Source organism: Vanacampus margaritifer, chromosome 2, assembly GCF_051991255.1.
Source record: "Vanacampus margaritifer isolate UIUO_Vmar chromosome 2, RoL_Vmar_1.0, whole genome shotgun sequence".
NCBI classification, from domain to species: domain Eukaryota; kingdom Metazoa; phylum Chordata; class Actinopteri; order Syngnathiformes; family Syngnathidae; genus Vanacampus; species Vanacampus margaritifer.
Genome location: NC_135433.1, coordinates 33,099,268 through 33,171,356, shown reverse-complemented (window position 1 = coordinate 33,171,356; position 72,089 = coordinate 33,099,268). Strand labels below are relative to the sequence as shown.

Here is a 72,089-nt window from a genome sequence, read left to right as displayed (position 1 = left end):
TGTTTTTGATTGCAGGATTTTACCATCAAATAACAGTTAAATGCTGTAAAATCCAAGGACATTATAGTTTATACAGGCATTCAATGGAATATTACAGGGGAAGTTAATTACAATAAATTGCTGTAAAATAATACTGTTAATAGTGAAGTGCTGTTTTTTTTTTTTTTTTTTTACAATGTATGCATTCTAATCCTGGGTTTAACCTGCTTCTTTTTCACCTATGTTGTCATCTGGGATAGGCTCCTGCTTATACCGCAGCCTTAAAGCAACATAAAGGAACTTTCAGTTTACGTTGATTATGGCGGCACCATATGAACAAAAACGGTATTGTTACATCTGAAGGAAGACCACATTTCCTATGAGGACAAGCCCATTGTGTCGTGAAATCTGGGCCAATGTTGATCCTTGACTGTCATCTGGAGTAGCTTTTGACGTATGCCATAAAGCAGTCAGCACATTTGTATCTTTTTATGTGGCAGTGTTCCTAGCATCCTCCTCAAAGTTGCTTAGTGCCAGTAAAAATGATACAGACCACCTCAGGCCATGGCGAAGGTACCATTCAACTAGTTTAAAGTTGATATTTCATCAGAAGAGTTATGAAAATATTTTATTAACTCCTTCACTGCCAATGACGGCTATAAACGTCAAAAATGTATTTGAACTATTTCTATTAGTTTAACATTTCCCCCCCACTTTTGTCAATTAGTGTATGAAAACCTAGAATTGTTTTATTGTACATTTAGAACAGATATAACATTTGTGATTAATCGTGAGTTAACTACTGAAGTCATGCGATCAATAACGATTGCAAATTTTAATCGCCTGATGCCCCTAATTTTTTAAATAATTTTATCTTTTGTTTTTTAAAATCGCGTCAGGCGATTACATTTTTTTAATATTAATTAATCGCTTGACTTCAATAGCTAACTCACGATTAATCACAAATGTTATATCTGTTCTAAATGAACAATTAAAAAAATATAGGTCTCCATACTCTTGCTATCAAAAGTGGAAAAAATGTTAAACTAATATAAATAGTTCAAATGAATTTTTGACGTTTATAGCCGTCAATGGCAGTGAATGAGTTAAGGTTGAAAAGCACCTTAATGCTACTTTAAGGCTAAGAGCTATAGAAAATGGATGGATGGATTGATGGATGGAGTTGAAGTTGAGGCATTTTCCCATGCTTTTGTCATACCTTGGTGATAGAGTTCATGGCCACCAGCCATGTGATGAAGCTCTGATCCCTGGTGATGTGGGTTAGCATGGGCGTGTTGCTGTTGCTGATGGGAACGGCCCAGGTCACGCTCGGGTAGAAGTTGTCATTCATGCTGACCGTCAGGCGAGACGGTTTGGAGGTGGGACCGGTGAGGGTGACCGTCTCAGTGGTGTTGCCATACCACGGGTAGCTGACTCCATCGGAGTCGCTGATAGCCTTCACCCGACCCTCACGCAGCTCTGGTAGTTCCCAGCTGGACCTTATGGCAGGAAAAGGAGAAAAGGACACAAATTGGATGCTCTGCATAACAAAACCTCTGTGCAATACAGTAATCACAGGTAATGAGTAACTAATTGCTGTCAAACTGTTGTGAAGTGAGTTGAGTCACCTGCCACCATACAACAATCGTAGAAAGCCTATCTCAGGCCAAAGCAAAGAAATAAAAAATCAATCCTACTCGCCGGCTTTTATTTAAAAAAAAACTTTTAATTCGGTTCATTTGTATCACAAGACAGCACTTACTTACATGCCAATATCACCATACGTGTTGTAGAACTCCATCTGGGTGCAAGCTTGAATCCAGCCCACCACCCAAGTTTCATTCCGGGGCACCGGTGGCATCACAACTCCCGCTGAGGCCCTGAAGTACGGCGTCTTGTAGCGAAGCACGATGGGCGAGTTCTCCTCAATGATGGTGGGACACTGGTCAATTGAGGCCGAGACTTCATACACCACGATATTCTCCCGTCTGATGCGGGGCTTGCACGCAATGCTTTGAATACATCCCATAGTGCAGGTGACCAGCAGAGTGAGCAATAAACAAGGGAGCATACGACACCTGACCAGCATGCACATCAGTCCCATTCCAGGTTCCACCCTTGTCTGTAGTAGAACCAGTCACCATTCATCAAATGTAAAAGCAGCCTGCGTGGGAAAATATCTGGGGTGATGTGGAGGTGAGAGTGCAGTAGGGACTGGGGAGGAAGTATCACAGATCTCTGCAGCCTCCTCCCCCTGGTGTGCCTCCTGACTGCCGCACTGCCCTTGGCGCTCGTCCCCACAAACTGCAATCCGGCCTCCCCGAGGCTGCTTCTGATGATGCTGCTGATTCAGATTCACCGCCGTGCGTCCGGAGACTCCTTTCTTCGGAGGCTCCTCGATCCTGCTGCTGCTGCTCGGCTGCCGGCTTCGCGCTGCTGTCATGTCAAGGGGCGGCCGGGCTGACAGGTGCGTCAAAAGGAAACAGGGTGGGGGGATTGGATTCCTTTTGTTTGCCTACATTCACGTGGTGCCCTGGAAAGATAAAACCTCCGCTCTGCATCACTAAATGAGAAGAAAGCTCCGTCAAATGAAGGCCGGCGAAGCGTCTTGAGAAGGAGAGGCTGCCGCTATTTTAAAGCCCGTCTGTCTGTGCTGTGCTCCCATTCTTACAAACGCATGAATGGTGCATCATGGACGGAGGCGAGATAAACGTGGAAAAAACATCCGTCGTCTCTCGATGCTGATACGGGAGAGCATCCTTTTTCTTCTCGGTGCGCTCGGGTTTTGGAGGTGCTGATGCTGGAAAGCCAGGGGAGTGGCGTCACCCGACCTCTTCCTTGGGGGGGGGAAAAAAACACGCGTGCCACGTCACAAGAATCCGAAGCTCTCATTGGACGTCGAGCCCCAATCCGGAAGTGGTGTCCTTCGGCTTCTTTCACTGGTACTGACACACATTCAACGGCTAGCCGAGCTGCTGTTCGTCCTCCCTTCCCGAGACGTGCTGTTTGACATTATAGGGGCCAGCGTGGCCGGTTTATGATCAGCCGTTTGGTGAATAACGTCGCGCAGAGGGTGCCGAGCCTGTTGTCCCGGGTGTGTGCGATGAAGACGCCGCAGGTCGTGTTCGTGCTGGGCGGGCCTGGTGCCGGCAAAGGCACCCAATGCGCCAAAATCATCGAGGTAAGGTACAAGAGATGTCGAGAGTGATTTAAATACCTTTTATGTGACGTCTTACCATAGACCGTGAACAATCACGAATAAGAAATGGGTATTATCGCCGCTTCACTGACTTCCAGCCGTCCTCTAAAAATGAACCTGTGCTATCTAGCTGGCTAGTTGGCTAATTAGAGATGACAAAAGTACACACGCCCTGTATTTGAGTAGTGTTTGTGCGATACTTTGCTTTACACACAGAATATGAGAATAGCCAAGTATTTCTGAATAACTGAGCCTTAATGCTCTAAAACTCGCTAAAATCCCATCTGTTGAATCAGTACCCATATATGGTCAAAATGAACCAAGCTGTAGAAGCCACATTTGTAACCATATCAGTAAGTTCTGTTAGCAGGTGTTGTGTAAAAGGGTCAGTGTGTCTGTGTGGGTTTTACTTGTCCATGTAACCTTTAAATCAGCCCCCACACAAAGACAACAAGCCATCCATTCAATCATTTTCAATCACAGGGCACCGTTTTCTCACAAATTTATACGCAGACATGCCATATTGCCATTCACTGAGTTGGTTGAACTTTCTTCCTATGAAGATGATATCTATTGCTAGTCTGCCTAGTTTTCTAACTTGTACAATTGCATACCCAGTTGCTCATCTGTGACTGTATTTGTGAAGTCCCACAATGAATCACATGAGCTCTCACGACAAAAAAAACTAACATTTCCAGTTTGGAAGCAAGATCCAGCCAACCACCACCAAATCAAAACAATACATTTTATACACTTACAGCATATATTGTCAGTGACAGTGTATACAGCATGTGTTTTTTTCTGGCAGTGTATTGGTTTGTGTGTGAGAGTCAATGGCCTGGGCACATTCGGACAAGCATCGACAGCCATTCACTCACATTCGCACCTAAGAAGAATGTACAATCTTCAGTGCTCTACCATGCATGTTTTTTTGAGTTGGAGGAAGTTGGTGAAATCCCACGCAAGCACAGGGAGAACGTGCAAGCTCCTCACAGGAAGGTGATTGTGCTCAGCGGTCAGCACTCATCCACCGCGTTACCTGATACACAGTTAGGGATTTCAATTTATGAATCCTCCTTTGAAACACATACTGTCTGTTAAGTCAAGCACACACACCCCGTTTCAGTCGTCACGTTTGTCATTACTACTCTTGTGTGGTTGCATGTCCATGTTGCGTATGTGTGTATTGCTGGGTGTTGGCTGTTGGTTTTTATATATGGTTTTCAGACCTGAATGACAGCTGTACACAGAGGCTTTATTCATTCAGTCCAAAGAGCACTTTCCCGGATGTAACTTCCAAGTTCAGGGTGTGCAAAGGATTAAGCTGCTTCCAAAAATAATTATGTCAACTCCTCTCCTCCACAAAAGTTGTATTTAAATCCGGAAAATATAAGGCAGCCTGGAGGAATAGTGGTTAGCACAACTGCCTCTCAGGCGAGTGTTGTAGGATTCCAATATTAGGTTGTAGTGCTTATTGTGAATTGTTGTTGGTCTCCGTGCACTGCGATTGACGATATGCATATTGAAAGCTCTGTGTTGCTTTGTACCTCAGAACTACAACTACACCCATCTGTCAGCTGGAGACCTGCTGAGGGCAGAACGGGCCAGAGAGGGATCAGAATGTGGCGTTCTCATCGCCAACTTCATCAAGGAAGGCAAAATTGTCCCTGTGGAGATCACCATCAACTTACTGAAAATGGTGAGAAACCGATAGAAGCCGATTGATAACACCACAAGTTAAGCAAGTTCCGTAAGATCAGTTTGCAAATCAATAATCTATGAATTGAAATCAACTCGCATTTGAAATACTGTATGTCTTATCTGAAATTATGAACGTTTTCTTCAACTTTCCTGGTTACAGTAGAATCCTTTTTTGATCAGTGGTTTGACAAAGCATCATACGCTTGGCTCAGTATATTGTGAATCTTTTTATGTTTTTGGTCTTCAATTTTAAGTGAGCACAATGACTGAACACACATTTATTGCCCCTAGATGGCACTAATGTCCACTGTGCAGTTGATTGACAAAGAAGTCTACACACCACTGTGCAAATGCAGAGTTTTTGTGAAATAAAAATTGAGATGAAGGCGAATCCTTAAAAAATAAAAATTCCATTAATGTGACCTTTAACATGTACAACTCAATTTGTTTTTATGATTATCTCTAATCCTTGCAAGAGGAAGCAAAAATAAATTGAGAGAATGTAATTGCTCAAGTGTTCACACTCTTTATGGGAATATGGCTTGTTGTGGAAGCTCTCTATTAATATAACTTTGCAGCTTGTACCAGTATTCCTGACATGTTTATAAATGACGGTGCAACTTTAATTGAAGGTGTTACTGTGGCTCTAGCATTTTTGGCTCTCAATGTTAAGTGCCGTTGGAACAACAACCATAACAAAAACTATACACTATGTTTAGTTGTACTATGAAACTATCTGTAATAAATACTTAAAAACATTCTCAGGCAAGAAGATAATGAACTCAGGTTTGCATCGCGTCAATTATTTTGGGTGAAATGCGCCCTAACTTTCAGACTGTTGCCATGACACTGCATTAGCCATAGTGTTTCAGTTTACAACGTGGATGATCTGCATGTGCATCACAGACGGGCAGTCAGTCAGCAGGAGCAGAGGGAAGCGAGGCCGTTTTGTGTGGAAAGACAAAGCGTCAAAAACTTAATTAACAACGACGTTAACTATAAAATTACATTACATTACAAGTCTTGGCAGTCCTATTTTGAACGCAGCCACATCTTTAGTTATAAGAGGGTGTGCGCACTTGTGCAGCAACACTACCTTAGTTTTTTTCCCTTCCCTGTTGTTTTCCTAAAGTCTAAACAATAATATTCAATGTTAATATTTGACATTTTGAGTTGAATGTTTTTATTTATTGGAAAAGGTGTTTTATAAAATTAATGATGACAAAGTTTTATTATCTTTTCTTTTTTTTAATAATAAAAAAGACAAAGTGCAATTTAAGGCACATTCCCTTCCTTTAAACACGGAGAGTGAATTACAAAGTAGCCTAGGCCTAGGATATTGAAAAAGTAAAGAAAGCAAGCCAGGTAGGTGTTACTCATTACTGTTGCCAGCCCTTTTTTTGCACTTCAGGACCACCGTACCAGCCAGGCACTAATGCTAACACTAGCTGCTAGCCACTAATGTCAGAGACTTGCGGTGTATCATACAATGATGACGTAATTAACTAGCGGTTTCTTAGCATCCCAAATTAGCGATTAAATATACGTTCGGGATAGCTTTGTGAAAATGTTGGTAGAAAAGATGTAATTTAAATAAAAACTTTAATATGCAAGCCAACATATCGAAAAAGGAAGTCAAGGTGGCGGTGACGTTGCCGCGCAGGTCAACATTGAAGTAAAAGCCCACGAGGCAACTGCATTGGCATCAATGTATTGTTTGGTAAAGCTTTATTTTTTAAGTTAGCCTTGGTGTAGGCGGCGTGTTACGTTGAGTATGTTTCCAGCTCCATTGACATGTCTGAATGACGGGGTAAATCCATTTTGTGCTTTGCGCTGGTGTGCCGTCATAAAATATCGATACTGCCATTAGTGTATCAATATATTTATTGCAACAGAGAGCACAACAATATATTGCAATTTTTTTTCCCACCCCAGAGTCTCAACAATTTTTTTGATTGTTTGACTTCAACTGATCTAATCTAAATCTGATGTTTCTCAGATGGCATGCGTTTCACTACAGTGCGTTTCTTTTGTTGGAAGGCACGGCCATTTTTGCGTGATGGAAATGAAGACATCTGAAATGTTTTCTTTGGTTAACCAGAATGCACCTGTGCAACCGCTTACATAAGCTTAACCTTATTTCAAATGATTATGTGGTCAACTAAACTTTATGCAGGTTAACTGATCATCAAGTCCAATAACCAAGAATCATTTTATTAATAGTACGTGCTTGTAGCACACACACGCACACGCACACGCACACGCACACGCACACGCACACGCACACGCACGCACTGCGATGTGAGGAGAAGTCTTCTCCCATATTTACCCAGTTTTACTGTTGTGCATGGATCCTTTAATTCCACAAGGGGGCAGCAATGTTATGGGTTGTGACAACACAATGATTCTAGGTATCTAGGAGAGACTTTTTTTCCATTTTGAGACGAGAAAAAATCTCTGCCTGCCATCCATTGAATTTCCTTAATTTGTCATAGTTTTTATGTCACTGTGACAGGCAAGATGACTTTTCCACAGACCAAAGAACAAAACACCATTTTGTGTTGTATTTTTCCATGTCCCATTTAAGCAAATGTTTTTTTCATTTTCCTAAAGGCAATGGAAGAGACCATGAGAAAAGATGCACAAAAGTTCCGCTTCCTCATAGATGGCTTCCCTCGCAATGAGGACAACCTTCAGGGTTGGAACAAAGTCATGGATGGAAGAGCAGATGTCAAGTTTGTGCTTTTCTTTGACTGCAGCAATGCGGTATGTCATGGAAATTCTGCAGGGAAGTAGATTAACCCTTTGAGTTCCGTGACACTGATGACCTTTCGTCTCTTGTCTGATCTGTGCGCAGGTTTGCATCAACAGATGTTTAGAACGAGGAAAGAGCAGTGGGCGTACTGATGACAACAGAGAAAGCTTGGAGAAACGGTGCGCTCTTGTGATTAAATTCTCATAAAAAATTGGGCAGGTAAAATCGGGTGAAATTCCAGGGTGAACTTAAAAATAGGGATACACCAATACCACTTTTTTTTTGTAAGAAAGAGTATAAGTATAAGTACTTAGATTTGACTACTTGCTGGTAAAGAGTACCGACCCTTGATAATGCTTTTACGTTTTGCAATTGTGATGAAAATGTGTTTTATTTGTATCAAATATTGTCCAAAACACACACACACACACACACACACACACACACAAAATAAAAATAAAATAAATATGGCATATATTTCAGTTAAATACAACTACTGGTAATTTAAGTAACAACTGAATTAACACAAAAAAATCAATCCCATATTACCAAACATAATAAAAAAAGAAAGAAGCATTACAAGAGTGTTTGTGTGTTATCTAAAAAGCATCCCAATACTAATTAATTAGAATTAGTTAATTACCCAAGTAATGTGTTTTACAATACGGCACAGAACAACATAAAAGTATTTTCATTTGTGTCCTTATGTACGCACACAGCTGACATGGCTCCTACCTAAAAAGTATATGTCCGGCTGCTGATGTGTATCAGCTCATACAGTATCAGTATGCCCTGTAAAGTTTTGGCACCGATATGCAAAACTGGTATCAGTGCATCCCCACCTGAAACGCTCTGTAACCTTTCCAGGGGAAAATGGACCTTTGCAAGTTGGGCGAACAATAGTGAAGCATTGAACAGTTGCATGAACGTGTGTAATCAGAAGTTTAAAAAAGGTCCAATTAAGTTCACATTTAATGGTTGTATTGTACTTTCATTCCAAAATATAACCCAATATCCCTAATTCAAGGAGTAGTTATTTTACGTTAGAAGAATCTCACGGCTCTCTAATTAAAGTACATCGCTGATATAGATTGATGATTTAAAATAGATTATTTGTAGTAAAAGTAGGTTGATTAGTCGTGCACCTGCTGCTCTCCCATGCCACACTTGTTGGGAATTACTGCTTCATATAAAAAAAATTGAGTAAATTATTGTTTTTTGTTGTCAAATTTTATGTAACTCTTGCCTGAACATGGCCGATATCAATGAAGATAACCCGTTTTTCTTGTTCTTTGACACCTGCAGTACTTGGCATCCTTTGTGCCGACTGACTCCAATAATGGTTTTCCCCCACATAGAATCCAAACGTACCTGCAGTCAACGCGGCCGATCATTCAGCTGTATGAGAAGCAAGGCAAAGTGCGCTGTGTGGATGCCGCTCGATCCGTGGATGAGGTGAGTCAACACGTCAATAGCCCAACACAAGTTAAAGGAGAGACAAGAACGTCTCAGCTCCAAAATCACAGTAAGGAAAGAGGTAACATACATGTCATGACACACTGTTAAATCGAGTCCAAATCCCCAAGCGGAACTGGCACAGTGGTGCATGTGGTTAACAGGTCGTCCTCACAGCTCGGAGTTGCTTGCATGAGTTTTCTCCAGGTACTTCCAAAACCTTCTGAAAACTGTGAGGCAGACATGCTCATTATTATTCCACCATACCGCCACTGGCAGAAATGTCGAGTTCAAATATTTTACGACACTGCTTTCAAACAAACAAAAAACAACTTCAAGGAGTAAAGGAGTGTATCTTGACTTATGAGTGCCCAACATGTGAGTATATAATTTTCAAACTCCAAATCAAATCAAACTTGTATAAAAAGCAGTCCATTTACCATTCATTTATATAGCACCTTTGACATAAAAATCTAACTCTTAAGTGCTGTGTAATGTAGACATCCATAGTACAATATAAAAAAGAAAACACCCCCATGCGCACGCCCACACTCACTCACTCACTCACACATGCACACACACACGCACACACACGCACACACACACACACACACACACACACACAACCTGAGAATTATGTAAATGGACATGGTGGGGCACAGAGAAACCACGCGAGGAAAAAAAAAAGAAACCCAGAAACCCTTGGCCCAGATTGACTGTGGTAGGCCCTTAGCAGGGTGTTGAGAAGGCCGGCCACCCCTCCCATGGTAAAGCTTTCACCCATGAGGAAACACTAGAGCTAAAAGACAAAAGAATAAAAAGAGCTAAAAACTAAAAGGTGACAAAATAAATTATTTCCGCTATTTGCAGCAGGGCTCGGTCCCTACTCCCTATCCCCTTCCGATAGTGGGAGTTCAATGTTGTTAGAATAGGTGCTCAATGAAAAACGTCAGCTTTTCGGAAAAAAAAAAATATGTTGGAATTAAAAGTGATCTTTCTTTCCATTTTTTTTTAAACACTTGCAGTTCTTATCTATTTTTTTTTCGTCATTGCAACATGGTAATTTTCCTTACTGTGAACCTCATAAAGACGATTTTTGACTGTGAAGACTGTGGTTTCTCTGTAGAAAAGCAGCAATGCAGTCGGTTGTCAACCCCTCATGAATGTTGGCAGCTTTTCCGGTGAGAATAATACTTGTCCAGAGTTTTACACACAAAGGCAGTTTTCACATTGGTTTGCTCAAGGCAAAAAAGGCAAACTTGAGTGATAACTGTAGCCTTCATTTTAAACAAGTCGAGGTTTGTTTTGCGTTGACGTCCAACGGTTGTGTTTGCACACTTGTTGTGTGGAATCATGGACTCATTTATGTTTGAAATGAACAACAAGAAGTTCAACTTGAACAATTTCCAAAAGCGACATTTAGGGAAAGTATCTTCATGTACTTTTGCTAAACATAGCAAGCATAGCAATACTAAGGTTTGATTTTATGCCCCCTAAGTAATCAGGTGTTATGTTATGTCATCCAATGTAGTGATATTCTGATTTACGAGGGTCCAACTTTCTTTCAATTTGGATCTGTCTCTTTTTCTTTTTAAAGATTATTGCTTTTGTTGTGAGCCAAAGTTTGTCACGAGTGTTTTGTGCATCACAATTATTATTTATTTTTTTCTGGAGTGCATCACAATTAATTCACAGCGGCTCCTTCTGGTGTGCATGACTTTGCCACCGGGGGCATTATAGTACAGTCATGCAATCAGACCTGAAGAAAAGTTTCACATCTGTGACTACAGACTGTCGAAGTTGCAGTAATAATAGTAATTTTTCGCACAGGATAACAAATATATGCCTGTGAGTTTTGTTATATTGTCTTTCTACATGTGTTGCTGCAATGTTTGTGTTTGGATATATGTTGCTTAGTGCATTATAATGCTATTTGTAATTTTGCATTGTGCGAAAGTGTAACGAAAACGCAACAAACCTCTCGAGAGAACATTTCATGAGCTTTTACGATGATTACAAGATCCCGCAAGACAGGATGTTACGAGAATTACGCCTCAGAAACCAAACACCAAATGGAAACGCCTACGAGTAGAAATTGTAGTAAATTTGATTTTATTAAGCGAAAATGGAATCCCAGTTAATGAACACTCCTCACCTGTTTGCTTCTTTCAGGTCTTTGCTGCTGTGAAACTCATCTTCGACAAAGAGGGTTAACTTCTCCCCTGCTGTCAGCGGCACTTATTTTTTTTACCCTTTTTAGGTTTTATTTTTATCGCCTGCCAATTTATCATGATAGCCGTAATATTTATATGCACATTCATATATGACTTTATACTTTTGGTTACCATGCGTTTTCCTTCATCTGGTCAAATCTGCACTGTATTTTTTCTTTTGTTGTGTTCAATGTTTAGGGTAGGAATCGATAATGAGAACCTCACAGGAAGTGACGTTGGCACATCTGCATTGTCTTCCGTCATAGTTTGGAGCGCTGTCTATAGGAACAAAATACACTGTTACCAATGAGGAGACAAGCTTTGCTTTAGAAATGAATCACTGATGTCTTTACATGATCTTGTAGTTGTTGGCAGCAGCTGCCGTGCTTTTCAGACCAAATACTCAAAAATATTGACGAGCGAAGATGAAGACAGCTGGAATATTCACAATACCATTACAATGCTTAATTATCCCACCTTAGATATCATTACTATGCTACCAAGACCACGGCCGGCCGGGCCTGACCAAGTAAGGCTTTTCATGCTGAGTACTGTACGTTCTGTGAGCTGTGACTCCAGGGAGTGTTTGCAACCATCAGAACCACTCAATGCGCTTCTTCATACCCACATCCCTCGGAGAGCATTCATTTTGTCTGTATATGCAGAAGATAAAACAATTACAAAAAAGTTTGTTCTCGTTTTCATTTAGAATTACGTGAGAATGAGCTAGTTGTATTTAATTGCAGCTATATCTAAAGCAATAGTACACAAGTAGACTAAGTCCATTAATTAGTCTAGCTTACCCCCCCCCCCCCCAATCATAATTTTGCCCAAATTTTTTGTCAATGTGTATATAATTTGTATGTTTGTCACTATTTCTACATCACTTCTAATGGGCTGCAATAATACAAATATTGCTGCTAACTGTTAAATATCAATAGTTTTCCGTCTAAAAAGGGAAGTTTGAAATTGAAAAGAACAAAAGACTTTTTTTGGGTACATTTGTTAAAACGATCATTATGACTTGATATTGCACATGATTAAACATAACCGTCACACCCGAGGAAAAAGAACCAATCAGACTGAAAGCGTGACTTATGGTGCGGTTAGAGAGTAGATGTGAACACAAGAGTGCTGTTGCAGTATGCATATTTATTTCTATTTCATAAATATAAATATATATTATGTATTCTGCTCTTACAAAGATGTGATTAAATATAGGCAATATTCCTGAGCATTTTTTAGCTTGTCTGCATTTTAAGAGCGGCATACAGTGAACAACTAACAAAAAGCACGACTGTACATAGCATTTACATTAAAGACAGACACAGTAGCCAATAAAACGTTATGTTATTAAGGCACTGTAATACACATTGTACGGTCAAAGGTGTACTGTTTGTTCATTAAACAATGCAGCACCAAAATTGGGACAATATGGCAAGGTAAATTTGAATACAAATATTTCATTTGTAAGTATGCATGCAGGGTATCTGCTTTACAGAACTTTTCAACATGTTGGTAACCGAAAAGAAAATACCTGAAAAGAAGGCTTTCTGAATAACAGCAATATGTGTGCAAAATACCAATGATGGTTTATGAAAAGAATAAAGATTATACTGTACATGTGAAGCAAAAATACAAATGGATGCCAATCTGTACACAAACATACGTACCAAAAGTGACAATAACAAACATGTCACTGTCCCTCAGTGAAGCTCACTGTGGACATGACATATCCACACTCTGCCAGCAGATGGCAATCTTATATACAACATAAGTGATGACGTTGGTGGGCAAACTCGTACCAATACTGGAGCAAACTGTAACAGTAATTTTGTGTTGGAAAGGGAAATGCTGACGAGAAAAAGGATGTGTTTAAATTCACAGCCCAAATGTACATTCAGTTGTTTGAGGTGGTGAAGAATAAATTCTGACATAGTTAAAATAGTCAAACATTGACAAAATATGGTTCTTTGGATTACAAAAATCATGATTTTTTTCCCCTCTTTTTAAAACAATGCATTGGCCGATGGAGAAAAAAAGGTTGGAGATGTGGTGCAATCAGCAGGCCAGGCTGCCGGATGTGGGGCGGTACTGCGCCTTGGTGTTAGTGATGGCACCGTGCTTCTGTCGGAGGTGAAGCCTCAGCTGACTCTTGTGTCTGAAGTGGAGGTCACACTTTTCACACTGAGAAACAAAGGACACAATTTCAACTCAAGTTCTTGCGGAGGGTTGCAAAATTCCGCACATTTTTCAAGTTGGAAACCTTACAGAATTGAAAGTTGGCTCAAAATGGACTAAAGCAGGCAGAAGTACAGTTGAATATGAAGAGCCCGTTGCCTGATCGGCTTTCGCAAAAACGCTATCAAATATTTAAAGCGTGATACTTTTAAAGAAAGACATTTACTGTAGATTTATTAGGTCTGTAACGATACGTCTTTTTTTATTTTATTAGTATCTATAATTTTTCATCCCAATTATCAATTTTGGTTCAATGCTTGAATATGATACATTTCCATTTAACAATTCCATGTTAACTTGCACAAATCCCTTTGAAAATACACTGGGCTTTCTATGGAAATGGACTGGAAACTTTGGAGAAAATGACCAGATCTTTTCCAGCCATATGTTCCATGTCTGCACTGATCCTTCGCCACTACGCTTTCGGATTACCACTTGGTGGAGATGGGATTACTCTTGTTTCTTCCCAGTGGGACAGAGTGGACAAGTAGAGCAGATTTGGCTGGGACACTTACATGGTAAGGCTTCTCTCCGGTATGAATGCGCATGTGACTCTTGAGCGTCTGTAGGTGGCGAAAGTGAGTTCCGCAGATTTCACAAGGGTATGGCTTTTCTCCTGTGTGGATTAACACGTGGGCACGAAGATGGGCAACCTGCCAAAAATAACCAAATAATCAGAAGTTGCTTAAAGGTTTAGAGCGGGGGTCAGCAACATTTCCTGCCAATTTAGGCCAAATAAATAAACTATCTGTCTGGAGCCGCAAAACCTTTGAACATTGCGATGAACAAATATTATGGTAATTTTTTGCCTCTCTTCTTCCTTAATTGGACATTTTCTGGCTATTTTTTGACATTTTTTCGGCCTTTTTTTGTGCCATCAATATTCTGTCATTTTAGGAAATTTGGGGAAATTTTATATTAGTTTTGGGGTTTTCTTTTGTTTTTGGACATTTTGTAGTTACTTTTTAAACTTTTTCTTTTCTGACAATTTTTTTTTAGCACACATGATCATTTTCAAGATTTTGTCTTTTGCTTTTTGACATTTTATAGTTACGTTTTATTTCCCCTGCTTTTTTTTTTACAATGAATTTTCTGACTTTTTTTGTTGCAATTTTGTGTACATTATATGGTAATTTCCTGCTCTTTTGGTATCTTTTTGGAAATTTTATGGTCACTTTTTTGGCCATTTTTAGTTTAGTTGTTTTCCTTTTTCATCTACCTTTTGTCTCTGACCACTTACAAATTTGGACTGACATTTTTTTGAATATTTAATTGTATAATAATAATAACTTGTTTTTAATTTAAATCATTAATTCATTCAAAATTATTTTATCTAACAAATTCAATGAAATATGTAAAAACAAACAAACAATAATTTCTACTTTTTTTCTTAAGAGATCTACAGGAAGCCACAGGTTAAGGACTAAAGAACTACAGGTGGCTCCGAAGCCGCAGGTTTCAAACCCTTGGTTTAGAATTACTATACCTTAAAATTGCTGCAAATTTTCATTGTTATATAATAATTCATATATAATAATACCAAGCTACATTTTTTTTATGCTCTCTGTTGACCGGTCGTCAGAGAATTGTAACTTCCGTGGAATGTAGGAATGGACTGCGAAAGGTTTGGAAGAGTTTCTCTCACCTGGACAAATCTGGAACCACACGTGTCGCACTTGTATGGCTTCTCTCCAGAATGGATGCGGGTGTGGGTCTTTAGGTTAGCTGGCCGGTTGAACTGAGCACCACAGATGTTGCAGCAGTACGGCTTTGCACCTACATTAAGAACAACTTCAGTTTATACAGTATATGAATAAAAAACAATTTTATTACGAACATGTAGTAGTGGTAGATACATACAAAGTTATCTCACCTGTACACAGTGGATCTAAAAAGTCTACAGTACACCCCTTTTTTGGACGCCAGGTTTTTGGGATTAAAAAAATCGAATGCGTTTCGAAAAATCTTTTCCAGAGGCGAAGTAAAAACAAACAACTGTAATAATGTGGTTGAACAAGTGTGCCCACCCTCTTAAAACTGGTGCATAACTGTGTTCAGAATTAACCCATCACATTCCCACTCACGTTGAGTGGCAGTCAGCAAACACCCGCCACCATTTAAAGTGCCTCTGATTGACCACAAATGCATTTCAGATGTTGTACAAGGCTTTCCCTGATGATTTATTTATTTATTTTTTTGCCAGAAGATTCTGTGCTCACACTGACTGCTATTTTGTACTGTTCATAATTCCTTCCATCTTGTCTAAGGCCCCACTTTTAGTTTCATTGGGCCTTTACAAAATCTACCAAACATATGTGGGAAAATGTGGTGGATGACTATTTCGAAATAGTAGTCAAGTGTTTGCAGAAGAGCAAAATCCTACTAGAACATCTGAAATTTTGGGGGGGTTAATCAAATGAAATTTTAATGGTGACTCCCCATTAACAATTGTCTTTGATTCATATGAGATGCACAGGTTATAGATCGCATTAATTGTGAGAAAAGTTTGAAAATGATTTACAAGTATATTTGTCGCATTTTTGAATACCGCAAAAACCTGACATTTGAACAAGGGTGTGTACACTTTTTATACTCACTGCATCTATTTTAAGAACACCGTAATGAATAAATCAGGGTTGCGGTTAATCAGGGAAATGGTTTAGAGAATAAATTAATGAACTGGTTTAACTGCTTTACACTTTTCCAAGACGATAACACATCACCCACACATGCAGAATGCGCGATTGTGACCGCCACCGTAAGCAGTAATCTCACCTGTGTGGACAGTTTTGTGGCTGGCCAGGTTGCCTTTGTAGCGGAAGGCAGCCTGACAACAGTCGCACTTGTATGGCTTCTTTCTGTGGACCTGGTCCATGTGGTCTTTGGGGCAATCTTCTTCCGGGAAGCCCTCTGTAAATAAAAATATGTCGTCAGTACGCCTTGTTGTACATGTCATGTAAATACTGTAGAAGGTGGAGGGGGCGGGGTCTGTAATTACCACAGCCGGAAAGAGAGAACTTTGACTCTCTGCAGTAAGAGTCAGGAAAGAGGTGAGTGGCCTCCACCTGTTGAGGGCTATCGCAACCACAGGAGGAGCATTTGCGGTGGCTGCAAGAGAAGGACGGATGGACTATTTTTTCATTTGGTCTCATTTGTTTTGATTGTTATGAACTTTGATATTCTTTTATTGCCTTTGAATGACATCACAGTGCTACAAAATGGTGTCTAGGGTACATTGAAGTTCAGTGATTATGTGTGGTATGCGAAAGTACTGCCGAGTTTAGTTGTTTTTTAGTTTTACGTTCAATACATTTGCATTTAATCCTTAAAAACGGTTTTAAAATATTGGGTACAATTTTCATTCAAATTTGATCTGAAATGCATTTTAACCCATTCACTGCCATCGACGGCTGTAGACGTCAAAAATTCATTTGAACTATTTCTATTAGCTATTTTTCCCACTTTTGTTAACAGGAGTATGAATACCCAGATTTTTTTTTTTTTATTCTATTAGAACAGATATAATATTTGTGATTAATCATGAGTTAACTAGTGCAGTCATGCGATTAAAAATTGTAATCGCCTGATGCCGCTAATTTTTTATATTTTCTTAAAAATATATATTAAAAGAAAAGATTATTAAAAATTAGGGGCATCAGGTGATTAAAATTTGTAATCGTAATTAATCGTATGACTTCACTAGTTAACTCACGATTAATCACAAATGTTATATAAAAATTTTTAGGCTTTTATTCTCTTGTTAACAAAAACGGAATTTGTTTTTTTAAACTAATAGAAATAGTTCAATTTAATTTTTGACGTCTATTGTTGTCAATGGCAGTGAATGAGTTAATTGATAGTTATTTTTCTATTTTTAAGAGTAGACAGAATGTTAAAGGGGCTTACAATAATGTTAAAATGTATTTCATTTTTTTACGTTTTAGCAATAAATCCTTTATCACACTCTTCAGCATGTGTACTAATCTTACCTATCAACAGTGATGGGGTTTTCTTCTCTGTTTTCATTGGCTGCTTCTTCCGTTTGGGATTCCCTTTGGTCTGCGCCACTCCTGCAGGGACTAACCGAAGGGGATCCGCTTTCAGGGCTTCCTCTCAGAGCATCCGTTTCCTCGTTCACAGGGGTTTGGTTCATCATGATTAATTTGTACTTCTTCCAGTTTCGGACCTTGGCTTCTTTGGGGCAATCCGGGGGCTGTTTGAGGCTCAGGGTCGCGTTCCTGCTGCTGGATGACTCGGTGGGTGAATTGGGCTGGCAGTCGGATCTGAGGGGACTCTGGGGGCTGGAAATCACGCCTTTGCCGAAACTTCGAGATGATCTACGGCAGTTCGTAAAGGGGTGCTGAACTCCGTCTTCCTCCATGTGGGTGGCGGGTCGAATAATAGTGGGCTGGAAACTGATAATGGCGGCGGATTCCTTGTGAGGCACATTCGTGCTGGCAACTTGCAGAAAGGGTTTCTGGGTCAAGGAAGATGCTCTGGGAGGGGTGCCCATCCAACGGGAATCCTCGGGCTTGCCGGCGGGGATGTGGCGATCACCGTATACATGATAGGAGCCGGAGGTGTTGATACCCCGGAAAACACTGTAACCCCGGCACTCTGGAAGAGGGGGCGATGTAGCCATGTATCTGTTTTTAACATCTAACTCTGTCACATGAATGGGCCTCAATGTGGAGAGTTGGTCAGCCTGGGGTAACATGCTGATCTGTACCTCTTCAACGTGGACGTTTAAAGATGGCCTGGAGAAACATAATCCAGCATAAATCATTAAATCCGCTTTGGAAACTTTAGTTTCCATGAATACAGTAATTAGCACACTAATCGGGGACATTAGGGACTCCATTAAAAATTGTGATTCAGTACTTGCAGGTTCACTTATTCATCATTTTTATTTTATTTTTTACCTACAGTTTTTGCTAAATATAAACCCTCATCTAATTTCTTTTTTTGTGCCTTGACACGCCCTAAACTGCCACCAGATGGCGTCAAAACTCTAAAAGCTCAAACTATTTTTTATATATATATTTCACAGTTGTGTTTGTGCATTCCCGTAAAAATCCATTTGTTACAGATGATTTGATTTAGAAAAATTGAACCTATGTGCGAATGCGGAGAAGACTCTCCATTACTTCCACATACTCCCAGGCTAATCTTTAGCTTCTCCCCAGACATGCGAAGCTTGTCTCTCAATGGAGATGTATCACTTAAACATACTTCCTTGGCACTAATTCCTATTAAAACAGGGCTCTAGCAGCATCGAAAGGCATTTTAGTTAACTATGCCAGGGATTACTGCATACCATGTGTGCTGCTATGGTTACCTGGACTTGATGAACCTGTGACAGGTGTCGGCCACGTGCTCCATCTGGAGGTACAAGGCCGTGTTCATGGTGCCCACCAGCATACCATCCGTCAAGTTCAGACAAGACGTGTACATGAAGTCCAGGAGGTTTGAGAAACTCTTGGGATCTATTTTGGGGTCCAAGCTGATGACACTGAGGTTTGTGTTGTCAGGGTTCATGAAGACGGAATAAAAGAAGCCACTGGAAGGAAAGCACAGGAGTCATGGTCATCGTTGGCATTGCTCCCCTGCGGCCCAGTGGCATTTACATTTCTGCGTTACCTGCAGGCCACCAAGATGGCCTTGTGAGCGTAAAAAAGCTGCCCGTCCACTTGAATGGTGACGTCGGTCAGGATATTCCTGCTGCGAAGACGGTTGAAGTTGAGTAAGACATCACCTGCATGGCGCGTAAATTGGACACACCCATTTGCAGTCATGACCGTGCTGTGAAAACTGAGCAAAAGGAAGAAATGTGTGAAAATGTGTTTTTGGGGGGTCATTTTTCATTGACTATGACTTCTATTTAATGCTGCTGATGTTTGGGGCCACCCAAACTATTTCATTGTTAATAACATTTGTCTTGTCTTCTAGCTGTGTTTTTTTTCTAGGGCTCACTTAAAAAACCCAAAAACAGACTATTTCATGTTTACATAACACAATGTCGATGGGACTGCAACAGAATACTTTCGATACCATGACTAACCAACAATTTACTTTTACTTGCTGGCACCCATGTCACTCACAAGGCAAGGCTCCACTGAGTGTACAGTCAGTCACATAGTATAGTATAGGGTGGAACATGAAGATAGGGACCCCAAGTGGTCAATAATAATACATGCACCTCACATGTCACACACACTTTTTTGTTAGGGAATGCAAAATCAATTGTCATCCGATTTGTTGAACAGGGACAGCTGCAGCGCCAATATATGCAACTACTGATCAAAAGTCTAGTTTTTTTTTCTCAAACCACATAACCAATGTCTAGACAGTAGCTCTGATTAATTTAATGCCTTTATCATTGAAAAGAAAAATGCTTTCCTTTCAAACACAAACAACTTTTTTAGTGGCCACAAGCTTGTGTGTGTGTGTGTGTATATATAGTTTAACTGTTTTAACTGCATTGTACTGCAATGACAATAAAAACGTATTCCATTCCACAACCATATTTTTGTTGTCATTGCTGGTCTTTGTGGGCATGGATGAGCAAGAGCAGCAGAATTTGGACAAGATGGCTGCAGCTAGTTGCAGGGCATCTATTAAATGACAAATAATAAACTACATTCAACCATATAAAACCTTGAATTTTGTAAGTAGGAATAACGTTTTTAAAAAAGTTACTTTACTCCTTGAAGACATTAAAAAATTGTGGTGGAAATCAATTATCAAATGTTTTCTTACACATTATAGTATATATTTACATGTGATTTTTTTTTCAGGCACTTTATTCTTCCCCTCAACACAGTTTTAAAATATGTTCCTGTCAAAAAATCTAATCTGAACTCATGGCACTCTTCTTGATTACTGTTCACAACTATTGCACATTTGGGTAGTGTGAATTTCTTTGAGTGTAAAAAGAAAAGAAAAGCTATCGAGTTGACACTTAGCAGCCTCTCACCAGGAGGCGGCGGAATTGTAGAGAGGGAGAAAAGTACTTTAACCTCCATGCCTTGATCACATTTAATATGGTCTCCTAATTACAGGGTTATTGTTCTACTAATGAAACCTATTACATATGCTCAGTTGACTCAACGGTCTATGTTGAGTCAGAACTTTAAAAAAAACATGCAATAATAATAATAATAATAATAATAATAATAATATAGATGGGATAAATAAAAAATAATGAGATGGATAAAAATATGAATCCCACATTCTGATGTTCTTCTTATCTTATATTTGACCCACACACAAACACAATCTGAGCAGAAATCAGCTAAACTCCCAAGTTTGTAAAGATAACAAATTGCAAATAATCATGTTGCGTCCAAGGGCACTCGTGTTTGCTGCGCAGTAACTTGTAGCCACACCACACCAAGCAAGTCAGGCCCTGAACACAACATCGTTGCGTTCAAGTTCAGATTCCGCCATTATTAGTTCGTCTAGAAATGATGTTTACAGGAGGAAAACAAATTTCCAGCGAACCAGTGTTACGTTTCAATGACAGTAAAACGACGCTTGAACCAGACAGACCGGTCCGATTGCGCCACGTTTAGTGACAGCGGCTCGTAAAAAGTTTACCAAGCGTGAGCAGAAGAAAAGGCAAGTCAGTGAGGCTACGATTCAAAGTCAACAGCCCAACTCTCTCAACCACGCACAAACCCATACAAATGTCAACAAACAAAATCCACAACCACACGTTTGCTCCTTAAAAATCACAAATTGTTTATAAGATTGAAGCTATAAAAGAGTCATTGTTATTATGTCTAATGTTGGAAATATGAAATAGCAAGCCAGCCGAGGAAGGCAAGCCTAAAGTTGTGCTTCTGGTGCGGGCAAAAGTGAAGACGAGGAAGGGCGGAGAGAGGGGGGGAAAACTAACCTTGTAAAAAGTTTCCTCGAAAATCCGAGCCACTCCACTTCTGTGAATCCAGTTCTAAGAAACCGAGCTGCTCAATTCTCGGAATTTCAACATCGGACTGTACCATTTTTTGGTTGGTGGGGTGGTCGCGAAAAAAAACAAAAAAACAACCAACCCTCTTTCGTACACCCTGTTCATAAATTATCCACGGGGTCACATAAACGTGCTATTTTACAGCTTGATCAACTTATATTTTATTTGTACCACATTCGCTATCGTTAACGTCAAGTGCTTCATCGACTTTCCCGAGCAGTGGGACATTCCGAGTGAGCGGTCAGCTGACGAAGATATAAATACTGAGAGGAAAATGAGAACATATTGAACTTGTGGCCGCACACTCGCTTACAATCGCACAAGTCAAGTCTCATTTTGGGATTTTCATCATGTAGTACACGTATTACATCCCCCCACGTCGTAATAAATGATCATAACCCGATTTCTTTCCTCTGTGGTGGATGTACGAGTTTTGAGAATGTTGTTTAGCTGGAAACTTGACAATTAATATTTTGTAGAATGAGCTCATGCATAGTTACACATCAATGCATCAACTCAGTCACAATATGATAGATAGCTGCATAATAATAATAATGATAATAATAATAATAATAATAATAATAATAATGATAATGATGACGATGATGTTGAGGATGACAGATATAAAATAAACTGTTAACGTGACCATGCTGTCACATTCTGCAGTCAAATTTGCACAGTGAGTCCAAATGAACTCATTCACTGCCATTGACGCCTATTAACGTAAAAAAAATCATTTAACTATTTTTATTAGTTTAAAATTTCCCCCACTTTTGTTAACAAGAGTATGAAAACCTAGACATTAAAAAAAAATCTTTAAAAAAAATAAGTAAATAAAGATTATTAAAAACTAGGGGCGTAATAGTAATTCATCGCATGACTTCAATAGTTAACTCACAATTAATCACAAATGTTATATCTGTTCTAAATGTACAATAATTGTTTTCTAGGTTTTCATACTCATGTTAACAAAAAAGGAAAAGAAAATATTAAACTAATAGAAATAGTTCAAATAAATTTTTGACGTCTATAGCCGTTGATGGCAGTGAATGAGTTAAGAAGTATAAATGTAAAAAATAGTATAAATAGTGCATAGCTAAATATGTATAATATTCATTGTACAAATGTAACATGTACAACCTTATTGGACAGTGTCCATAATATTTTATTATGAGAGTAAATATTAAATTGATGCATTAAAAAAAAAAGTACATGTCACTAAACTTGTGGAATCTTGAAAATGTGTTCTCATGCATACACCAAGTGCTCAACTTTCCACCTGTGCTTGCCTTCGCTTATCTGTCCCACCACTTCCTGTCTCACCACCACGCAGCTGCATATCTAAGTATTATAAGGTGCAAGTTCCACTATTACACAATACTCGTGTTAGTGAAGCTTGGACCGAATGACCTTTAACGGGGAATCAACTACTATTCATATCGCTTCCAATTATTTAAAATAAACAATGATAGCGTAGTGATAGGATTTGAAATTGGCAGCTGTAAAAGTGGGAAATACCACTTCCTCTGTTAGTCATAAAAGACTGATCGTGATGCACTGCAACTTTTCACATACACTCACCAGCCACTATAGTGCTGCATATTTGATTGACATACTCAGAGAGGTACTGGGTCAATATCACTACTGTATAAAGTGCCTACGATGTCCATATCACAAACACTCAGTCATCATGAAAATGTTGTAACATAATGAAACTTTGAGGTCTTGCAAGTGGCCAAACATTTGCACACACAACAGTATAATAATATGATGTCTCTTTAAATGTGAGGCTGGATTTGATTTGATTTATTTGAAAGGAGACAGTGCAATTTAATAAAAACATGGAAATTCATGAGTTAAAAAAGCCAGAATTAGCTAAAAGACTATTTTCCATCTGTAGTCCCCTGACCATGATGTAAAAAAAAAAAATATATATATATATATATATATATATATATATATATATATATAATACAGAAATATAAGAAGAGCACTGACACACAGTTAGTTAAAACTCATAAACACAGACTAAATATTATATGTGTTTGTGCAGTGGTGCCAAGAGATACGAGTGAGCTGGCTTTTCAAAATATGAGTCGTCATTTGGATGATTTACTAGCGTGACAGTGTTGGCAAATTTATAAAAAACATGTTCTGATAACGAAAATGAGAAGATGTATCATTTTTTGTTAGTCAGTTCACAACGTTAGCAAATTTATGGAAATACATAATGCGTAAATGAGCTAATTCAGCTTTTTTTGTTAGTCAGTTCATAGCATGTTCACGTAGCGATGTATTGTGTAAATTAGTAAATTATTCATTTTTAATTCGCATTCGGATGATTTATTTTTTTTTGCTTTGACTTGAGAGTGAGAATTCTGGTGGCAGTGAACTCAACTCATTTCACGACAGGCAGCAGTATGCCAGATAGCGAATGATTCTTCAAATAAGAAGCTAAAGTTTACTGTCTATCTCAGCATAAAACAGCCCCATAACTTTGCCATTGTCAACTAGCTTAATGCTAACAAACAATGCAAACTGCTATAGACAAGCTAACGTTGTAATGCTTTTAAGGAAGAATTTGAACACAAATGGTGCATTAACACATAGACAGACAATATTACTAATCATCATCTGCAAAAAAAACGACAAATATTACTGTAGCTTATTGTGCGTTAATTGTGTTACATTCCCCAAAGTGGTCAAGTCACACACACCAGAAGGAGCCGCTGTAAGTTAATCATGATGCACAAACTGTTTAATGAAATTCTTTACATTGTCTTTAATTATGTTTTAATCCGTTTTGTTGTTGTTGTTTTTAATGGCCTTTGTATTCATTTCATTGGGGAAAGATGATTTGAGATATGAGTCTTGTAAGTAAGGTCAGGTCACAGAACAAATTCAACTACTACAGTACTTGTATGTTGTCAGGCTTGAAGCTGCTCTATGGAGCAATTTGCCCCAAAATATCTTTACAGTAGCCTTTTTATTTGATAATTTATGACTCAAACATCTTCCAATGAGCAGATTAACACCTTGGTATGTTCACAACGGGTACTCCTGCAAGCCTCTGGCCAATAGTTTTCAGACTGGATTCGGGTTCCAATTGCTCACCCTCTGTCTGCGGATGTGACGTCATGTGTTGAGTGTGTACATTAACTCTTTGACTGCCAGACGTTTTCAGAAACGGGATGTCGCCAGTGCCAGCCGATTTAAGCATTTTGACTGATCTTTCAAGGTCCACAGAAAATGTTGTGTTTGGACTATGGAAACACACATACTACCAAATGAAAGATTGAACTCTCATCTTTCATCAGAAAAAAAAGTTTGTTTCTACCTTATTCCGTTCTTCAGTAATCAACAATAGGAAATGGTTAGTTTCACCGAAATGCTCTGTTTTGAAACAAAAAGCAGAGAAAAATAGCTTTTTGTGAAACGATGTTATTTCATGCACTTGTCCATGAATGATGCCACAAACACCTAAATAGTGCTTTACTTCTGTAAAACGCTATCACCAACAATGAAAAAGTGTTTTTAGATTGCAAAATACGTTTATTTCCATTCAACAGTGTAACAATTTGACAAAACAATTTCGCGATGTATTTACAAATCTGTGCAACTGTGGTACTATTTACAATTATGTGGATGTTTCAAATACAGTTTTTCTTTTTGTAACACTCCCCTGCGTGCAAGGAGAGGGAGCAGGATTTGCACAACAAAGTAGTTTCACTGCAGATTGTCCCTTTCGCGTGCAGACGTTACACTTTCTTGACGGCCTTTTTTTCCGGGGAATAAAAAGCAAGTAGCAGACTTTACCCACTCTTCCGATGAATATGCATTGGACTCGGGGCACTCTTCGTCGTCCGATTGAACGTCCGCCTGTGCAGAAGTGCTCGGTTGTGCTCCGCGTTTTCCGGTGTTAGCATCGCTAGCCGGTGAACCATTATGACGTCGTCATGGCCGCCGCGTCAACGCTTCCAACTTCAGCGTCAACCTCGGAGTCACCATCATCATCATCGATGATGATCATCGTCGTCATCAATGTGCTCTTTAGCGTTGGTCGATGCCTTTCGTCTTTGAAAAAAATTCCCAAGTGTGAGCTGAACCGGTCGCCATTGTTCGCTTCCTCGGCCATCTAGCTCCGCCTCACGTCTTCTACTGCCGCGGCAATGCTTCCAACCTCGGAGTCACCATCATCATCATCGATGATGATCATCGTCGTCATCAATGTGCTCTTTAGCGTTGGTCGATGCTTTTCGTCTTTGAAAAAAACTGCTTGAGCGTGAGCAGCTTGCAACCGGTCGCCATGTTCTCTTCCCTTCCCCAGCCATTGTCCCCTCTAGCTCCGTCTCACGTCTTCTACTGACTCCTACCCAATCTTGTCAAAAGAGAGTCATTGCTGCCATCTAGGGGCCAAAAATAGTCATTAGGCTAACTAGAGCTGCTTGAAACTTTCACCACAGCTGGCCAAGGCTTTCCTCCACCCGTTTCAAAAAAAAAATTTTTAAAAATTGGATGACGTCTTTTAACGTCATTGGCGGCCCTCCGTAGGTTTTTACTTGACGTCTTTTAACGTCCATGGCAGTCAAAGAGTTAAGAAGGGAGCGTGTAGTTTCAGTTTTCGGCCACGTGGCAGTAGAGATTCAAGATTCAATTTCCTGCATTGAGCATCTTTAACCATGTCCACTCTGTCATGTTGAAACATGAATATGATAATAAAATGCATATAAATATGAATAATATTGAATAATGTAGTTTTTTCCCCATATACAACACAGAAAATAAAACCTAAACATCCCTTCGAACAAATCAATTAATTGAAAAAGATAGAGGCTGAAAAAACAGGCTTATACCATACAATATATAAAATATAATTTTTATGCAGTATAAAACAAATCTTTCAGAAAGTCCAAATATATTTGTTAATAGTACACAGCAAGCTTTCTAAATGAGTCATGTTGCTAAGTGAGGGTCCGCCATGTGCTCATAAAATGCTAACATTAGTCAACAATGTCCACCCTGTCAGCCTGTTTACATGATTTGCTGTTTGCTTTTCAGTGAATGTATCAAAATAAATAAATAAATAAAAAGAAGTGCGAGAGCTTGATCGATATGCTTTTCTAACAGCATAACATCAACTCCATTCAATGAATATGAAGTTCAGTATTAAATCTCAGATTTATTTTGCAAACAACGAGGGGCTCTAAAGCGGACATGCCAGTTCGAAGCCCCGGTCCACACAATGGGTGTCAAGTCAGACTTAAAAAATAAAAGAATCCCCACCTCACTCGTCTGCCTTTTTCCATGTGAAATACGCGCACTCAAGGCCGACGAGGCGCTCTAAAGTATGTTGATAATGTAAAGAAAAAAACAACAGAAAAAGATATATTCATCATATAATATGTATTAGTACTGTATACCTACTTTTGCACCGTTTGTGCAAAAAAAAAAAAAAAACGGTGATTTGTTTGTGCTAACAAGAACACCCCACCCCCGCGAATGAACTCAGCTGACCCAGGGCCTAGACACAGACGCATATCAACGTGCCTGTCCCAAAACATGACCCAGGCACATGGTTGCCTGACAGGGATCAAAGGTCACGTCAGTAAAATATGACTCTGAAACTAGTTTGGTTTTCACACACACATATAGCCGGAGGGGGAAGGGGCCAGGTATTCATTCCTCTTCAAGCAACCTTGCACTTGAGAGCAGAATTACAGCAACAACATGAACAAAAAAAAAAGAAAGAAATCCAGCAACTTGACTTGATCTGTTTACAAGATTCTCTCATTTACCGCAAAACTAAAGCTTTGACTAAAGAAGCCCTAGCGTTTTTATTTATAGCGTAGTGACCCAGTGTCTTATTTTAGCAGCTGTTGCCGAGGTGCATGTTGTTCACCGTGTTGAAACACTCCGGTGAGTATGGAAAGTCCATGCGAGCTGTATGTTTTGAACTTTGAGCCGCTTTAATTACGGATGTCCAAGGCTAACAGGGAGTTGACTTGCAGGTGGTATGCAGCCTTTGCATCATTATTCACATGACCCTCATGCATCAAGCAAGTGCTACTGGTGCCTTCAAGCAGACCTTCAAAATGTCTTTCATATTTGCAGAGTTGTAAAAATTAAAAATAACATTCAAATGAAAGAGATTTTCATTCATCTATTTACTTCTAAATTCCCGTCTGTTGAGTTTTGCCATTCATTTATAGCCGGGGTGTCAAACTCATATTAGCTCAAGGGCCACATGGAGGAAAATATATTACCAAGCGGGCCATCATGGTATATAACTTAACTCATTTACTGCCATAAATTTATATATTAAAAAAACATGATCAAAAATGAAAGGCATTTTTTTATTGTAATTAATCGCATGACTTCACTAGTTAACGATTAATCACACATTTCATATCTGTCCTAAATGTACAATAAAAAAAATGTCTATGTTTTATACAATTGTTAACAAAAGTGGAACATTTTAAAAACTAATAGAAATAGTTAAAATTATTGTTTTTGACGTTTATAGCCGTCAATGGCAGTGAATGAGTTAAAATCAATTGCCGTCAATTATACGCAGATTTTCGCTATTTGTGGGCCAGTCCTCTATCATGGGGCTTAACTGTAATTACATTCTTCCAAAAAAGAACACAAATACAAATGGAACGCAGCAATACTTTGCCTGTATGAGTTCCGGGCGTGTTATATCTACCTGTTTTACATATACAGTATATTGTTCCCAGAATGCATTGTGTGACTGATGCAGTTAATGAAGTTATAAGGACATTTATGTTACCAGTAATTGAATTTGTGTCATATTTAACACGTTTATGTCGGTCTATGATTTTATTTTATTTTTTAAACAAATGTTGTCAAGTGTGTCAAATAATGACATCCAGGGCAATTCCATGTACAAGTTGCATTGCTCATCTGAGGATTGTTTGTGAAATTACAAATTTATAGGTTTTGATTGTGGCCATCTGATTAATTGGTCCAACTACTATTTTTTTTACTTTACAAAATTATCTCACGTGCCGGATTAAACCCCTTTGCTGGCCTCATCCGGCCCGCATGCCGTATATTTGACGCCCCTGATTTATAGCATATCTACAATAGGCTATACTGGTTGGAATCACCCAACTCAAATCAATGCAACTTCAGTTATAGGGCACTTTAAAAACAAACAAACTCATAGTTATAGACAAGGGATATATAAAGCACCATGTAAGTTGAAATTCCCCATAAGAGAGGTCAACAAGTAAAAGACAAGATTGAAGTGTTTTTTCAATGTTAATTAATTTAAAAACACACTATTAATTTCAATAATATGCAAAAAAAAAAGTTATATCACATCAATGTAAAAAAAATTTAAGATGTAATTGTAGATTTAGTAATCGCTAATTATATTACATAGGTTGCGCCACTCCTGACAGGAAGATGACTTGTTTCGCCGCCATCTTTCTGCTACGGATACCTGAAGGAGACCAACTTAGCAAATGTAGTAATTGGTGGTAGGCTTGCAAGGTGTGGTCTTGCTGAGGCGCAATTGGGCATGGGCTTCAAAATGCACACATTTCGAACTTTGGTCGTTGCATTGTATTTAGTTCACCACTATATAGCACTAAATTCTACACTATAGAAACTACACACTGTCTCATTAAATTTTAATTGGAATGTTGAATTAAAAATTCTAAGTAAAAATGAAAAGACTAATTACATACAAATCTAATTTAAAATGAAACCATACAACTACAAATGACAAACAATTAACAACAATTAAATTAAGAATTGAATAAAAGAAATCATAAAGAATTGAAATGGAATAAAAAACAATAACATTAAGTTTTCTCAAAACATTCACATCAGAATTTACAATTTTAATTTAAAATTAATTTCACATTAAATTAACATATTTGTACATTTATTATAAAAATAACATCTAAATAAAAATATGTAAACAAATACATAAAATAATAAATACAAATTAGATTATACAATAGCATGCATTAAAAACACAACATTAAATAGAAGCAAAACATGAATAATAAAATAAAAATAAAATGAACACATATCAAAACAGCAATTTCAATTTAGAATAAAAAAATCACCATTTGGATAAAATGTGCATAAATAAGCAAATATATAACATTACAAAATACACTATAGAATTGATACAGAAAATTAAAATATTAAAGAAAAATACATTAAAGAATAAAATAAAAAATAAATTAACTATTATATTAAAACTACAGTTTTAATTGGGAAATAAATTAAACTTTGACATTTACAAAAATAACTAGATTAAAATATGAAAAAATGGCTAATTAATCAAACGCATAAAAAAGGCAAAATAAATATATTATGAAATAAAATAAATACATAAATAAATATTTTAAATACAAAATCACATTTAAAACATAAAATGCAATTGCATGATTAGGTACATTAAATTGACTATTTTGATTTTAAATCAAACTGACATTTTAATTTAAAATTAAATGAAAAGTTATGGAACAATTATGTGTTTTTATATTCCTCTTCAAACAAGCAAATAATAAAAAACAGTATATATTTCTGAATATATTATAGACAATGTCTCTTCAGCTTCGCAACCTTGCCAACACAACTGGAGAGGTGTCCTGGCCAGGCCACCATTGCTCCATACCAGCAAACTAGTTAACCTAGACTATTATATTCTCATTTTTACAATAAGTACAACTATAGAACAGCTATTTCTGTTGATGACTGTTTCAACAGCAAGTCAATTGTCAAGAAATTGTCACCGTCGTTCTAACATACTCCTGTTACAAAACGGAGGGACTGAGCTTGTTTTGTGTCTTTTATGTCCGTCTGCTCAAAGTCAGTCATGTTCTAATTCTATTAGTGTCCGCAGGGTGCTGACAAGAATGGTAGCCTTGTTGTACAAAACTTAAGAATGCATGCTCAATCGGTGCCGGCTAAATGGATTAAGTTTGGGGTGGAAAGCTTTAGTCGTAGCATCCACACAATTAGTGAGTGATATCAGATTGTACAGAAGACAGACAACAGTTACACTTTGTTCTTTTCCTTTTTTGTCCTTTTATAAGCCTTTTATTATTTGTAATGCTTAATCCAGTTTCTTGAGTAAATGTCCGGCTACCAAAGAGTAAAACAGATCCGACGTTGAGCCCCAGCCAGCGCATGCTTGATAGAAGAACAAAGACATTTTCACTGCGAGGGATTGATCATAGTGTGCCTTGCCTATATGGAATGTTAAGTAATAAATGCACAAAACAAACATAAATACATTAGAACCCTCAACCCCACCCCCTGCTTCTCATTTCACTGTGGAAAAGTACCAGGGTACACCATGTCGACATGGCAGATTCCCCTGTTGTTTTACAGCAAAGCCCGCGGATTGGTCAGGGTTGGGGGCTGCCCGTGCATAAACAGGGGGGTGTGGTGTGTGTATGTATTTGTGTGCGCTTGTGCATGTGTGTATGTGTTCATGCATGTGAGAGGCAGAGGAATGTTATTGATGTTTTCCTGGGCACCTTTCCAGTTGCTGAGGTTTGGACGTGCAGCGTCGTAATAGAGGAGCTGGGAACATTTTTGGAGGCAGGGTAAATAATAATTGATGCCATGTATTTTGCCTCAACAAGCTCATTCGGCAACATGAGGACATGCGATATTGACAAATTCTGGATTCAGGGTTTTTAAATGGTAGGGGGAAAAGGGACAGCAGCAATATGGAGGAACATGAACCAGGGACATGAATGATGTTGCCAATAAATTTGGGGAATCAAGATATTCCTAAAAGGTACCAGCTGCCAGTGTTCAAATATTCTCTGTCTAATCTAAAAAAACAAACACATACTGTACAAGTAAGGTGTAGTTTTTCACTTGTTAGCATTAGCTAATTTAGCTTTTATTTATTATTATTATTTTTTTTGTCAGTTCACAATGTTAGCAATGTATTGAAAAGCATTCTGGTGATTGCGTAAATTAGCTAATTTAGCTTCTTCGTTTTTAGCTAGTTCACAGTGTTAGCATATCTATGGAAACATGATTGCGGAAATGAGATCATTCAGCATTTATTGTTAGTGACGTCACAACGTTAGCAAATCAATGGAACCACGTTGTGATAGCGAAAAATAAATAATTCCAGCAGTTCATAATGTTAGCAAACATGCTGAGGTAGCGTAAAAGTCGAGCCAACGCTTGGTAATAATTAAACAACATGCGACATGTAATATGTAATGTTTTTTTCTCAGTTCAAGCATTCCTATGTAATTTTTTTTTTTAAGTGGTAATCTATTTTATTTTGTGTTTTCCCCCCATTCGTACCAAGTTGTCACCATGTGTATTGTAATGGGTATTGTATATAATTGAATACCATTTTATAATATAATTTATGCCCATTTTTGTGTCTGCTAAAGTAAAGTGAAAAGTACAAAAGCTAAATAAGTATGAGTTCTATGCCTTTTTTTTTTTTTTAAATTACTTTAGCCATCTTAGTCATTATTGCAGCTCCCCCATTTCATACAGTCAAGTAAGATTTTCCATTTATCTTCATAATTAATTAATTAATTAATATACATGCAAACAGCAATATACGTGAACATGCTGGCAGGATGAACAGTGGCAGGGTGGCCATTTTGGCCAATGTTAGCATTTTATGATATGTATATATATATATATATATATATATATATATATATATATAGACTACACACATTATATAATGAAATATTTCGAAACTTAAGTGTTAACATCTATACTTCAACTATCCACTGTTTCCGCCTCCATTGAAGAAAGACAAAATGCTGGTTGTGATGTCACTGACAACATCAGAGGGTTTCCCTAAAAGCACATCTTGCATCTCCAGCCTGTCATTATGGGGTAACTGCCACTCCATAATGACAGGGCGGTCACATGTAAAATGTTCAATATGATTATGAGGAGTAGAAAATACATGATCAAAATGACAATGACAATACTTCTTTCATTAGCCTGTTCCATTTTCATGATGACTGTGTGATTCTGATGAAGACCCCAAAGGCACTTGATAGTGATATTGACCCACCTCTGTCATTTTTGCCAGTCATTGCCACGGAACAAAGCTGTTTGGTTTGCCCCTCTGCTCCCAGACACTCTGTAGAAACTCCACACACAAAGTGAGGTGGGCTGTTGTTTAATGTCACTCAAATGTAAACAGTGGCTCTGGAAGGAGCTGGAATATCGCCGGCTGTCGTGTTTGCTGCATGTTTACTCAATGATGCAGGAGAAAGGTCAAGCGGGATTCTAGGTGGGGTAAGAAATACTCGAAATAAGGGGTCATTTATTTTTGTTTCAGAGATAACGCAAACATTTGGAAGTGAAATTCTTCAAACATGGCTGTGTGTAAAAATAGATGTGTACGAGTTATAAGGTGGACTACTGGTTAGCACATCTGTCTGACGCAGTTCTGAGGTGTGGGTGTTGGACTTTTTCTTCCAAGGGTCTCATAAATAAAATGGATGCAAGGGATACTTTGAAATCCAACAATTTATTAAAGACCCTGTAAAGTGAGTTCAGAAAGGTAGACCTTATAAAGGTACACATTTGAAGATAATTGCTGAAAATGAAAACACGTGCAAATATCCAGAACTATGTACACATAGTACTCAATTGTGAATTATAGATATACAATACAGTAAAATGTTGAACTGTATTTCACCATTTCCGTTTTCCAGATTTTGGGGGAGTGTATAAACAGCAACGTTTGACTCACTTTGGTGTCCCCCATAACATTCTATAATAACTTGAGTGCCGTTGTTCGCCTCACCAGTTATCCTTCACAATTTTGGTGTGCACTTATTAACGTTCTAGTTAAGCCTATACCCCGAAAATGCATCTTTTCTTCAGATAATCTACTGGCGTACCCACTTCAGAACGCCTCGTTGTCAGCCGTGAGTGCGCGTACATGACAGAGAGAAATATGGAAGAGCAAAAATAGGGATCCCCCCCTAAAAATTAGACCAAGCCTTCAAAGTGGCATGCCCACTTTAGAGCGCCTCGTTGTCGACCACGAGTGTGTGCCTGTAACACAAAGATGGAAGACTAAAGTAAGGTAGAAATTCCGTTTTTTTCCGCTAGATATACGTTGCACAAGTGCTACCAATGCAAAAGTTAGTGTAGAGCCCTGGTTTGGGGTTTGAGGCACAGCTTCAGCCTTTTTTTGTGGTGTTTGCATGGTCTTCCTCCTACATTCCAAAAACACGCATTATTAGGTTCATTGAAGACTAAAAATGAGCTTTGCGATTTGACCGGGGCTCAGTATCGTGGTTTTGCAGTTAAAAGTTTGCTCACATTCCAGATAAAGGACACATGAGATGTTCATTTTATCTCGGCACTTTGCTGCTCAAGAAGCTCAGCAAGAACAGGGGTGACACTGTTGTCTTACCGTTCTATTGCTTACTTCCGCCATGAAGGGCATCATAGGACGAGCATGTGATGTTTGATTTCTGAAGAAGCCGGATTCATCCCATTCCCTGCTGTTTATTGATAGCAAAGAATCCTAATTGAATTGACAGCACAAGGACACATGAATAAGGTGAAACGGCAAATACTGTTTGTTCTCATGCTGCAGAAAATCAAAGCAAGATCAAATATCTCAAATCCATGTAAATTATGCCTGATATATTAGCGTGCTGCTTTTATTTTCCCAGGCAATGTGAAAGCATCTCATTTGCTGCAGTCATTATTCAGTCATTCCACATTATTTACAGTACTCGCATAATTTAACGTTTAATATAAACTTTTCCACATTCATTTTCAATGGGACTGACATTGAACTTTTTGTAAGTCCCACTTTCCACACCCCTTATGCTAGCGGATTTACATGTATACCAACAGACTATCATAGTTCAATTTTTCCATCTAAATGAATGGAGCGTACTCCATGCCTAGGTGGCACTATTGAGTGATTTTTTTTGATAAATTTTTCCACAGCATATTATTACTTTTCCATCTAAATAAATGGAGGGTACTTTCAGATAACTCTTTTCCATATAAATTTCAACTTGTTTCAAAAATTCACACCTCCCGGGTTCAAGTGTTCTTTTTATTCATTTATCTTTCAACTACAATTAATTCTTTATAATTTTCACATAATTTATCTTTCAATTTACTTCGGCTATTAGCATTCAGCTATTAGCATTTAGCTTTCAGCATTCCCACACAATTTCTGCAGAATTTGCATTTAGTCTAGTCTCATCAAGCTATTGTGGTCAGACAAGTAAGTAAGTAAGGCTCTATTTTTGAGACCATTGCAAATCCTGCGTATTGTGTGACATAACTGCGCGGAGGCAAGTTTGTCATTTCAGACAATTTAAGGCTGGTGGACCTGAGAAAGGGAGAACTGCACTGCTGTGGGAGTGGTCAAAGCTGACTTAAATTATTGCCAATCAAAATGGCTCCTTTCATTCCCTTCAAATGCTACACGCCAGTCGCACACTACAACAGACAGTTTTATGTATGTATGTATGTATGTATGTATGTATGTACTGTATGTACAGTATGTGCAGTGTTCCCTCATTTCTCGCGGGTGTTACGTTCCAAAAACTACCCACGATACTGGAAATCCGCGTTCATTTTTTTCCCATTAATGATGTAGATATTTTCATTTATTATATATGTTTTTTCGTTTAATACCTCACCACACACTTAATACGTGTACTTTTCTTGATAGGCGTTTTCATTTTCTCACATACTGTATCTCTTATTTAAATACATTAGGCTTATACACTCTCAGTGTTCAAACCTTTATAGATTTTAAAATAATAATAATAACAATAAAATAGAATTAAACTAATATCCAAAACATTTATTTGAGAAACAAAAATATAACGGCGATCGATCCCTTTTACCTGGCCGGTATGTTTTCCTAAAAAAATAAAAGTAATTAAAAAAACACACACACAACAACAACAACAAAAGCTGTTAGAAATTACACTCTTAATTTTAATGATGAGGATACGAGGCTGAGAAATCCATTTTGACCGGGAGGCTCGGGAGCGCATTGGGTCTATTCGGTCTCTGCACGACAAGCTGGTCGGATGTCGATCCGCAGCGCATACGCAGCTGGTGTAATATGAACAAGCTGGAAAAGAAAAGAAATCGGCGAAGTGGATCAACAATGCACACGCATACGGTGTAATCTCGGGGTGAGCCATGGGGCGGTGGCGGACGCACGAGCGTTCCAGGGCATGAAATTGGGAAACTGTCGGGCCTCTATCACCAGGTCGCGAACACGACAGGCAAGGTCGGAACGTGACGGGCCATACACCATTGGCAAGGTCTCGTCGTATTCCCCCGGTAGGACGTAGGGCTGGGGAGATACCGCTGGCCATAGAACTCCAGGACAACGAGGATTTTCAAAGAGTTACCTTGTCTGCGGTGGTTCCCATCCCGGGTAAAAATCCGTAGTTTGTCGGCCCTTTATCTCCGGGACGCAGGACACCGATGATTTTCAAACAGCCACGACTGGTTCGGGGCGGACAATCTTAATGTTAATGATGACGATACGAGGCAGGACACGTAAGCCCATTTTGACCAGGACCGCATCGCCGCTGTGCCCCCGAAACTCCACTCGAGCGCTCGTGGCCGGGGGGCCCGCGTGAACCATGCGGCAGTTGGTGGACGCATGACCTGCTGAGCTGTCAACGGAAACAACTGCTTGGTTCTGGGCGGACAATTTTAATTTTTAATTTTAATTTTAACATGAGGCCGGACAGGGTGCACGTGAGACTCCACTCAAGCGCTGTGGCCGGCGCAGGGGGCAGGTGGCAGACGGCGCGCTGAGCCGTCTGAAGGCGGCAACGAACGGCGCGTGCATACACTGTAAAAAAAAAAAAAAAAAAAAAAAAACGAACAAGAGAAGCACGCTGTAAAAAAAAAAAAAAAACGCGAAAGATGAACCCGCAAGAAACACTGTATACAGTTTTGACATGACAGAAGCACATCTGCGCCGTGAAGTGGGCACTAGGATACCGCCCCCACCCCAACCGTTTGCCCTCCAACCGTGACCAATATATGTGTTATAAAGTACACCTGAAACTTTGTAACACTAACCAGTCACATGACAGTGGGGAGGAAAAATGGGCCCAATTTGATCATTTTCACTTGGGGCCCAGTACTCACTTATGTTGTCTGTGGTTTAGACTTTAATGGCTGTGTGATAATTTGTTTTGAGGGGACAGTAAATTTACGCTTACAAGTTGTACTTTAGCGAAGTGTAATTTCTACAGTATTGTCCCACGAAGATATACCAGAATTACTATCACACTCAAGGTTATATGTCATTTGAAGGTAATCACATCGATGATTATATACAGTACATGTCAGCCTCACATGGAATATTGCTTTTGTGCAACAGTTCTACAAGTGTCATTTATTAGTTACAGTAATAAGCAACAACAATTTATAATAAGTTTTCAGTTCATCTGTTCTGCCAACACAAATAGCAGCAAACAGTGGCTTTAGCTGCAAAGTTAGCTGCTAGCATGATTTGCTTACTAGCTAAATTGTCAGCATTGTCAGCAGTCTACATTGACAAAAAAATAAAAAATTAACAAAAATTGAGCAGGTTGGGTTATTAGTTCAACATTACATCATCATCATCATTATATATCATCTAGTAGGGGCGCTATGATGAGCAAAAGTCACACAAAATGCAAAGAAAAAGTCAAATGACGTGATGACGGTGTACCTGTTAGCTGCGTTAGCATGTTGGCCAAGTGTTCGCTCCTGTTTTTAAAGTCAGGGTGTCATTAATGTGTCATCACGAGCGCACTTGGAGGTTTCTCCATGATCTCAAATCAAATGTTATTCCTGAAAACAACTGAAATGTTTTTTTACACAAATGTAGCAATGTTAAATAAGCACTGACCGTTGTCGTTGGTCAGATTAATGGTTTACAACACCTGTGAGGAGGAATGACATGTAAAAAAAATTACCATCACTCATAGATCAATCAAATTGATGATGATGAGGTAACATATCGGAATAAATATTAGAGGTGTACTCAAATTTGCCAGATCATGTAAAAAGCTGCTACCAAATATCCTTACTAACATTTTATTGCTTACATTTCTAAGACTATACAGTAAGCCCATTCTATAGGCCTTAAGAAGAGTACATTTATTTGACTTGTTATTATTAAAATGTCTTCTTGTTTTGTGCGCGTAAATCACAGTCAGGTTCAGCTGCCTTCTATGGAACATTCCTTGCCGCATTCAGCCACAGATTCACCCTTGACCTCGAGCAAGGGTTACAACATAGGCAGGCCAGCGTGAGGTAAATATCACAGTGTACTACCAGGGTGCGAGCTGCCGCGTAGTTCTGCCAAATATTATATATCACCATGCAACCTGAGCTCTGTATTTGAAAAGAGTGGTCAACGACAGGGCACACTTCTTCCGTGTATTTACTCCTTACTTTGACTTCCCTCCTTGTTCTTCAGGATAAAGATGGCCTCAGGTCTTCATTGTGATTTGATGATTTGTCATTAAAAATGCACCTTAGTGAATATGAGTTTTCAGTTGCATCAACAGCTAACGTTTTGTTGTTATCGCACTGTAAAGGAGAAACATCTTGGAGCAAACAGGCTGCTACTGACGCAAGAAAATCAGAAAATCAGGTTAATGCGTGTGTGCCGCGTGCGTGCGTGTTGCTCGGCAAATGTGTCCTCCAGCATTGGATTTGTGCCACCCTCTGCAAGATTGTGTGGAAGATTCACGTGGCTTGTTTGACAGCTAAAATATGTGCGCTACGAGTCTCAGGAATGCCGGCGCAACATGAAAAATGGCAAAGCGGGAAGACCGCCAAGCACATGAGTTTGCCTTTTATCCTCCATGTAACTACAAAGTTCAACTTTGACTTTAGGTTGTTGAACATCATAATCTTCCGCTCGGAACCTTTGAACAACCTGAAGTCGGTACAGGTAAAGCTTTATCACTCTCTGAATCACATCTGCTGACTCGAGCATTTGTTGATGTTGAGTTCTAGTGGAGCCTTTTCCTGAATTTGTGCACTTGCTTTCAGACTTTTCTATTTTCATGTTAAGTTAATCAGTCTTATAATCACTCATTACGTTATGTTGTGTTTAATTGGCATCAGGATTATCATTATTAGCAACAGTAAGCCCAAAATGTTTATTGAACCCCGCTCTAAATTGTGACACTACCTTACATGGCCATATCCCAGCACCTATATCCTATATGGTGGCCTTTGAGGGTTAAGTGTTCACTGTATGAGGGTGAACCTGCGATAAGTTAGTGAGTTATCAGCTGGGGCGCCGCAAGGTGAGAAAGGTGCTGATAGCTCTAAATGACAGTGTCTTGCGCAAGAAAATGCTGTTTTCAATTGAGGGTTTGTTTCAGATGAAGTGGTGAGTGTCACAGGGACATGTCTGGTTATCAGAAATGGCATTTTAAAGGGCAAGTCAACACAATTTTGTATTGGGGGGGCAATTATATATCCTATGCAGCCCCACCAGTCTATATATGGTATTCTGGTTATTGCGTTTGTGGAATATGTGTTAAGCAGCAAAATCCAGCCATTTTTATCCATGTCAGGGGGCGGCCATTTTGCCACTTGCTGTTGACTGAAGATGACATCAATGTTGCTTAGGTCTCAGGTAACAACCAATCACAGCTAGGCTTCAGAAAACAGGTGAGCTCTGTCTCGATTCATTATGTTTTCGCAGAATTACTCACTGTTTCCTTGTTGAATTTGAACAGTAAGAGGCGCTTCGTGCTTTTTTACCTGGTAAAGATGTTCGTGCTTACCCGCTGTGGGAGTGGTCACGGCTGCTTTTAAACTTGCAACCACGTGCCGAGAGCTTTGTGTTGCATGAAAATCTGAATTTGCCGGCACATATAGCTCTCCATTTTTTTCTCCTTTCAAGTAAACCCCTTGGAGTTGAAAGGAAGGATCCTTCCGGGATTTTCTATGTCTCCATTGTCACCGCCATCTGGCTGTCATCTGCATACTCAAATCGTGTCCTCTTGATGACCCGCCTTGAGTTGGAGAAAGAGGAAAATAATCATGGGTGGTTTGGAAGATTGCTCCAGCATGGCGTCGTTGTTCTCGGCCAGTAAACGTTGAACGCTGAGCAGGCACGTTGTCATGGTGAAGCAGCCACGAGTTGTCCTACCACAACTCGCCTTTTCGAACAAAGCAAACGTCTCTTTGTAGACGTGCTGGTTGTTCGTCTGGCCCACAAAGTCATTGTTTACGTTTGAAAGCTATCTTTTGTAACGCCAGTCCTGGAACATTTCTGACACAACTCGAGTAGGCAAAAATCATTCCGACCTATGAACAATTTAGAGCAAATTAACCTGAAATGCATGTTTTTCTAATGTGAGAGAATGCTGGACATCCCAGATAAAACAATAAAAGAATTCAATGGCAGATGGTTCCGTTTTTTTCCTTTCTTTTAAGTGTTTCAGAGTAGTATCATGGTATTCAAAAACATCTTTCCCAAACCTCAAGCCCACAAAATGATGCAACAGTTATTCCCCTATGAGTTTGTTGATTCTAAAGTATTTCACGTTCTTCTCGTCTGGCAAGTATTTCCACACTAGTGTTTGAGTTCCTTTTTTTCCCTGAAAGCTTTGCATTTTTAGATTTTACCTCGAAAGGCCCCGTCGATCCAGGAAAATGTGAGCACAGAGTGCAGCCACGGTTACAAACAAAGCACTTTGAGGAAAAGGATTCCAGCGGGGGAAAACCTCAGTAAGCACACTGGCTCACTATTGCAGGCGTCTCAGAAAGTTATTGCCTACTTAAACATCATTTGAAAAGATTGCATCCAGTTGAGTGGAGCTGTTGCATTCAAGAGATTTGGCACAATAACCTCACGTACTGTATGTTTAATGGGCAAGTGTTACATTTATTAGGCATTTGACATTTGGTCATAATACTTGTATGTTATGCCTCCTATTCCCAGCTTTGCAAAACACATGTACAGAGTGTGATACTTGAGTGTGAAGTACCTGGAAGGTGTTATGGTCGTCACAATTTGACTATTGTGTGCAACAAGCTGTTTATTACACAATCGTAAACAAGCTTCAGAGTTAGCCGCCACCAAGCTTTCCTGGGTGGCCAATCGATACATGCACATTCTGTCACTTTGTCCCGGGTCAACTACCCGCTCACATTCAAGGTCAGGCTATAAATTGTGGCAAATTTAGTCGGGGAGTTGGGACTTGAAAGAGGATACCATTTGTGGCGTTATGCCTCATAGCGCTGGTTAATTTATTATGTTGCAAAATGATACGGTAGATACATGATCATAGTGAGTGGTGCAGTTGGAAAATTAATGTACATGCTGCATATATATACATATATATATATATATATACTGTATATATATATAAATAAAAACTACTTTTTCCCTTCCTCACTGTTTGTTTGACTTGTCTCTCCGACAAAAGGCCAATTTTCCTTAAGTCCATCAGGCAGTTATGAATAAGCCCTGCATGTGAACTAAGCCTGGCAACAAGTTTTGTTTATTGGTGGGTTTTCCTTGTGACGCTGAAGGCACAAACAATATTTTTCCAGTTTGATATTTTTGCCCCTGAATTGCAGTCATTTGAGGACACTTTGGATCAAATGTGTGTCACAATTCACTCTGGATTTTAACAAATATGTTTTTAGTTTTTTAGTTTGTTATTTTGCTGCCAACTTGATGTGGCCTGAGGGCATTTGGAATTGAAAGTGGGTCAAAATTTGCTTTGGATTTTTAAAAACACTACCTCCATCCATTTTCATCACCATTTGTCCTCATTAAGGTCGAAGATGAGTTGTGGCATAACCCAGCTGGACGAGCAGCAGGTCACACCTTGGACTGGTCATGTCTAACAACCATTCACACTTACTTTTAAAACCATTAGACAATTTACCTAACATGCATGTCTTTAGTATGTGGAAGGGAGCCAGAAAACACAGGGAAAGCCCACCCAAGCAAAAGTAGAATAAACGAAAATTTTAAATTACAACTTTTTGAAATACATTTATTGTCATGTGAGGTGCCTAGTTAGAATCCAAATGTAGACAAGACGCAGGAGTTGAGGAACAGAGTGTCTTTATATACAAAAACAAAAAGTACAAGTTAACAACAGAGACCAGGGCTGGATTAAGATGGTCTCGAAGAAAACACTTGACGGAGAAACCTGGACTAAGAACCTTGAGCGGGCTGGTTGCAGGACTCAAATGTACAAAGTAAACACTGCGAGCAGGGCTGGATGCAGAACACATAAAAGAACAGCTTGCATGGAAGAGTAGGGATGAGAAACCTCGTACTGACAAAAGTGCCATTCAGTAACTCTTGCTAGGGCAATGCACAATTCTATATGACAGAATAAAGGCCTATGTATATGATAAAATAAGAGTGACTAATGTAGGCACATAGCAACTGCATAGCAGCTGCCCACATTATCTTCACAGGGGACATAGTAACTGCATAATACTAACCAAACTAAGAGTGGCTAATGTACCCTCATCATGCATTATCTTCAAAAGGGACATAATAATAATAATAATAATAATAATAATAATAATTTTAGTTATATAGCACCTTTCAACAAGGTGCTTTACAAACAAATAAAATACAAACACATTACAAATATACTAATACAATAAATGTCAAACAATATCAATCAGAAAACGCAAGCCACAAAAAAATAGGTATTTAAAAGAGACTTAAAAGATGTTAGAGACTCCGCCTTTCTAACATGGTTAGGAATGCTGTTGTCTCGGGGCCTTTACAACAAAAGCTCGATCACCCTTAGTTTTTAACTTGGACTCTGGAACTGCTAATAATGTTTGATTGGCGGGTCTTAATCTTTTTCGGATTTAAAAGTTCACTAATATATTCTGGTGCCATGCAATGGAGTGCTTTAAAAGTTATCAATAACATTTTAAAATCAATTCTAAATCGTACCGGCAGCCAATGTAAAGATGCCAAAATCGGGGTGATATGAGTTATTTTACTAGTTTCTAGTAAGTGGTCATGCAGCAGAATTTTGAACTACTTGTAGTTGGTTCAAAAAATTCTTAATCAAGCAAGTAAATAAATAATTACAATAATCCAGTTTTGACAATACAAAGGCATGAATATTTTTTTTGCGGTATCCTTAAATGAGAGAACCGACCTGATTTGAACAATATTGCGGAGTTGCAAGTAGCATGACTGCACAAGCTTCTTTATATGGATATCAAACTTCAGTTCAGAATCAAATATCACACCGAGATTTCGAGAAGGTCTAACGTTCAAAACAAAGAGGGCCAAGTAAAGATTGTAGCATATCTGAGACTTCCTTTGGGCCAAATATAATAACTTCTGAAAAGAGAGAAAACTGAGGCACTCAAAGGTGTCCCAAGTAAATGGCCAGTTGATTAAAAATTGCCAACGCGTTTTGCCTTGGTGGGCCTTCGTCAGGGCAAGGCTTGCGGATCCCTCCACTGAAGAGCACCAAAGAGACATTTTTGGGGATAAATCCCAAAATATCCTAGCAGCGCTCCTGCATGAGCTGATTGTTTATCATAACTTCGGTTTTGTTTGAATTTAATTGCAGGAAATTATTTGTCAACCACTTTTGAACATCAGCTAAACAGTCCTGCAATACCAACACATTGCTAAAATCGAAATATATAACTGAGTGTCATCAGTATAACAATGAAATGCTATTTTATGACGGCGAATAATTGATCCCAGCGGTAACATATAAATTGAGAATAAAATAAGCCTCAGAATGGAGCCTTGTGGTACACCAGAATTAAGCTGCATAGGTGAGGATACATGTTCACCCAGGGAAACCCAAAATTTCCTATCCGATAGGTAAGTAAACCATTCCAGAACAGTGCCAGAGAACCCAACCCAAGTTTTCAGTCTATCAATCATAATAACATGGTCGACTGTATCAAATGCAGAACTAATGTCCAAAAGTACCAGTAAAGAATAGTCACCAAAGTCCCCATTCATGAAAAGGTCATTTGTGACCCGAAGAAGTCTAAAACCTGACTGGAATTTTTCAAAAATATTGTTAGTTTCCACCACTTCTAAATGTTGCTTTGCAACCACTTTTTCCAAAAAGATAATAATAATACATCAGATTTATATAGCGCTTTTTTGGACACTCAAAGACGCTTCACAGTGGCTGCATTATTCGTGCGCTCACACATTCACACTGTGGTGGCAGTAAGCTACTTAAGTAGCCAAAGCTGCCTGGGGGCAAGCTGACGGAAGCGAGGCTGCCCCTTCAGCCCCTTCGACCACCACCAAACATTCGCACCTTCCATACACCAGTGTGAGGAGCACTGGAGGCAATGTGTGTGAAGTGCCTTGCCCAAGGACACAACGACCTGGGGAGAGCGGGGATCAAACAGCTGACCTTCTGGTTACCTCTTTGATTGCCAGACGTTTTCAGAAAAGGGATGCCGTGGGTGCCAGCCGATTTAAGCATTTTGACTGATCTTTTGACTGATCTTTCAAGGTCCACAGAAAATTATGTGTTTGGACTATGGAAACACACATACTACCAAATGAAAGATTGGACTCTCATCTTTCATAAGAAAAAAAAGTTTGTTCCTACCTTATTTCGTTTTTGAGTAATCAACAATAGAAAATGGTTAGTTTCACCTCTGTTTTGAAACAAACGTCTTTTAACGTCTTTAGCACTCCTCCATAGGATTTTACTAAACGTTATTTAACGTTTTTGGCAGTCAAAGAGGTTTACTGAACGACCGTCTCTACACACTGAGCCACGACCGCTAGAAGATGAAAGGCAATTTTGATATTAGTCTAAAATTAGAAAGGGTGGCGGGATCTAGATTAGGCTACTTTAAAAGTGGTTGAATACAGGCAGTCTTAAAATACTCTGGAACACAGCCAGAGGAAAGAAAACTATTTGTCACATAAAGCAAATCCGGACCAATAGACAGCATTACTTGACTTCCTTAAGAAGTCTAGTTGGAATAATATCCAAAGGACTGGAAGACAGTTTCATATTTGACACAGTGTCCATTAGATCTAAAAAAGAAATTGGTATAAAGCGATTAAAGCAAATTCAATCGAGTACATGAAACGTTAACAACGTTAAGGTGGAACATAGCCAATGTTAGGCTGTATGGTCAGAGAAGAATCTTAAAAACTTCTCACAATCAGCCTGGGAAGCAGCTAAAGTAGCAGCAACTGGTGGGTTCACCAAACGATCAATTGTTTTCAATAGAAACCTTGTATTATGCTGATTCACTGCAATTAATTCTGAGAAATATTTTTCTCCAGCTTTTCACACTTCCTCATGATATGATTTTAACTTTTGTTCTACCTTCCAGCATTCTCTCCTCAAGTTGCAAATTCGGTCATCTATCCATGGCAAAAAAGTGATTTGTTCGATTTCTAAGAGGTGCAACCGCATCTAAAGCAGACAGACATCCATTATTTAATACTTCTAACATTTCATTACCGTTTGTTATGTGTGCCAAAATAACACTAGAATTTAAAAAAGGTAGATGAGAACTTTGTAGCTGTGTGAGTGGTTATCACACGGGGGCAGAAGAAATACTTTGAGTGGTTAATGCATCCTTATCCTACATTATCTTCACTCATTCACTGCCATTGACGGCTATAGACGTCAAAAATTCATTTGAACTATTTCTATTAGTTTCACATTTTTTTCCCGCTTTTAATAACAAGAGTATGAAAACCTAGGGGGGAAAATGATTGTACATTTAGAACAGATATACAATTTGTGATTAATCTTGAGGTAACTAGTTGTCATGTGATTAATTACAATTAAAAAATGTAATTGCCTGATGCCTCTAATTAAAAAAAGAAAATATTATTAAAAATTAGGGACGTCAGACAATTAAATTCTTCAATTATAATTAATCGCATGACTTCAATAGTTCACTCACGATTAATTACAAATTTTATATCTTTTCTAAATGTAGAATTTTTTATATATAATGTTTTCATACTCTTGTTAACAAAAGTGGGAAAAAATTAAACTAATAGAAATCGTTCAAATTAATTTTTGACTTCTATAGCCGTCAATGGCAGTGAATGAGTTAAGAAGGGACATAGAAACTGCATAAGGCCAGACAAACTAAGAAATACATCTCCATTATCATCATGAGGGCCATAGTAACCGAATAAATCTTGACAAACTAAAAGTGGCAATTACATCATCATCATCATACATCATCATTATAAGGGACATAGCAATTGCATAAGCAACTGACAACATCATAACACAATAACCCCATGACCCAACCCCCAAAACAGCCATATATGACCCAATGACCCAACCCCAAAACAAATCATAACATGTCTATTTATTTTTAGATAAGCATGAGAAATTGCATATGGTTAAAGATGTGGAAAGTGGTTTTGTTTTTCTCTACTGTATATATATATATATATATATATATATATATATATATATATATATATATATATATATATATATATATATATATATATATATATATATATATATATATATAAAATATTATAAAAAAGCATTTTTTGACAGGACAATGTACTAGCAGGTTAGCCAAACCTTGACGTGACCGAGCTAATGCATTTAATTATTCTGCCTGTCAATATACATCACTGGCATAGACAGTTGAACAAAGATACATTAATTGCTTGTACTACATGAAACTGGGTAATCTCCTATAGCACACTGGTTGGGAGATCGTCAAATTGTCCTATCTGGTGTCATTTAAGATGTGTGGCGGCAGGAGGAACACTGCCAGTGACAAGTACACGCGTTCAACCACCGCTGTCGGAAGAGAAATGGGAATTTTTCAAAGCGCACCAGACACCATGCCACAGGAGCACCATTCATGTTTGGTTCACGGGATAGAATTCCAGCTCGTCTCTTGGGTTTCACAAGACCTGTCAAGGCCCACACGTGAAACCTGAGCATGTGGTAAATAAGTCCCTCTCACAGGCGCGGCAGAGAGGTGTGATCATCGCTTCTTTGCTCACACGCCAGCAGGGCCACCGGGCCCGGCCTTACATTCGACACCCGCAGGTGACAGACTTCCAACAAGTGTCGGCAGCCCGGATCAGTTGTCCCCGAGGGGTGAAAACACAGACTGAAAACAGACTTTCCTATTTGTAATATAAGACCTTTAGTCATCACTTGTCCTAAATTGATCCGACAAACGCTTATGGAAAAAATAGAGTGCCATTCCGACAAAGGTTCATTCACAACTGCCTCCAGTCATTCACCCGATTTAATCTGCTTATTTATACCACCACTATGATAATTTTGTAAACCATCAATATTGTAAAAAAAAAAAAAAAAGACAATATAACAGATCGCAATTTATATAATCTGGAGCAATTCCGAATAAATATTTATCTAATAACATGACAAAATCAGATGATCAGATGATTTTTTTAATACATGACCAGATATGCTTATTAATAACTCATTCACTGCCAATGACGGCTATAGATGTCAAAAATTAATTTGAACTATTTCTATTAGTAACATTTTTTTCCCCACTTTTGTGTTTAACAAGAATATGAAAACCTAGAATTTTTTATTGTACATTTAGAACAGTTATAAAATGTGTGATTAATTGTGAATTAACTACTGAAGTCATGTGATTAATTACGATTACAAATTATAATCGCCTGACGCTCCTAATTTTTAATAATCTTTTCTTCTTTTTTTTTTAAATCACGTCATTCGATCAATTTTTTAATTGTAATTAATCGCATGACTTCACTAGTTAATTCATGAACAATCACAAATTTTATATCTGTTCTAAATGTACAATAAAAAATGTTTTCTAGGTTTTCATACTTAAGTTAACAAAAGTGGAAAAAAAATTATACTAATAGAAATAGTTAAAGTGAAATTTTTAATGTCAATAGCCGTCAATGGCAGTGAATAAGTTAAATGCAGTTTGCTACAGATGTGCACTGATCAACCAATCATAGGACAGAAAAATGCTGATATACAACAATACTGGACTGTGAGGCACATTTGAAATCTGATTGGTCAAAGAAACAGTCCCATTTGCTAACTTACATCCACCAGGACTACTGATTCTGATGGCTCTGAGTAGATTACATTGACGTGGCAACACAAACAAACAAACAGCAACAAAAATGTAATTTATGTACTAGTGATGGCGCTTGTAGTATCTCAGCATTTGAGGGCAAAACAAACTGTTAATATTTTTCCATGCATTCCGCTGTCCGTCGATATGACCTGTGAATGCTGACGGTCCTCATTGAGGTCAGAGAGTTCACAAATAGTTCAGCGTCTGCACACAGGAGATCAGGGTGGGTTCGAAAGATCACATTCCTCTCCCAGAACACACTTGGATATAAACCAGAGTCCTACACAGAGCTCCACATTTGTGGAACCACAATCGGCCGTGAAGAGGAGTCAAGACAAATGAATTGCGCTGAAAAAATGGACAGATGTGGCAATAACATCTTTTTAATTTTAAGGTTTGTTTTTGCATCTGTCATCATTTTGCAAACTTACAGAATCATTTATGATTCAATAATGTATTGTTACTGTATTTCATTAGCGGCACGGTGGGGGACTGGTTAGCACATCCGCTTCACAGTGCAGAGGACGTGAGATCGAGTCCGGGCTTCGATCTTCCTGGGTGGAGTTTGCATGTTCTCCCCGTGCTTGCGTGGGTTTCCTTCGGTTACTCCGGTTTCCTCCCACATTCCAAAGACATGCATGGCAGGTTAATTAAACACTCCAAATTGTCCATAGGTGTGATTGTGAGTGCGGATGGTTGTTCGTCTCTGTGTGCCCTGCGATTGGCTGGCAACCAGTTCAGGGTGTGCCCCGCCTACTGACCGAAGCCAGCTGGGATAGGCTCCAGCACCCCCTCGTGAGGATAAGCGGTTAAGAAAATGGAAGGCTGGTTGTATTTTATTATTAGTAGTAGTTTTATTATATATATATTATTAGTATTATTATTTATTAGACTAATTTACATAGCGGTAAAAAAAAATTGACTAATAAGATAAAATAATTTGACTGAACGCAGAGTGTCAAAGACTGTCATCAGACATCACAGATCTCATCTATCATTTTGTCTCTCAGCTCCATGTTAGAGAGCAGCAATTGTGCAAAAAATTTAAAAACATGGACCAGTTGTATGTGCAGTTAGAATTTTGAGAGGAAATTCACCTTGAAAACAGAATTTGCTCACTTTTTTATTTTTATAAATAGGGTGTATATTTTGTTTCATTTTTGTGATAGACTCCTTCTTACGCATAACAATTTTTTGTCTATAGATAGTGCACGTGGCTATGAGCAATCTTAACATGTTGTGTCCAAATCTTTGGAGGATTCCTAAAACGCAGCTGAAAAGAACTCAGGAATATTATCTGAGGTCACCACATCTGGAATTCAGCATGATGACAAGTTACATATTTTTCCCTCTTTAACTACAGCGCTCCTCCCTTTTGTACGTGCAACACCACATTCCTGGTCCCAAAGTAGCTCGGGACAATGTGATTATGCACATCCCATCCCAGGGATTGTTGTATAACTATACAGAAGGTTCTTGTGGACCCTCTCAAGCCAGCTTGTTTATATTGCCTGTCTCACTTTAAGAAGTTTTCTCTTTCCTCATGTTTGGTACTACATCCACTGGGCTGCAGCTCAGTCTCAGGGTGTTGGAAAATTGGTAAACAGGTGTTTTCCATGTCATCGCTCAATGGGCCCAAATAGGACATTTTCACCTTCACTTTTTGTTTCCAGCAGTTTAGTGCTTGTGAATATTCTCATTCGTCCGGCTTATTTCATTCTCAGGGCATTGAATAGTTTGCAACTGGACTGTTCTGGTTGTCTTGGAAGATGTTTCACATTTTCACTTAGGTGTTTACTCACTTTTGTTGCAAGTGGTTTAGACATTATTGGCTGTGTATTGAGTTATACGGAGTCAATTTAACACACCTGCTCCACATTCACAACTGAGTCCTGATGATTCTATCAAGAAACCAAAGAAGGAAACCAGCTATTTGGGCCCAATTTCAACAAGGGGTGTACTCATTTTTGATGATCATTTTTATTATTGTGTTTTAGTTGATTGAGTTACAGTCAATATTTACACTGTTATACAAACTTTAGACACTTAACATGTGTTGACCAGAGGTGCCCCATTGAGAAGAATATATGACGGGTGTACTCACTGTGGGATACTGTGTGCTTTGTTGTCGTTGTTTTAGAAGGATCGCTAGTGGTTTGGAAGCAGAATGAAATTCTGCCTGTAAAAAATGTATGAGTTGGTATATCATTGAATCTGGCAGTTGCGCTTGAGGCAGGCAATATTTTATTTCTATTTCTATTTTATTGAAGTTTTTTGTTTTGCCCTCAGCTTTCTGTGGTTGAGGGACACGTGGGTTGGATGTGTGTCATAATTTGCTCTATTGACTCCCATTTGCTTCAATCAAAGGCATTGATATCTTGTTCAAGGAATTGCAGTCCATCTCCAACACAAAGACTATCATCTGTATTATAGATGAAAGTCTTTTTGCTAGTCTTTCTTTCTTTATTAGTTATTCAATAATATTATTGTCTAAAAGAAAAGTATTTTTTTAAACCAGAGGAAGTGAGAAGTCACACTCATATCTTCCTCTCCAATTCTTGCTACTGTTCAATTAGTAACATGGCATAAATCCATTCTTTTCCATTATCCATAACCCAAAGTGTGAAAGTAGAGACATGCCATTGGCAGATTTTAGAAGCAATTTGATAACATGTTGGCCATCAACTACCTTTGTGTGATCTCAAATTATGCATGTATCTGCAAGTCATTATTGATCCAGTTGACTTTTGTGCGCTTTTTTAACATTGGTAGTTTCCTGAATTGTTTTTAATATCTTCTCAAATATCACAGAATTGCGCTCAAACTGAGGGGGTAAGAAAAAGTGGTTTGTTAATCAGATAGTAGTCTTTCTTTCTTTCTTTCTTTCTTTCCTCCCTTCCTCCTTTCTTTCTTTCTTTCCTTCATTTCTTTTTTATCACTCTATTTCTTTTTTCTTTCTTTTTTTCTTTTTTATCACTCTTTTTTTTTCTTTATTTCCTTCCTTCCTTCTTTCTTTCTTTCCTTCTTTTTTCTTTCTTTCTTTTATTTTTTATCACTCTTTCTTTCATTTTTATCACTCTTTCTTCCTTTTTTTTTTCTTTCTTTCTTTCCTTCCTTCCTTCCTTCCTTCCTTCCTTCTTTCTTTCTTTTTATTTTGTTTAACCCCTAGGCGTTATTGTGACCCGTTTTTGGCTTTTTGTTGGTTCTGACCAAGCCATTTCAAAATAAAATACTGCCCACGGGTTAAACCCATTGTATGTAACTTTAACCGCTATTGAACATGCTGTCTACTGCAGGTAAGGCCAGCATTATTCATACCTTGGTCAACTTGTCAGTTTTATTTGGTGAGTCCTTTTAGCCGGAAACAAAGTCCAGAGGCCCTGGTTTATTGTCACCTCAAGTCAACAAAAGACAGCTTAACGGGCCTTATGGTGAAGTGCTTCTAAGCACCGACTGGTGGCTACATTGCACACTTATTGTAGCTTACTTATCTATCGAGACAAGCTACTCATCGGCTACTTCCATATTTACTCTAATCAGATTAAAGTGTCACTCGCTCTCATATTATGACTAACAAAAAAATAATTGAGATATCTTCCAAGACTTCACACATTTCCTTCTTTGTTTTTCGGCATTCTCCTCCAGGCATCGGCACATGCACTGGCAAAGGGCATTAGAATTAAGTGTGAAATATTGTAAGTTGGCCCTCATTAAGGACAATTTCAGATGAAAAAAGAGCAGCAGATTCGGTAAAACCTTCATGTAGTTACTGTGTGTCATTGGAGTGAAACCCACATGATCCTTGTTAATTGAATCAGATGGGAACACCGTGTGCACATGAGGGACACTGTGATCTCATTGTCCTTCACAAGCATTTTTCTTTTTTTTTAAACACAGCATTAAATTTAGATTTGTCCAAAGCTAATGAAAACAATTCATTGAATGTACATGTCTGGAAATAAACACCATCTGCCTTTTCCAGAAAGGTTGTATAACAACCACACAAATGACAACATCAGAAGTGCCCAAAGTAGTCTGTTGTTATTAGAAACCACTTATGTCGCCATGGCAACAAAAGCACAGTTTGCAATTTGATAAATTGCAGGGAATGGCAGCTCAATCCTAATTTCCTGCGACAGCTTCTTATTGTTGTGCTGAGATGTGAAATCCCGGTCCAAAAAGTAAAAACCCTGCCACAGTTTAGCTTTAGCCACAGGTGCTTCTACTCACCCGGCAGGTAAACAAGCTCAGGTCAATAGAAGCACCTGTGGCTCCAGCCAAACTGGGACAGGGTTTTTACTTTCTCAAACGATATTTCCCATCTGTGCATTTACGTAAAATATTTCACAATTTCCTCTTCACTTTTCAACGGATTCCGACATATCCGCTCTGACACAGTGTGGCATCTTTGGTTTAGTTCATCTAACCAATGGTCTCAAACTCAATTTATTTGTAGACCGCTGGAGACAGTGTGGGTGTGTCTGGGCCACATCAAGTATTCCACAAGAAAGAAAAATGGATTGAAGTATTCAAAGAAAAAGTACAACTAATCCAATCTTCTCAATCTTTTTTAATAGCATTTGAGAACATGGCTGGTTCTCTCTGTGTGCTTTCAAAACATGTCGAGGTACGCCTGTGCTCAACATGAAACATACGATACAAGAAGCCGGATCAAAAACATAATTAATGTGCGTAATTAAGTAAAAACTATATTGGCCATTAGTGTATGAGGAATTGTATGGGGCCCTCTAGTAACATGAGGCCCTAGGCAACTGCCCAGGTTTGCCTAATGGTAAGTCCGCCCCTGGGCAGAACTAAATGACTCCATCTCATCAGTCAGCAGCTTCTTGGCTGAAACGCAAGCATGAGAGCAGTGAAGAAAGCATGCGCTCGGATCCTAAAATGATTTCTGGCGCCGCGTGTGTCTTATGATGGCAACCATGTGTCAGCCACGTGGCGGCTTTGCTTGAGACGTAACATTTTCATGTTTCTTTCAAGAACCAAAGGTAAAAAGGTACTCTTAAAACAACACTCCATTGTCTGCATTTATTTTTTTTAATCACCATAATACCGCAACAAAATTGCATAAACTGTAGAATGTACGTTTTATTGATGTATTGAGGGATTCATTTATTAAAGTTTCACTCCCATGTTTCGGTTTGGGGACAGATTGTTTGGAATAGTTTGAGCTAACAGGAAATAACAAACATACCAGTTGTGTGTCAAAAACCAAATAAAAAAAAAAGAAGCAAAAAATACCTAATATTGTCCTTGCCACTGCCACAACCACAGCTAAATTTTCTCAGCTTTTTATCGACAGTTTTCACTGTTGACACTGTTGAACCATGGCAAACTCAGTGTATCAATGATTACTTTATACCCCTCTGGTGTCTGATAAGATTCATTTATTTTGCCATGATAGATTTGAAATAACAATAATTGCTATTCATTTGTTTTCTTGCAAAGTGTTGTTTACTGTTTTTTCCCATGATATCTTGTTTTAAACCCTCTGTAGAGTATTTACATTCATGGAGGCATTGCTTGATTGTACATTTTCACACTGATACACGCAATGGTGGTTTCTGGTATGTGCACTGTTTATAGTAAGAATTTAAAACCCGTCATTATTGATCGTTATCAATGATTTTCTAATAAGTGACAGGTCATTGTTGTTAAGGAAGTATAACATCTTTGTTCAGATCTAACAGACCTGTGTTAGCTCATTGTTGATAGAAAGTGACAGAGCCAGGGTTTCAGTCCCATACACTATATGAAAAATGTTCTTGGTTTGCCGAGTGGTTAAATAAAAACGCAAGCTTGTCAGCAACAGCGGTCTCGTTACCCGACTGGCAATCAACATATGCAAGTTGCAAGTTTTCTCTCCTGTTTTTAGTTGGATTGACATTACATCAATGAGTTAGCGTTAGAAAAAAATGTCAGTGGAAAGTTTCGCATGCGAAAATAATGTATTTAATGTGCATTTAAATTGACTTGTTTTGAGGTTGCGAAACATTTTTTTGTTTTTGTTTTGTAACCACGAACAGGATTTGGCCATCATCTAATCATGTCTCATTTACATGTTGCATATGTGTAAGATGCAGCAGTACATTTGTATTCTGCATTTATTTTGCATGTATTTTGGTGTGTAGCCTGAAAGCCTCAATTAATGCATACCAAAGGACCACCAGAAATTGTGAGGGCCGAATTGAGCTTCAAAGTGAATCATTTGCAGATATTGTCGATCCCAACTGAAATAATTAACCATTGACCTGTCTTGTAGTGCTCATTTGTGGTATTAGCCAGAGGTGGTCCTTCCGTCAATAATGACGGAAGGACCGTCATTCCGTCAATAGCGGACGCCCGTTTTGTTGACGATTGACGGGTAAAACTTTGAAAAATTAACCTACTTAGCATTGACGGAAGTGGGTTCTCGTCCGTCAATGTATTTGGCAATCCGTCAATGACGGCGTCCCATTTAGCTGACGGATGACGATTGACGAAACATTGACGGATGCCCACTTCGAATGACGGAAACACTGACGGTTGCTAATTTTGCTGATCAATCGACAAATGACGGATTGACGGTTTGGCTTGACGATGACCGAAGGGTGACCTGATTGCTGACGATTGCCAAAATTCATTGCCGCGCCCACCTCTTGTATTAGCCATCCATGCTCACTGCTCCAGGTGCGAGAGCGCTGACTGAAACTCAAGTGTGCTTAAACCCTTCCCTTCAGTGCTGAAACTATTTGACGCACAGACTTTGGCAGTTGTTTCCTCAGGGAAATTAGCTTCATTTTCATGGTGCACAAAACTACAAACAAGTGTTCCCTCGCACTCACTCCTTTGGGGCAGCTCAAGACCATCACTGTCTGTTACACTACCTCAGATTTTGCCTTCTTCATAAATATTGCCTAAACTGTCTCCACACTGTACATATGTAGATCATAAATGAGCCTTTTATGTGTGAGTTATTGCATATACAGTAGCAACTAAAGAGTTTTTGAAAGAGAATTTGAGGTATGTCAGTAAAGTTCCAGGCCTGGTATCACAAATTATGTATTTCAAATCCCAACTGCAAGTTATTCTCCCTTGAGTATAAGACACTTTCCCATCTTAAACTGCCACGCCTTCATACACACCCGTATGGATTCTTCCAGGATGAACATGATGATGTCATCCATGTTTTCAAAACGGGTCCCCATCATGATCTCTCTGAGCTTGGGAAACAAATCAGGCCTGGCCAGGAAGTGTCAGATGCTCAGGGCATTGTGAGCAGGAGTGTTTTCATTGTGAAGCAGCCATTGCCAGACCCTTGTACTTTACTACACTTTATATTATATATTATTCACACTTTACTAGTACCAGTATCAGGTGTAGACTGCCATCAGACTGGAGGTATGCTGGAGTAGGTTAAAAAAAAACTTGCTGTGCAGTTGTTAATATGTTGTCGACACCCGCCGCAATGTCTCCCTACATTCATTAACATGCAACCTGCTTGCGACAGTCGCTCCCTTCCTCTCTCCTCACCGGCTTGTTGTGTGTCAAGCCGCGTTAGCCCCACCGCCGACATACGGCTGATATTGATTCATATCAACCATACAACTGCCCCCTAACAACAAGCTTGTTAAAAATCTGTCGAGCACAACAAAATGAAGCAAATTTATCAAATGAAGCTAAGGGACTCACGTCTGATGATTTGCCATTTTTGGTAGTGACGAGACTTGACTTGCGACTTCATATCTAAGCGGCTTAAATTGATTTAGAGTTGAACTGCATGACTTGACAATCTTATTTATAGTTGGAAGCATTCATTTTAAAACAGTTTGCCTTTTTAGGGAGGAAAGAAATAAAAAAAAGTGGGGTTTGTTTCATTGAACCCCAGAGTTCAAAGTAAACATGGTGAAGCTGCATTTAGCTGTTATGCTGCACACAAATAGAATAAGCTGCCAACAGAAGTGAAGTTGTTGACTTCCCAGAGTGTAAATGTTTTTTTTTTATTCTTCTAGTGTTTCCTCAGAGGGAGCCTTCTGCGGCAGGAGCTGGGGTTCGGCCTTTTATTTTTCTCTGCTTTGCTCTTAATGTTGTTAACTGCTGTTACGAATAGATCCATCCATACATCCATTTCCTATAGCATGTGTCTTGTTTAGAGTCGTGGGGAGCAGGAGCCTATTCCAGCCGACTTTGGCCAAAAGGCAGACGAAACCCTTGACTGGTCGCTAGCCAATCACAGGGCTGTTACAAATTTGTTTTTGTTTTTTTATTTTCTTTTATTTATTATTATTTTTTCCTTGCAACTCTCTGACAAACATTTACACCTATATTCAATCTGGAGTTAACTAATTAACCTATTTATTTAGTTGCCATGGAGGGTGTTTTTCTTTTATTTTTTATTTAAATTTTATTTAACAGAGTAAATCTTTGTATCCACAAACACAATGAGAAAATACACACGGAAATGCACCAAGAGAAACTCTTTTGAGTTTGTCACAGTTATGTAAAGGTTAAGCCGAAGACAACTTGTTGGTAAATTGTTTATTTTGAGGAGTCTTGTGTTACTGTGTGTGTGTGACAGATTCAAAGTCAAACTATACACTTAACAAAAATAGAAACACAGGGCTTTTGTATTGTCAGATGAGAATCAAAATGGGAATATTTAACTGAATATAAAAAAAATCGGTGTCTTCAATGAGCGAGTCTATTGCAATAAAATTACAGCCACACTGCTGGCTGCTGACTCATGTGATCTTACATCTCATCTCAGCTTGATTTATAAAACAACCATCATGCCAGCACATACTTTACATTCCCCAGTGTGCATATTTGCAAGATATCTGGAAATTGTTAGGATATGATGGGATATATATACAAACATTATAAGGGCGATTGATCTCTGCTGTGGATGATTAAAATATGCGAGAAAAGTTTGTATTTGCATATAAATGCCACAAGATGGCGGCAAAACACGGAGGATCATAAAGTACCAACACAATACAGTAAACAATAGAAAAAATACTAATAAAAGCAGGATGACGTACACATTTACAGACAAAGGGTTTCAAGACACTTAAGGGCAAGGGAGAAATAAACTGTCCCAAATGCTGTTTGTGTCAAATGTCAGACTGCCTCATTTTGATCTTTCAGTTTTAACCTGACTACACAAGCCAAATGTGATTTTCCAAACAACCAAGGTCTTACGAAGCAAAAACCGTCACCATACAATTGTGATTTGAACCGAACGGTGGATTTTGTGAACCGTTCTACACTGAGTACCAACAATGTGTGTGCCACAGTCACAGCAGAAGGGATTAACAGATCGGGTTAATTTGACCTCAGAGATTATGCTGCTTTGGGATCAGTCTTTGAACCTGACACAGACTGATATTTTTGGTGCCTATGGAGCCGCTTATGCAAAGATCCCAATTCAATTACGGGGGAAATTAAGTTAACTGCTGTGTAGTATTTTAATCAAAGACACATCCTTTACAAAATTTAGTCTAATGAAAGTGCTTTGAAATTCTATATCTTGTATCTCAATAAATAAATAATAAATAAAATACACATTTGATTCAACCACACAAAGTGAAATACATCACGATTTTCTTTTATTTTCTTATAATTTTGATGATTATAATTTACAGTGAACACTGACCATCTCAAGTACAGTAATTGGAATATCTCATTAAAAAAAACACCAACATGATTTTTTTTAACATCGAAATTATGGAGTAATTGGCCTTTTAAAAAGTGTTTTGCAATGTTTTTAATCAATCTATGTAACATGAGTTGTACTTTAAAAAAAATTAAATATTGAAATGAACTAACTATGATATTCAAAATTATTGAGACACACAGTCCCACTGTGGCATACCGTCACATTGCTACACGGAGATTTGTCTCAATAATCCAGTCTAAGACCTTAATTGCTACCCTGTTTAAGAATATTACGTGACCTTTCACCTGAGGGGCAATCCAGTTAGGCTACTTTTTTAGCTACAGTACGATCTGTTACAATTTACTTGATGTTTCATAAATATTTTGACCAAGTATGACAATTGAAGGGTTCAAATTTAAACCTTTATCTGCTTATGGCTAAATGGTTTGTAAACAAAAAAAAAAACTTCTTTATATAAAAATTCTGCATAAATGAGATGTCATATATGCCAGAATGAATCGCCACAGGGGACTGAAAGTTGGTCATGGGTCACTTTGGAATGGAAATCATTGCCGGGTTGGGAGGCTTACTTTTTTTTTTTTAAACAGTAGGCCTATATGTATTTGTTATAATATTTTGCATTGCTAACTGTACTGTATAATGTGTGGCCTGGTTTCCTGTCATTTCTGGTTTGTGTATGATGGACTACAGATAAAAAATTATTTATGTAGCTACACTGCAGTGGAAAGCATCATTTCCTCCAGTTTAATGTTATAATCATTAGCAATAAATGATCTAACCATTAAAAATACAGTGCATTTCAACAAATAAAACTGGTGCACCAATGAAACTAACATAATAATCTAATTATTCCCCCCACCTTTTCTTTGGGCTACTTAAAAGCTCTGGCGTATCATCACATAAATTTGACATTCCAGAATGAAGTCCTTATTTTTCCTTTAATTTTTTTTAAAGAACAAAAGATGCACTGTCACAGGGAAATCGTCCTAATTTTCAGAGTATAAAAGCCTCTTAAAAATAAGATGAATAAATGGTGTTTTTTACCAGAATAAAATGTATTAAATAAAAAAATCAGTTTGTTAAATTACATTTCTTGCCTCATTAGACTTTGACTTAATTATAGCATAACTCCCCCCCCCCCCCCCCCCCAGTAGTAAAAAAATGTAGCAAAACACTAATAAAGTAAGAACTAAAACTTAGTTTGCAGTCATATGACATTCTTGGAAAAATACAACTTTATTCTTGTAAGAACCTTTTATTGTAAAATACAACATTATTCTAATAACATTTCAACTTTTTTGCTGGAGAAAAAAAATGAATTTATCCTAACATTATGAACCCCCCTTGCATCCCCTATTTAAAAAAAAAAAGAAAAGAAAAAAGGAAACTCTTTAATTCCAGTAACATTATATGGGTACACGTGGTATGTATGTTAATTGGCATTGGGAGAATAAGGAAGTCCGTGGAAATTTTATCCCCTGTTATCGATTCCTAACAGGCTGTCATCCAAGATAGATCCTCTGCTGCCCTCTAGAGGAAGTTGCATATCATTACCTATTTGGGGAAGAAGCAACTACTTCCGTCAGAACGCTGAATGAAGAATGAACACTTTTGACACGGCGTGGCTTGGAAGTGGACCCAAAGGCGTCGAAGCAGAGAGAGGATGCAGCGATGATTTGTTAAACGGATGTTTAATAAAACAAAATAAAGGAAACAAACAATGTGCTGACACGGCATGAAAACAAGGTTGAAAGAAACTTGACAGCATGACCGGTGGAAAAACAATGAATCGACGCAGACCTGGGGAAACGAGAGACTATACACGCACAAGCACACGTACATACGCACGCATGCATACGCCAGACTCACGCACGAGGAAGGGCAGGCAGACACAGGTGATCAAGTTTGACGAGACGGGGGAAGCACACAAGGACAATTGTGACAAAAACACAGATCATGAACGAAACTTAAAGAAGCATGAGGACAAAATCAAACTAAACCCAAACTAAACCCAAGCCATGACAAAAGCAAACTAAAAGCTAACTCAAATCCAACCCAAATCATGACAACTTTGCAACGTACACCATAAATAACTAAAAGGGAAAAAATATATACAAAAATTAAGATTAAAGTCAGAATTGTACAATAATAAAGTCGTAGGCCTACGTCACAGATAAATAAATATTTCGCAGAAAATAGGGAAAAATAGATTTGAGATATTTTCCAGGTAAAAAGTAATATTACGGTAGTTTTATTCAGCTCAATCAATTTATAAATCTCAAATAAAGTTGATTAACTTTAGGATTTCAATTTTAAAAAATGAAGCTTATTTTCATTAAGCACATAGGGAAATACTGTTCAGTATTCCTATAAATAATCATTTGTGATGGTTTCTCGTTATATTGACATTTCTTATCAAATAAAACAGTGTGAAATATGTGTAAGTGAATCCATGCAAAATGAGCTTTACGATTCACACTGAACTGAAACAAAGCAAATTGTCCACAATACTTAAATTTATTGATTCACTTATTACAGTAGTATCATTTAAAAAATTGACACGTGTGTACTACAAAAAATCAGTAAACACATCAAAAAATACTTTTCAGTAGGCCAATTCCTACCTAATTTCTTGTGGAATAAGATAATGTCTGCAGATTGCTGAGATTCAATAATTTGACTTTTTTATCACAAATTATTATTAATTATTATTAAGATGAGGCTGCAGTTAAAAAAAATAGGCTAATCTATGTAATATTTCTCTTATATCACTTTTTGAACTACTAAAACAAATTACCTCATACAGATTCATTCAAGTTACTACAAGTACGTTTATTGAGTCAATCGTAGTCAAACCAGAAGGGGGCGCTCTCTGCAATGTACTGTAATCAACCATTAAAACTCCTGGCTGGAAGGTTTTGTATTGAGCTTACGTGTGGGTAAACAAGGCAACAGGTTTCCGGCAACTTCCGGTGAAAAAAAGACAAGATCAGAGTCTTTTTTTTTTTTTTTTTTAAAGGGTGGGATCAGGTGCCCTGTGTCACAGATAGTTGAGTCTCATGCGTGCTTGGACAGGAATGAATTGGACAGGAATGAATGGACTGAGGTATGCCTGTCAGGTGCCCTTCCCCTTTTACTTTTTTTTTTTTTCTGCCCCAGAGTTTTCACATTACTGCAGTAGCAAGTGTATTTGGCTCAATGGCAACATGAAAAAACTTCGCTGAGATGATCACTTTTAAGGATGCATGAGAGGAAATGTTCCTTCAAATTTCATCCTATCATGGTGTCACTAGTTCTATATCCTCAAAGGTAGACGTGTGTGTGTTTGGGGGATGGGGGGTCAGAATTGGAAAAACATAAAAATGACCAATCTTGTATTTATATGCAGGCTACTCAAATTGCTGGCTTTTACAAACTTTATTTTTATTAATTTATTGGTCTGTTTTAATATACTTTTAATTTTTGAAAACACTTTGACTGAAAAGAATCCATTGGGGATGATGTCTGTTAATCCTAGAGGCCAAAATAAAGAAATACATTGAAAAAAATAGATTGATAACATCGGTAAAAATTTAAGAATTCTGTATAAGTCTTATTATTACCATACCAAAATTCTCACTTTGATAAAATACCCGCATAAAGTACCTTGATACCACAGAAGTATCTGTATGTATTAAATAGTTCCTTCTGTCATTAAATGGTCACTGGCATTGACAAATGCAAAAAAAAAAAAAAAAGCCACTGGTCTATTACAAGTAAATGAGCAAAAATAATAATTAAAAGGTAAAACAGTGTCAATCTTTATTGATTTAAACCAACATTTGCATTCAGTTAATTGTAGTCAGTATATATGACATTGAAGAAAAAAAAAAATTCTAATGTTAGGGCTCTCCTATAAAAAATATTTAAAAAAAGTACAAATCAATATATGTCTAACAAAGCCAATATCCTGAACATCCTGCACAACAAATACTTAACAACCTGCAATGGCCTGTTTGTTCTGCTTAGAAAGTCATTCTACACGTAGTCTTTGCTTGAGTTGCTGGCCGGGTTGGTTTGTGGGTAGCGGGGAGCCCCCGAGCCCTTTTTGGGGCAGTTGCAGCACAGGAAGCCTCCGCCGATTATGATGAGAAACGCAGCTCCCCATCCCACAAAGAGAGCACTTCCAAATTCATACCTGCCGTTATGTCACACACGATTAACATTGCGGCATCACACATGAAAGAGATCAAAAGCAAAAACTGAAATTCTAGTGAGATCACCTTGAATTGGTCGGCGTGAACGGGTTGTAAAAATCTTGGGCTATTCGATGGGCATACCAAGATGTTCCTACCAGGGCAAGGAGGCCTGCAAAAGCAAGAGGCAAAAAAAGAATAACGGTGTCATTTCAAAAGTCAGGAGGAAACAATTCTTGCAGTTCATGTACTATATCTCTATGTTACATCATCAGATGATCACAGTCTTTATGTATTTACTTTTGAGGGCAATACCATTTTTCATGTGAATTTTTTTTTAATTCAAATTTGAAATGAGGCTTTGGATGGGGAATATCGGTACCTCTGATTATTTATGTATTTATTTATTTATTCATCTATTTATTTATTACTAATCTGTTGTATCATCTGACATACATTTTCTGTGGTGCACATTTCTCTTGCAGTTCCTGTTTAACTCATTCACTGCCATTGACAGCTATAGACGTAAAAAAATAATTTGAACTATTTCTATTGGTTTAGTTTTTTTCTTCCATTTTTGTTAACAAGAGTATGAAAACCTAGAATTTTTTTGTTCATTTAGAACAGATATAAAAATTTGTCATTAATCGTGAGTGAACTAGTGAAGTCATGTGAATAATTATGATTACAAATTTTAATCGCCTGATGCCCCTAATTTTTTTTAAATAATCTCTCTTTTTTTTCTTTTAAATAATATATTTAAGTTTTTTTTTTTAAAGAAAAGATTATTAAAAATTAGGGGCGTCAGGCGAGTATGATTTTGAATCATAATTAATTGCATGACTTCACAAGTTAACTCACAATTAATCAAAAAATGTATATCTGTTGTAATACAATATTTAAAAAAACACTAGGTTTTCATACTCTTGTTAACAAAAGTAGGAAAAAATGTTAAACTAATAGAAATAGTTAAAATGAATTTTTGACGTCTATAGCCGTCAATGGCAGTGAATGAGTTAATAAGCCCCCAAAATGTCGATCAATCAAGATCTCAACCATGGCTGACTTTACGTTTTGTGGTGAGAAAAGTAATGAGCTCATTTCCCTACATTATATTTGTGTCTATAGCATCATGTCCCCTTTAAAATTTATTCACATATTTAAGTGCCCTTCATCAAAACCTCATATGCAATATAACAATAATAAAATACACAATTCAATTCGTAGTCACCTTTCTAAATGCTGATTGTTGTCACACACAAAAACAATGTTAAAAAAAACACATTAAATTGTACCATAAATGTATCAACAATGAGCAACTAATAAACATTGTGATGAATAATAAAAAAAAAAGTACTGTAATTGTATAGTGTAAAAGCAAGAAAATAAAACACGCTGTCCAGTCACAAAGTATTGGTTACTTCCCAACCACCATCAAAAGGCATATATTTAAACCAAATCACCCGCTATAAGCAAGATGATTCCGCTCGCTAAGGCCACTTTGTTTTTCTGCTCCGGCTGGTCTGCCAAACATGTGGTGGACTTCAAGCCCACCATTGCCACCAGGAGTGCAATCAAGCAGAGAAAGAGGGCCGTCAACATCAGTCCTCGTGTGCCCAAAACAAGGGCTGGGGAGACAAACACACAGTACAAGTTAGCCTTAGCTTGTTGCCCACACACCATCGAAAGTTCGCCAATAATACTGCACTTCTTTCCTGAAAAACAAATCAATTACTCGATAGCACTTATATTCAACTAAATTCTGTCGCTAACATCTTATTTTTTAACATTTTCTATCTTTCCTTTCTGGCATGAGGCTAGCTGGGAAAATAATATGGTTTGGTGGAACAGGTTGCTTCTAAATGCTCTCTTTGTATTTGTTGCTGCTCCATGTTTAAGTAGCAGTTGTTTGATGCCTTATGGTCATAGTAACATCTATGATAATTGCGGATGGGCGAGTACTGATACCAGGTATCGGTATCAAGCCGTTAACAGCTTTATTTCAAGGTATCCGGTTCTCACAATGAAAAACCCTATATTAGGATATAATATTGGTCTTTCGTTAAAATGATCTGTTATATATAAATGTTATGTATCAAAAGTACTAGTGGTATCGGTACTTGGTATCCATATCGGTGGCAACTCAGTGTTGAGTACTCGTACTGATATTGGTCTAAAAAATAAAGCCCTAATGCTAATGTCAGTTAACACGTCTACGGCATTTTGCATTATATTATATATTATTTAGCATTGAGCTTGCTAGACAAAATTATATAGTTTGGTTCAACATTTTTGTGATTGAATACAGAACTTATTATTCTTGTTTATTTTATGCGTCAATCTTAACAAGCACAAGCACGCACACTTAGCCTCTTATTTTAAAAACATGATATTTTATTTCCTCAAAGTGGTGTCATAAAACAATCACCAGACAATAAATATGCTGTAAATGTAATGTTTAATTTTTATTTTATTTTTTGGGGGGTTGTAATTTGTATGGTCTTACTATATTGAAAATGTTCACATATCGTGGGTGGTTCTGGAAAATGATGTCATAGGGAGGTTTCTTTCAACTTCAAGCCTCTATTATTCTCTCTGTTCCTCTTCTCCACCCACTTTTTGATCAGGCATGGCTTGGTATTTGACTGACATGTCCCTGCATGCATGCAGGCTGCACTTTTTTTTTTAACGCCCCGGGGAAGGTTTCAATGAAACTACAGCCTTTTATAGAACATCTATTAACCCCCAAACAAAAAGGCACATTTAAACTTGAGACCATTTGTTTTAGATCATGTAAATTGAATCATATTTGTGAAAGGAAAACATTCCTAAACAACATCAATAGAAATAGGTTACACTTCATATAATGGAAGGTTACCTGGTAGTTGTAGAAGTGAATCATACACTTTACACTGAACTTGGCCCGTGCTCTGCGACGCACACGACTTCCAAAGGCCTTCATAAAGCGCCTGAGCTGTAATGATGTTGTCTCCTGCGTAGGATGAAGCCTTCCACTCCACCATGATGGTGGACGCGATCCCGCCAATAAAACCCAGGAAGGCCAGCGAGAAGCCAAGAAGTTGAATTCCAGCATTGGCCATCTTTCAAATCAACAGCAAAAATGCTAATACAAATCACATCAAATCCAGGTTTGAATTTAAAAATTCCAAGGAGCTAGATGTTTTGGTGCTGTGATTCTTTCTTTGTCACACACAATTTTTCTTTTTTTCTTCTTCTAGCTGTGCATCTTAGGGAGTGACCTGAAGAAAAGGGAGGTGCAGTACAGGTTAGAGTTGATTGTGTGCCCCTAGTGGGCATAGTAGTGTTCTGCACGTTTTCCCCAGGAATAATGAGACGGTCCTGAAAATAACAATGTAGCGATTCTGTTGTTGTCCGAGCAGAGTGGCGCAGCGGAAGCGTGCTGGGCCCATAACCCAGAGGTCGATGGATCCTCTGCTAAAGAAAGTCTCTTTTTAGCACCATATAAATTAAGACTTTCTATAATTCGACCTATCTGCAAACTACAACCACAGAATAGCACGCTGTGCTTTATTTCCCACACAAACTCAAATTGTAGCTCGATTAAGAGGTGTCCAACGTCATTTCATTCGAAAAACATGGCACACATCAGAAGGTTATGAGAAAACCCAACTGAAAGAAAACATTATCAAATAAAAAATGTAAATGTTGGTTAAAAAAAAGGAGAAGCAAACACAAATATATCACTTTTTTTAATCTAAAAAATATGGACTTTTAATGAAATTTTGTCACATAATTTTATCTAAAATTAAACAAAAAAAAACCCCATTCGTTTTAAAGATATTCTTTATAGAATGTGACAAAATGCTGGCGATGTTATATATTATATCATAAAATTAATGTAACATCGTGTTTAGTTTTTTTTTGGGAGTATTTAAAAAAAAATGAATCAGAAATTACTCACGAGTTTCTCTGTACTTGAATAGCTATTTCAAAGGAATACTTATTCCTACTCAAGTAATTATTTGGAAGATTAATTAGTGTGTCAAGAGGGTTCCTTGCTGTATATTTAAAATAACTCCATTCATCAACAAGTACTTATCAAGTCTGCGAACAGTAATGATTAGTTTGTTTTTCCATTTGTTAGCTTTATTGGCATAGCAAATGTTTCAAAGTGACTTCTTGTTGAGAGCAAAATAAACTAAACTGACAGACCAACTGGCCAGCGACCAAAGGTTTGCTCTTGCCTAATTCCGGCTTGTTGTGCTATTTGCTTTTCAGTCAGCTGGCTGCCGAACCAACAGGGAATTTCATTTCTACGCTCCAAGATTTCAGCAGCAAAGGTGAGTTGAACAGCGCCATCATTCTTACTTACGTGGTAGGAAGTAGCAAATTCCAAATGCTTTCTTACTGCACTTGCAGTAAGTAGATTTTTCCGGTATCTGCACTTGATTTGAATATGTATTTTTCTGATGATTTCTTACTCCCTTTGAAAACAGATACTACCGTACTGTACTTTCTCATCCTTACTCTGTCAAAATGAGCTTTAAAAAAATAAATAAAAATTAAATGCAAATGTATTGTACTCAAAGGTTAAAAACAACTGAACTCCACTTAACAAATATACTATACTGGATTTAGAAAAAAAAAACGTTGATGCTACTCTAACATTATGCACCGTTTGAACATGTAATTTAGTGATTTTACATACCACTAGAGGGAGTGCACGCACCACTAGTGGTACTCATTCCACACTTTGAGAATAAGAAACTTTTGTACTCAAGTGCATTTCAGTCTGGGCTTTATTCGTGTACTAAATTTAACACACCACCGAGACGAGTGCTAACAACCCAGTGATGGAAAAAAAACAAAAACAAAAACAAAAACAAATGAGGTTTTAAAACATTTGTAAAAATCATGAAAAAAAATACTCTTTTTCTGTCAATCATTTTTCAGTTTTATTTAGAAAAATAATCTTTAAATTTCATTAACAATGTCTTTAATAAAGCTAAATACAACCAAAGGAACTCTACTGTACTGTTCTGAATTGAAAAACATTTAAGCCAATGTAACATAATACAAAGGTTGGACATTTATTTCAGTGATTCTTTTAGGCACCTCTAGTGCAGGGGTCAGCAACCTTTCCTGTCAAAAGAGACATTTTAGACCAAATAGGTGACCAAAAAATCTGTCTGGAGCCACAAAACATTTGAACATTGTGATGAAGGAATGCGTGTGTTGCTGTACTGAGGGCCCAAGAGCAAAAACATATGCAATACTTTAAGATTCATTTTCGTCTACCCTTTGTCTTCCGTTTTTTTTTTTTCATGCTTCATTTTTCATTTCAATTTTATGCCTTTCTGTCAAATTTCTGACATTTTTGGCAATTTTATGGCTATTCTTTTTATTTAACATTTTTATTTATTTATTTTTAAAAAATCTACCATTTTCTGCTATCAATTTCTGATATTTTTGGGACCTTTTATGGTTAATTTTTGAACATTTTCTTTCCTGACTTTTCTTTGTGTGTGTGTGTCATTTTGTGGACATTTTATGGTAATTTTAAGGATTTGTTCTTTTGTTTTTGAACATTTTATAGTTACTTTTTAAAAGTATTCTGTCCTGCCTTTTTTTTTTATTATATTCAATTCTCTGACATTTTTGGCAATTTCATGGATATTTTCTGGTCATTTTCTGCTTTTCTTTTTCATTTTTGAGATATTTTATGATCACTTTTTGAAAAATTTTTGGTCATTTAAAAACTTTTTCAATTACCTTTCATCTCTCTTCTTCTGGCAATTTAAAATTTTGGACTCTGACATATTTTTGAGTATTTAATGATTATTCTTTTCTAATCTAAATCATTGATTCACTTAAAGAATATTATTGATCTAAAAAGTAAAAATTTAATAAATGAATAGCTATTCATTTCTACTATATATATATATATATATATATATATTTATATATATATTTTTTTTTTGATGCGCAGGAGAGGGTCTAAAGAGCCACTTATGGTTCCAGAGCCACAGGTTGCAGACCACTGCTCTAGTGGGAGCCTGTATACCACTAAGGGTACTTGTAGAACCTTTTTTTGTGCTCATTGCAATTCTAGCACAAAGCACAATCTAACTGTGCACATTAGTGGATTTTTTGGGGGGGTATTTTCTTAGATGAGTGCACGAGTTAGTGTTTTTTTGCCCTATTATGCGCCTTTGTGGGAGTGAACAAAGCCGACTCCTGCCAATCAAAGCGGCTCCCCTTATTAATACATTTAAATTCATTGTGATCAGCGGGTGCAAAGTACATTTAAAAGGAACTTGAAAATCTCGGCTTGCACTTGGGGACCAACTTTCACCTTCGATTGCCCTTTTACTTTTGTATTTGAGTGTATTTCAGTCAATACTTTTTTAACTTATACTCACATAGATATTTACAATAAGTTGACTTCCATAAAGAATTTGAATCACCACTTACCAGAGTACCAAGTGTGATTACTTTTGCCACCTGTTTACAAACCTCCTGTATGTTTCTATAGGACAAAATGGACAGAGGACTTGTGCCAATTTTGTTCCTGCTGTCGCTTCTATGTCCCAGAGTCGCCATGTTGTCCCACATGTTGTGTCCATTCCGATGCCAGTGTTTCACGCCAGCCCAAGTCCTGTGTGCTGATGAACATATGTCATCTGTGCCCAAGAATATATCGCAGGAAGCCAAGGAAGTCATCATAATGACTTCAGCCTTGCAATATTTATTCCCCACCACCTTTGAGGCGAGTCCCCAACTCAGCAAGCTTATCTTCCTCAACAATCCGCTGCGAAGTATTCATTCGCAGGCTTTTCAAAACCTGACTGGGCTTGAAGAACTGGAGATTAGTGGGAACCCTTGGCTGGAGCATTTGTTTCTGGGGACTTTTTCCAAGCAGGCAAACTTGACCAAGCTGCAGCTCAACTATAACAGGTTCCAGACTGTTCTTCCGGGGATGTTTAACGCTCTTAAAAATTTAGAGAGCCTGCAGATGAAGGCCAACATCATATCAGATTTACCTACATTATTGTTTCGGAACCTTCCAAATCTGCAGCTGTTGGATTTATCTCTTAACAAGATCCAGAAGGTGGAAAGAGCGACTTTTTCTGGTTTGACTGGACTGGAGATTCTTAAAATAAACAATAACTACATCAGCAATATTTCATCTGACACTTTCCATCATGTCGGTCAGCTGATGGAGCTTCACTTGGAGGGCAACAAAATATCGGAACTTGCTGATGAGATTTTTTCTGTGTTTACCAAACTGAAGGTGCTGAACCTCCGCGGGAACCGTCTCATAACTTTCAGCGGCAACGTGTTTGGCCGTGAGGATTCAAATGTGACTTATTTGGACCTGAGAGGAAACAGGCTGACAGAAGTGTCCTCCTTAAGCACGCTGAAATCCCTGACTGACCTTCTCTTGTCATCCAATCAGCTTTCCAGCCTTCCTGAAGACGTTTTTACAAATGTCACCTCACTCGAGAATCTGGATCTCTCTGAAAACCGGCTCACGGCCTTACCAGGCAGGATCTTTGCTGACCTCAAAAGCATCAAAACGATCCACCTCCATAAAAACCAGCTGAGTTGGTTGGATTCCAGATTGTTTCAGGACCAGGAGTTCATTCAGCAAATCTACCTTTCTGACAACCAACTGCAAAATCTCCCCTTAGGCCTCCTGGACCACTTTGCGCTCCCACACATATTGCGGCTACACGGAAACCCTTGGAAGTGTGACTGCCACATGTGGTATGTGCATGATTTAGTTCTGAACAACAACCAGGACATCGAGATGGCGGACAGGATGCTGTGCGAGAGTCCCGACTTCCTGCGGAGGCGACCGGTGGCGTCCATCGGCAGGGACGAGCTTCTGTGTCGTTTGCCCAAAGATGAGATAAGCGACCTGAGCAGCTGCACTCTTCGCAAGTCGAGTGACTCGCTGGTCATCGAGTGCAAAGTGGAGAAATGCTCTCCACTGACTGTAAAAGTGCACTTTGTGGAGCACAACGGCAGTATTCAGGAGCACATTTGGAAACATGACCGCTCCCAGTGCAGCAATGTGACAATATCCAAGTTTGACATGCCGTAGCGTTCCATCGACTCCTTGACAATTTGTTTTCAGACGAGCTATTGAGAAGAGTTGCCAGATGTGTTCGGACCTTCAGTCAATTCTGCAAATAAACAAAGCAACTGATTACCAGCATGCGGGGGTGGATGAACCTTTTAATTTTTTTTGCAAGGTTCAAAGGTTCAGCACCCATCTCGTTGTGATGATGTCATCATGAAAAGCAACATGTTAATCATCCATCAGCATGTACAATCCCATGTACACTAGGCCAGTGTTTCACAACATGTATTGAATCAAGGCACGTTTTTCTTTTTTACATTGGGAAAATAAAGTCCTCCCAAAAAGGCGGATACCCAGGTTAATTGTGTACCTTCTGCCATCTAGTGGAAGAGCATTTCATTGTTCTGTCTGTCACTATACATCACCAGCATCGATAAATGAGCAGTAACATGATCAGGAATAAAGAAATCATTTTCAGTCTAATTAAGTTAAATTGGGTTTCCCGTGGGACAGTTGCTACACATTTCCCAAACATTAGAGAGAGAGAGAGAGAGAGAGAGAGAGAGAGAGAGAGAGAGAGAGAGAGAGAGAGAGAGAGAGAAAAATGGGAAATAAAATAAATGTAGTGATTCCATTCTGTTCTAATTTGATTCCGTAGTGCTTATGGATTTAATTCCTTATTGATGCATTTGTGTGTTGACTCACTGTTTTTAGTCCAGTTTTACTTGTTGACTCAGTGTTAGCATTAGACATGCTTGCTTACCCGATTCTGATTTTGGGTCTTACAAGGGATTAGAAAATATCTATTTTCGGCCTTTCTTCAAAATGTTTTAAAAGGACAGTGTGTATTTAGCATCATCTAGTGGAAAAGTGAAAAAGTGATCAAATTTGAACATTGCTTGTTAAGCATTGGTACACCAAATTGACTTGGGTTTTGATTTACGATATCACATTTCAAATCCATTGGTAACACAAATGTGATAAAGAAAAAGTGAAAATTAAGAGCAAGTCAAATCTTGCCAATTTTCGAGGAGAAAAAAAAAGGGAAAGTCATTGAAGCATCCTTTGTAAAGATGATCCGACTGGCCACTTATCATCCTATGAAACACCCGGGATCAGCCCAGTGCTTCTGAATGCCAAGAGGGTATAAAGGCGCAAAAAGGGAGCGGGGAGGAGACAAGCCTGGACACAACAAGGCACACAGATGGCTTCACCTTCAATACGGCATGCTATCCCAATGGTTAATAAGGGGCAAAGGTCACGGGGTTGATTGGGTTGTCTGTCCAGCGCAATGACATCGCAATTCACATGACAAAAAGAGCCTGGTTGTCTTACTTCCAAGTGTGAAGGTTTGACCCCAAGAGGACGTAATCCTCACTTGACCAGAGATGTGGAGCTGAAGAGGACACTCAACATACAACTTGTTCAATTTATTCTGGCTTTTGTGCTATTAGATAGATAGATAGATAGATAGATAGATAGATAGATAGATAGTATTAGTGAAAAGTTTTGCATACTGGCCTAGAATATTTTATGTATTAATTGAGTAGTTTATTCCTAAAATTAGTTAATATGTTCTTACTTGTTTTTTGTTGTTGTTTTTTTAAATTCATGTATTATATAAAATAATTGCTTGGTTTATTTATTGCAAAAAATATATTGTAAAAATAACAAATTATTACAGTAATTGGTAATAATAATATTATGAAAGCAAAAACACAGGTTAAAATACATAGTGTAAAATACATAGGCATAGTTTAGTTTTAGTATATTAAATTTAAATTAAAAAAAAATATATTCACAGCGATATAATAAAGATTTTATTCCCAAATTAAAATTAACATTTATAATAAATTAAACGATGTGTTGTCATTTATTTAGATTTATTCAAATTAAAACAAAATGTTATTAAAGCATTTCATGTACAAGTATTATCAAAAAGTAGATGAATACAAATGAAAAATACATACATATATAATTTTAAAAAGGTATATAAAAAATATACCATAATTGAATTAATTGTAATTTGTGTGTTTGTTCATACCCACTTCTTTTTCAGTCAGCATTGAGTATACCCACTTCTAAATCCCCCCTGATGCACACTGTTCAGCCATGGCCTACCCTCCTCTGCATCTAATTGGCTGGTACCCCCTGCCTACACTGATTAGATTGGATAACTTTTGGCATGAGGACTGATGAGCCAATCGGAGGCAGAGTCCAGGAAAACAATGCTTCAAATGCTCACCCGAGTCACAATGGTGATCCAGATATTTAGCTCAGGTGAACTGATTTGCTCTCGTACACGGGGTACTTTACACACTAACTACATGCTCTAGTTAAGTTTGATAGTAGCTAGCTATAGGCTGGTACTTGATTTCTAAATACCGGTAAATTAAAAACACAAGAATGGGGACAAAGATTAAGATTCAGCACAAAACAATACTGGGGTCAAATCAGACTGTGTTTCACTATTTTTGTTCATTGTTCACTAAATATTGTAATGCGCTTTATAACATATACCTTAAGTTTGCCTCATGATAAAT

General features: G+C 38.0%; 5 protein-coding genes across 7 annotated transcripts in view; 2 read left to right on the top strand and 3 right to left on the bottom strand.

Annotated features, from left to right (window-relative positions):
• fam78ba (family with sequence similarity 78 member Ba) overlaps positions 1–2,954 on the bottom strand; it is a 13,039-nt gene extending 10,085 nt beyond the window's left edge. The window contains exons 1-2 of one of the 2 annotated variants that reach the window (XM_077559441.1): positions 1,746–2,954; positions 1,199–1,478 (exon numbers count right to left, since the gene is read on the bottom strand). In XM_077559441.1, coding sequence (XP_077415567.1) covers positions 1,199–1,478; positions 1,746–2,083 — 618 coding nt within the window. In that variant the 5' untranslated portion in view covers positions 2,084–2,954. The remainder of the gene's footprint in view (positions 1–1,198; positions 1,479–1,745) is intronic. The other variant, XM_077559440.1, reaches the window with a different exon arrangement.
• On the top strand, positions 2,881–12,536 carry cmpk (cytidylate kinase). Its single transcript, XM_077559444.1, has 6 exons — positions 2,881–3,160; positions 4,731–4,877; positions 7,493–7,645; positions 7,737–7,813; positions 8,993–9,089; positions 11,262–12,536. Exons 1-6 carry the CDS (start codon positions 3,017–3,019, stop codon positions 11,301–11,303), a joined length of 660 nt encoding a protein of 219 aa, XP_077415570.1. The 5' UTR covers positions 2,881–3,016; the 3' UTR covers positions 11,304–12,536.
• Positions 12,435–21,602, bottom strand: bcl6ab (BCL6A transcription repressor b). Its single transcript, XM_077559432.1, has 9 exons — positions 21,444–21,602; positions 19,184–19,354; positions 18,882–19,103; positions 17,533–18,300; positions 16,542–16,651; positions 16,319–16,453; positions 15,189–15,319; positions 14,059–14,196; positions 12,435–13,489 (listed from the first exon to the last, which is right to left on the bottom strand). Exons 2-9 carry the CDS (start codon positions 19,336–19,338, stop codon positions 13,364–13,366), a joined length of 1,785 nt encoding a protein of 594 aa, XP_077415558.1. The 5' UTR covers positions 19,339–19,354; positions 21,444–21,602; the 3' UTR covers positions 12,435–13,363.
• A 39,474-nt stretch (positions 21,603–61,076) lies between these two features.
• Positions 61,077–64,709, bottom strand: cldn1 (claudin 1). 2 transcript variants are annotated; one of them, XM_077557723.1, is made up of 4 exons: positions 64,354–64,709; positions 62,939–63,103; positions 61,563–61,647; positions 61,077–61,477 (listed from the first exon to the last, which is right to left on the bottom strand). In XM_077557723.1, the coding sequence occupies exons 1-4, from the start codon at positions 64,574–64,576 to the stop codon at positions 61,318–61,320; spliced, it is 633 nt and encodes a 210-aa protein (XP_077413849.1). In that variant the 5' UTR covers positions 64,577–64,709; the 3' UTR covers positions 61,077–61,317. The 2 variants fall into 2 exon arrangements, with proteins under 2 accessions (XP_077413849.1, XP_077413850.1); XM_077557724.1 differs by lacking the exon at positions 62,939–63,103.
• Positions 64,710–65,751: 1,042 nt separating this feature from the next.
• On the top strand, positions 65,752–69,681 carry LOC144043940 (uncharacterized). The gene is made up of 2 exons (XM_077558053.1): positions 65,752–65,797; positions 67,993–69,681. Exon 2 carries the CDS (start codon positions 67,999–68,001, stop codon positions 69,565–69,567), a length of 1,569 nt encoding a protein of 522 aa, XP_077414179.1. The 5' UTR covers positions 65,752–65,797; positions 67,993–67,998; the 3' UTR covers positions 69,568–69,681.
• Positions 69,682–72,089: the final 2,408 nt, after the last annotated feature.

What these genes read in the sequence shown, in the direction of transcription:
- cmpk (XM_077559444.1), top strand. Translation starts at nt 3,017, where the DNA reads ATGATCAGCCGTTTGGTGAATAACGTCGCGCAGAGGGTGCCGAGCCTG. An exon ending in TCTTTGACTGCAGCAATGCG is followed by an intron (nt 7,646 to 7,736) that starts GTATGTCATGGA and finishes ATCTGTGCGCAG; the next exon opens with GTTTGCATCAACAGATGTTT. An exon ending in CCGCTCGATCCGTGGATGAG is followed by an intron (nt 9,090 to 11,261) that starts GTGAGTCAACAC and finishes TGCTTCTTTCAG; the next exon opens with GTCTTTGCTGCTGTGAAACT.
- LOC144043940 (XM_077558053.1), top strand. Translation starts at nt 67,999, where the DNA reads ATGGACAGAGGACTTGTGCCAATTTTGTTCCTGCTGTCGCTTCTATGT.
- bcl6ab (XM_077559432.1), bottom strand. Translation starts at nt 19,338, where the DNA reads ATGACTGCAAATGGGTGTGTCCAATTTACGCGCCATGCAGGTGATGTC. An exon ending in CCACAAAACTGTCCACACAG is followed by an intron (nt 15,320 to 16,318) that starts GTGAGATTACTG and finishes TTCTTAATGTAG; the next exon opens with GTGCAAAGCCGTACTGCTGC. An exon ending in GTGGTTCCAGATTTGTCCAG is followed by an intron (nt 14,197 to 15,188) that starts GTGAGAGAAACT and finishes TATTTTTGGCAG; the next exon opens with GTTGCCCATCTTCGTGCCCA.
- cldn1 (XM_077557723.1), bottom strand. Translation starts at nt 64,576, where the DNA reads ATGGCCAATGCTGGAATTCAACTTCTTGGCTTCTCGCTGGCCTTCCTG. An exon ending in TTCACTTCTACAACTACCAG is followed by an intron (nt 63,104 to 64,353) that starts GTAACCTTCCAT and finishes TTGTCTCCCCAG; the next exon opens with CCCTTGTTTTGGGCACACGA. An exon ending in AATCATCTTGCTTATAGCGG is followed by an intron (nt 61,648 to 62,938) that starts GTGATTTGGTTT and finishes TTGCTTTTGCAG; the next exon opens with GCCTCCTTGCCCTGGTAGGA.